At 36.0% G+C, this 72,089-nt stretch overlaps 2 protein-coding genes across 2 annotated transcripts; both read right to left on the minus strand.

Moving 5' to 3' along the window:
* Positions 1-1,649: 1,649 nt before the first annotated feature.
* On the minus strand, positions 1,650-4,641 carry LOC145068032 (uncharacterized). Its single transcript, XM_079015033.1, has 5 exons — positions 4,045-4,641; positions 3,767-3,908; positions 3,059-3,234; positions 2,431-2,725; positions 1,650-2,116 (listed from the first exon to the last, which is right to left on the minus strand). Exons 1-5 carry the CDS (start codon positions 4,639-4,641, stop codon positions 1,650-1,652), a joined length of 1,677 nt encoding a protein of 558 aa, XP_078871159.1.
* Positions 4,642-17,368: 12,727 nt separating this feature from the next.
* LOC145068033 (uncharacterized) lies at positions 17,369-18,001 on the minus strand. Its single transcript, XM_079015034.1, has one exon. The coding sequence runs from the start codon at positions 17,999-18,001 to the stop codon at positions 17,369-17,371; it is 633 nt and encodes a 210-aa protein (XP_078871160.1).
* Between the last annotated feature and the right edge of the window lie 54,088 nt (positions 18,002-72,089).

Here is a 72,089-nt window from a genome sequence, read left to right on the forward strand (position 1 = left end):
TTGAAGACTTTAAAATAACATAAAATAAAATCTAAAATTTTAAATGCAAACCAAATTTTAAGTTTTTAGAAAATAAAATAAAATAAAATTTAAAAATAACACTAGCTGTCTTCAAATTTAAAACTTTAACATTTTGGGATCATAAGTTTTTGACACAGCCTTAACTTGTTTTTCAGCACCTTAAGTCTCATGAATAAATCTGGTCAATCACTAGTATTGTGGTCCACCTAAACACGAAGGATATTGACATGTTGGACATATTATAAGTGACAAGATATTGTACCTATATTCCTAAATGGACCATTTAGCTGACGATGACCAAGGATATTGTCGTCCACTTAAATTCAACAGTGAGATATACAGACAACCTTTTAAATAGTTCAATTTTAGATGTACTAGAACGTGTTCCCCCCTTCCCAACATACCCCGACAATCATGAACTTCCAAAGAACTCCTTACTTTAGGTGAGTAGACAATCATTAAGAGAGAAGTCAGATTCAGAAATCCATAAGTTGTATACCCAGGTCAGATCTCTTCCAATCACGCAGAGGGAACAACATATGACTCACCAGAATAGAGGGGTTTAGAGGTAGAATGTTGCATATGATGTGTTCCAGGTCAGATTGTTTCCAATATTATAGAGGAGACAACATATGACTAACAGATAGAAAGAGTTGCATATAGAAGGAGATGCATAGAGATAGAGTTGCATATGTTGCAGTCCAGGTCGGATCTATTCCAATCACACAGAAGATGTGATATATGACTGACAGAAAGAAAGCAAGAAAATAATTTCTTATAGACCTACTTTATCAGAACCGCCAGTTGCCCTATCCGTATAGGAATTAAGGACATGATTCCATACATCGAGGAAAAGTTAAGCCACAATTCCAGATACATATGACTTTTAGAGTATCCCGTAGGTTCCCAGGTTTATCTCACTCTTCAATCTGCCCAAGCGACGTATTGTCAGTACAACTAGAACTATATAAGTCCAGACTGTCAGGTTCCTTCATTGTCAATCTACGTCTAGTCCTTTTAAATCCTTCGTTCCTACCAGCACATTAAGCATAGAGTCTAGACAATGCAGATTTAGTACTTTACACTTGTTTCAACTGCATGTTATCACTCTCTCTTGATATCACTTCCCGATAATACCTACAAACGAAAAAACCATAAGAACATATTTTTGGAATTTTGTTTTTATAATGTTTTGTATTTTGATTTCTCCCCATAAATTTGTAGATAGGAGAGAAGAAAATAAAATAAAATGCGCAAATTTAAACTAACTAAAAAACTTAGTTTTCAAAACTAATCATTTTAAGAAAGCCCACAAGCACATCGAATCGAGGTTTACTCAATGGTTTGGTAAACAGGTTTGCCACGTTATTATAGATATGGATCTGGTCCAAACAGATAAGCTTACGCTCGTAACAACCTCGAATAAAATGAATTTTGATGTCGATGTGCTTGGTTTTGGAATGCATCAGATTTTTGGCAATTTGAATCGCAACATCATTGTCACAAAATATGGAGGTGTCAAGAAAGTTCAAACCATACATCGGTTGGTGTTGAATCTAGATGACCTGAGAGCAGGATGCTGATGTAGCGACATACTCTGCCTCGGGTATTGAATTGGACACTGTCTGCTATTTCTTGCTTTGCCAAGACATGAACCTCTCTACCAAAAACTGACATCCACCTGATGTTGATTTCCTGTCAAAATCACAACCTCCATAGCTGCTGTCAGCGAAAGCGTATAGGTCAAATTTAGAATTTTTAGGATACCATAACCCTAATTTACCACTACCTTTGAGGTATACATAAATCCTTTTAACAACAATCATATGAGAGAGTTTAGGATTAGCCTGATATCGAGCATATTGATAGACGGCGAACATGATGTAAGGTCTGCTGGCAGTCAAATACATAAGAGATCTGATCATCGATCGATATTCAGTTTGATCAACGAAATCTCCTTTTGGATCAGGTCCCAACAGAGGTCTTTCAGGCATGGGAGTAGAGGCAGGCTTGGAATCTTTGAACCCAAACCTTGCAAGCATATCCTCCACATCTTTTCCTTGATGCAGCAAGATTCCAGAAGAGCCTTGACGAACTTGTAATCCCAAAAATGTCGTTATCTCACCAAGCGAGGTTATTTCAAATCATTTATTCATGATTGCTTCAAACTCGTTGCGCAGCTCAGGACTCGTTGACCCAAAAATGATGTCATCCACATAAATCTGGACGACAATCAAGTCTTTATTCACGTGTTTTAAGAATACTGTTTGATCGATTGAACCTCTTGAGTAGCCATGTTCCAACAGATGATCTGTCGAGGTAGCATACCAAGCTCTGGGAGCCTGATGTAACCCATACAAAGCGTTATCTAACTTGTAGACATGATTTGGAAATTTTGAACTGACAAACCTAAGTGTTGATCAACATAGATCTCCTCTTTCATGTCTCCATATAGGAAGGTGGTATTGATGTCCATTTGATAAACAGTGAACCCCATGTAGGAAGCATAAGCTAAGAAGATATGAATAGCTTCCAAGCGAGCTACAGCAGCATACACCTCATTATATTCAAGAGCCTCAATCTTTCGGAAACCAAAAACAACCAAACGTGCCTTGTTTCGCACAATCATCCCGCTATCATCTTGCTTATTTCGGAAAACCTTGCGAGTATCTAATGACTTCTTTCCTTCAGGTAGTTCAACCAGCTTCCACACCCCCAACTTATCAAATTAGTTTAATTCCACATGCATAGTGTCCACCCATGTTGGTTCATTAAGAGCCATGTCCACATTTTTCGGCTCTATCTGAGATATGAAGCAAGAGTAAAGACATGAATTGACATCTCCACTTTGACTTCTTGTTTTAGCACCTTCAACCAGTAGACCGATGACATTTTCTATCGGATTATCTCATTGAACTCTGGTGGGGATTTCATGGTTGATGTCACTGATTGAGACAAGAAGGTTGTTGATATTGATGAATCTGTCTTCTATTGAATCACACGCCTTAGACAATCTGCGACCGTGAGAGGTACTTACCACATATTTATTTGAGATAGGTTCAGGAAAGAGAAGCACCATTAACGGTTGTGCAGCAACAAAGGTATCCCTAGACATAATTTCTCTTTCTACAGGGGAAAGGGGAGTGACTTGAGCGTCAGAACATATCCTTTGACTTGGGGAAGAAGGAGAAGTACTTGGAGCAACTTCATCCACTTGAGGAGACACAGGAGTCACCAAAGATGGTCCGTACACAACTTCTTCCTCTTACTCTTCAACAATACCACTTGTACCTAAGCTGGAGCCAAAACTAGTATCACAAAATACATTAAAGGATTTAAACAATGATGCATAATCAAACAACCAATCAGGTCCAACTCAAGCATCTGTCTAGATCTCTTCCAGCTAGCGCACGTCGAATGACTCCACAATCTTCTTAGTGGTCTTGTTGTATACACGATATATAGTATGCGCAGAATATCCCACAATAGCAGTCATCGGCTTTTAAGTTGAACTTGGGGGTGGATTCCAGGTGAAGGAGGGTGCAAGGACATCTTAGATCCTGAAGTGAGCGACCGAGGTTTGTGATTGTATAGAATTACGTACAGGGTCTTCATCTGAGATTTGTTGATTAGAACTTGGTTATGGACATAGTATGCAGTGTTGATGGTTTTATCCCAGAAGAAGACCGATAACTTGGAGTCACAAAGCATTGTCCTCGCAGTGTCAATTAGAGAATGATTTCACCTTTGGCAACACCATTTTGTTGAGCTGTCCGAGCAGCACTGTACTGACACAAAATACCCTTTTCGGCACAAAAATGATCTAGAATAGCATTGTTGAACTCCGTGCCATTTTCACTTCGAATTGCCTTCACCTTTGCATTGGTCTGATTTTCAATCAACATAATGAATTTCTTTATTAGAACAGCAGTCTCACTCTTGTTGGATAAGAAGAAAACCTAGGTAAACCGTGAGTAATCATTAGTGATAACCAAGCAGTGAATTCTTGTTGATGCTGAGAACATTGATCGGACCGAACAAATCCATATGTAGTAGCTGAAGAACAGAGCTGATTGAGTTGACATGTTTTGGAATATGTGGCTTGCGATGATGTTTTCCATGAGCACATGCCACACACTTCTCAAAAGTAATGAAGTCCTTGATTGGTAGATCACACATGATTTCATTTTTTGCAAGACGATTGAGATTCTTCGCATTTGCGTGGCCAGGTCGACGATGCCATAGCATAACGTTGTGTTCAAAAACCTTGGAGAAAAGAAAAGTAACTTGCTTGGGAATGATATGATTCATGTTAATGATGTAAGCATATCCGTTCCTTTTAACCTTACCAAAAATCCAATCTTCTAGAATGATGATTTCGGGCTTCAGAATGAGACATTCTTTGTTCGTAAAATTAGTTTGATAGCCTTTATCACAAATCTGAGATACACTCAGCAAACAGTGTTTTAGCTTGGGAGCATAGTTCACATTCTCAAAGCTAAGCACGCCATTAGTCACAGTAACCTTTTGAGTGATCTTTCCACCTTCTCCTCCCGTATAGGAAACATAGCCCCCATTAAAGTTGTGAATGACATGCAGTTGGGAAATGCCTCTTGTCATGTTCCTGGAACAGCCACTATCGACATACCAAGGTCTGATGATAGTCCTCCATAGCTGTTCCTGCACGATACACATGATTAGTTAGATTTTGAAACCCAGGCCATAGAAACGCTGGGTTTACCTGTTCTATTAACAGAATTAACTTTTTCACTTTTAAAGTCAGGTTGATTACCAGATGCATGTAACAGACTCTGAGGTGATTAGACTGATGAGCTTTTAGGCACCCATTGTAATTAGGATTAGAAACATTAACAGGTGATTTTGATTTTTTTTTTTGATTTTGATCGTTTGGGTATCTGTTTATGACTAGATGAAGATCCAAACGATGACTTTGGCGAAACTGATCTTGGCTTAACCAATTTCGGTTTCGTTAAAGTACCTGTTGAATTTTTGTTCAAAACCTATTTGTTCTTGTAAAATTTGGTAGCCTGATTACTATTCTTATTAATGTTCCACTCACCATCATTTGAATGATATCTTGAGGACTTTCTTGTCACACCCCAAAACCTGAACGGAAGAAACGTTCCAGGGCGGAGGACATCATGTACAGTATCACAACAAAGCATAATAGTAAACAGGCAACAACATCATCCATTGCACTAACAATATAATTTAATACAAGTGTGTTTTGTATAGTTATAAGACACCAAAATATGAATCAAAATCAGAGACGAGTCTTGAAAGCTCCGTCTTCCTAAAACCTGGCATCGGTACTTGTCTACTGATGACATGAGAATACAAGTTATTTTGAAAGAGTTTATCAACTTTAAAGTTGGTGAGTTCATAAGCATTTTAGTGTCATTGTTTGTATGAAAATGTTTGTAAATGTTTGATGTATAAGTTTGTAAATGTTTGTATCTCCTAGAAAATCCTATATTTCCTACTAAAAAGTAGCCTTCTACCAAGGCATCAAATGTTTTGTATGTTTGTTTCTTGTAAAAGTGTGCCTTTTTCCCAAATGTGACTATCATTAACAAAATATAGTTTTTACATTACTGTTTATGTGAGAAGATCACAATGTGAATGAAATGGGAAAATAATAAAGTACCGTAGTGTTTTATATAATAACTACTATTGTACTAACAACCTTAAACCGGTTGTTAATTAAGGTATAATGTGATATGATTGTAACCATACTTGATCAACTAGTAAAACACGACGCTCAAAGGCGTCGAAATAGTATGACATTCGTCACCCGTAGACCTGCCGGTCCCATTGTAGCTAGCAGCCAGGTGTAGGATGTTCAATCCCGTATAGATCTATATACAAATTCATGCTCTCCCTCCAGGAGACTCGGGTTACAAAACGAGCCATAACAGTGATGCCATGCCCCGAAGTAGTGGCTAACATTTATGTTATAGTATTCTTGTATATGTATTGTATGTACTAGTGTAGTGTATGTTCTATCTATCTAGAATGCAGTATGTTCTCTAGTGTATAGTGTGTAGTATGTATTATTTCTCGTTATAATATTCTCTATTTGTTTCTCTTTATAGTGAGTATTGATTCTCGATATAGTATTCTCTATCTGTTTCTCTTTTAGAGTGAGTATTTTTTTCTCATTATAGTATGTATTGACTCATGTATGAACTGACTCTTTGTATGTTTCATTGTACTAGAAATAGTGAGTAGTGACTTCCTAAACTATACCTATTATAGTTTACTTGTAGAGTTGTTTGTATGAATGAGTGTGTTGACCTGAGATAAAAGCTTTTCGGTCTACACATATATACATAATAGATAACTAAGGATCAAACGACACTCGGACAAACAACAGGGTACTCTAAGTCCACAACCAAACAAGGAACAGTAAATAAAGTGAGTTATCAGTCCTAAGTCCTTCCAACCTTACTTATATAACTCTATATGCATTAGACATGGTTTTAACAATATATAAGTTTAAAAGAGAGTTAAGAGAAAGGTTTGGCATATAAAAACAAGTTTGATAAAGAGTAAAGTATGTAAAAGAGTTTGATAAACATTTTGAAGCATTTGAAATCCATATGATTGATAACAGTTTAAAAGTAATAGAAAATCTATCAGTTTGTTCTAGTTATTAATCACATGTGATTGATATAATAACTAGAATGTTTCGAATTGTATTCCCCCCATAAAAGCATTTAAAATCATTTAAAAGGTAGATTAAGGGGTATGAACTCACATGTAGTGAGTAACTCGAATGAAGATCGATATAGGATTATTGGGTGTCAATTGGAGTCTTGAGCCCAAATGAATCCTATTTAACATATAATAACACTTATATGAATACATTTAATGTATATAACCACTAATGGTGATAGGGACACGCGTTAGGGACATAAAAACACTTGGAATTAAGTGTTACCAACACATATGGTTGCACATAAGGGGTGTATGGCCCTATATTGGAGTGTAAGGCCATAAAACCATGGGTTTTATGTGTGTGTGCGTCCACACACTCACTATGAACTGTGCCAAAAATGTGTTTCCAAGCCTTAGGAATGTTTTAGGTAATGCGTTTTGACCATTGCTTAGCTTAAATAGGAGTTTAAAACCATGTTTGAGCCTAAAAAGAGTGTGTGCGGCTGTACACACTTGTAGATAATATGAAATGGCATTTTTGATGCATAAATTCAAGGGTCCTTAGTTTATATCCAACTATTGCAAGTGTATACCCGATTTAGAGGCTTAAAAGTGTAGTTAAAGGCCAAAAAGTAGTGTGTGTTCTTGGTGTTTTTGAAGATCTAACACCAAATAGGTGTTTTCATGGATCAAATTAAGGGGAAAGGCTAGTTAAAGCCTTATATTAACGATTCAAGGAAGCAACACTTATTTCCTTGGAAGGTTTAAAGAGAAAAGATGGTTGATACTTGAGAGAAAACGAGTTCTAGACTTGAAGAAGTGGAAAAGTGTTCAAAAATGACCAAGGACCATATATATACATGGGAGTGTGCGGTTATATAAAGTGTACGATTGGGTGTGCAGCTGGGATGGGTTTGTGGCCGCACACACCTTGTGTTATTGTGTTTGGCTCACTTTGCAAGGTGTTACACTCGCAAATACTCGTCCCAAGACCCATACCTAGACTATACTAGGCTTAGAACACTCAAATAGACCATAAACTACACTAAAAGATAGCAAAACAAGTCTAACTTTGATAGATTTGAATGTTTTTACAAGCTAGAAATTTCGGGTTGTCACATCATCCCCCCGTTAGAGAGAATTTCGTCCCTAAATAAGAGTTTAAGAAATTAAGTAGTTACAAATAACTAAGTAAAAAGATGAGGATATTTCAGTTTCATTTGATCCTCGCTCCCAAGTGAATTTAGATCCTCGCTTGGCATTCCAGCAAACGTTCACTATCAGGATACGACTTTGCTTTGTTTGCTTGACCTCTCGGTCCATGATCTCTATAGGTTCTTCCACACTGTTGAGGCTCTCGTTGATCTCAATCTCGTCAAGTGGGATTATAAGAGTCTCGTCAGATAGGCACTTTTTCAAGTTCGAGACGTGGAAAGTAGAATGTACATTAATAAGTTCGCTGGGTAGGTTAAGTTTGTATGCTACCGGGCCGATTCTAGCGAGAATCTTGAAAGGCCCTATGTATCTTGGATTGAGCTTCCCACGCTTTCTGAAGCATATCAAGCACTTCTAGGGTGAGAGTTTCAAAAGAACGCGGCCTCCCACCTGAAATTCCAAAGGTTTCCTTCTCTTGTCAGCGAAGCTTTTCTGTCGGTCTCTAGAGGCTTTCTATCATTCATGAATCTCAACGATCTTCTCTGTCGTTTCCTGAATGATCTCCGAACCTGTGAGAGTGCTGTCAGGAACTCATCCTTTAGGTAGCTGTGTGTCACCCAGCTCAGCCCAACACAGAGGGAATCTGCACTTCCCGCCATAGAGGGCTTCGAATGGAGCAACCTTGATGCTCATGTGATAACTATTGTTGTAGGAATACTCGACAAGGAGTAAATGAGTATCCCATGCCTTCCCAAAGTCGATCACACAGGCTCGCAACATGTCTTCCAAGGTTTGGATAGTTCTCTCACTTTTTCCGTCGGTCTGTGGATGGTAGGTTGTACTCATGTCCAGCATCGTTCCAAGGGAACTTTGTAGCGACTGCCAGAACCTTGATGTGAATCTACTATCTCTATCGGAGATAATCGATATAGGAACACTATGCAGTTATATGATCTCCCTAATGTATGTTCTTGTAGGTTTCTCTATCTTGTCAGTCTCCTTGATGGGCAGGAAGTGTGCGGACTTTGTTAACCTATCAACGATCACCCAAATGGTACCGAGTCTACCCGTTGTCTTGGGCAACTTGGTTATGAAGTCCATGGTGATCCGCTCCCACTTCCATTCCGGTATCTCTAGTTGCTGTAGTAAACCTGAGGGTTTCTGGTATTCGACCTTGACCTTGGCGCAAGTAAGACATTTACTCACGAAGGTAACAATCTCTGCTTTCATGTTAGGCCACCAGTATAGCTTTTTAAGATCCAGATACATCTTATATGAACCTGGGTGGACGGAATAGCGAGTGTTGTGCACTTCGGTTATGACCAAGTCTCTGAAACCACCGTGGTTCAGTCTCCAGATCCGATCCATGAGGTATAAGGCTCTGCCACCCTTGACTTCCATGTTCTTATCCATCCCTCTCAGGGATTCACCCGCCACCTTTTCAGGTTTCTAGGCTTCGAGCTGAGCAATTTGTGTGGATAGGTGCGAATGGATATTCATGGTCAATGATTTGACTCTTCGACCAGAATATTCTTTCCGACTTAGGGCGTCGTCTACTATGTTGGATTTACCCAGATGATAACGAATTTCGCATTCGTAGTGATTGAGTAGCTCGACCCACCATCATTGTCTCATGTTTAGCTCCTTCTGGTTGAATATGTGTTGTAAGCTTTTGTGCTCTGTAAAGATAGTGATTTTCGTACCATACAGGTAGTGTCTCCAGATCTTCAGAGCAAACACAACTGCTCCTAGTTCAAGATGGTGTGTGGTGTAATTTACCTTGTGCGTCTTCAACTGTCTTGATGCATAGGCAATAACCTTTCCTCTTTGCATCAGAACACAGTCAAGCCCTTGGTTGGATGCATGACAATAAACCACAAACTCTTCTATCCCTTTAGGGAGGGATAGTATGGGTGCAGTGCATAAGGCTCGCTTACGCTTTTACTTACTTGTCTTCCCAGTCAAAGGCCACGTCCTTCTGGGTCAATGTTGTAAGAGGTTTCACAATTCACGAGAAGTTCTGAATAAATCTGTGATTGTAGCCAGCAAGGCCTAGAAATTGATGAATTTCTATAGGCGTCTTCGGTGCTGACCAGTTCTCAATGGCTTTAATTTTGGAAGGGTCCACATGGATACCTTCTTCGCTAACCACATGACCTAAGAATTAGAATCTTTGGATCCAAAATTTGCATTTAGAGAACTTCGCGTAGAGCTTCTCTGATCGAAGGGTTCTTAGGATCCGTCGCAGATGATGACTATGCTCCTCCTTACTTCAAGAGTAGATAAGCATATCAGCGATGAAGACGATTGCGAACTGATCCAAGTAAGGACGACATACCCTATTCATTAAGTCCATTTATACCGCGGGTGCATTGGTCAATCTGAATGGCATCACTACGAACTCATAGTGTCCGTAACGAGTTCGTAAGGCTGTCTTCGGAACATTCCCCTCTAGCACTCGTAACTGGTGATACCCGGTTCTCAGATCAATCTTTGAAAAGTAATTCGACCCTTGCAGTTGATAGAATAAATCGTCTATGCGAGGTAGAGGGTAACGATTCTTGACCGTAAGCTTGTTGAGTTCTCTATAGTCGATGCACATACGAAACGATCCGTTTTTCATCTTTACGAATAAGACCGGTGCTCCCCATGGTGAGAAACTTGGTCTAATAAAGCCCTTGATGAGCAGTTCATTAAGTTGACTAGATAGTTCCTTCATCTCAGCTGGTGCTAGACGGTAGGACGATTTGGCTATTGGGGTAGCTCCTAGGACTAAGTCGATTCTGAACTCGACTTGGTGTTGCGGTGGTACTCCTGGTAGTTCTTCTGGAAAGATGTCGAGAAAGTCGTGTAGTACTGGGATGTTCTTTAGGTCTTTCGTTTCTTGGCTCATATCGATAATGTGAGCAAGGAATGAACGATATTCCTTACGCAAGTACTTCTGGGCTTGAATACTTGAGATGATACGAAGGCTTGTGTCGGGTTTGTTGCTGTAGATAATAAGGGTTTCGCTAGACGGAAGGTTAAGACGAACAACTTTTTCGTAACACATGATGTCGGCGTGATGAAGACTCAACCAATCCATGCCGATAATGACGTCGAAAATTTTAATTGATACCGGCATGAAGTGGATTGGAAAGGAATGGTTATCTAGAGTTAGAGTACATCCTATGTATATACTACTAGTGCTCTTAGTTTTTCCGTTAGCTATTTCTACAGTGAATGGTTCCTTAAGTGCACGGGGTTGTTGTTTAAGTAAGTGAGCAAATTTCTGATTCACGAAACTCCTCTCCGCTCCGCTATCAAATAGTATGCATGCATAAGAGTTTTCAAGGAGAAACGTATCAGTGACCACTGTAGGGTCAGCAACTGCTTCCTTGTGGCCTATAGCCAAAACTCTTCCCACTCCACCAGCATTCCCCATCTTTGGGCAGTTCCTTTTGTAGTGCCCCACCTCGCCACATCCGTAGCAAGATTGGCCCACACCAGCGTCGGGGACCTGGGTGATTGGCCTTGCCAAAGATTTGCAGAAACGGGCAGTGTGCCCCTCATGTTACAGTTAGAGCACTGCATTTCCCAGCAGGTTCCAGTGTGGTGGAAGCTGCATTTGTTGCACTTCGGCATGTTTCCAGCGTACTGCTTTACCAGAGCAGCAGCGGCAGGTGTTATCGCAGCGTGAACCACCACGACCTACTGCTTTTTGGCACCTTTTTGCTTCTTCTTGTCATCCCAGAACTTCCGCTTGTTATCAGCGGCCTTGGAGGGTTCTGAGATGGCTAGCGTTGTTGTTGTTGATGGGTTACGGACCCCATGGTCAATGAGCCATTGTGCCAATCGCTTGGCACTATTGAAGGTAACGGGGTTTAAAGCGAGTACATTCCCCTGAAATGGAGGCACCAACCCCTAGATGTACCTTTCCACCTTCTTTGCTTCAAAAGGGACCATTCCCGGACATAGTGCTACCAGATCGCTAAAACTGGCAGTGTAGGATACTATGTTGGAGCCCATTATGGTTAGGCTCCAGAGCTCCTGCTCTAGCTTCTGAACTTCGCCCCTCGGGCAGTACTCTTTGATCATGAGCTCCTTAAAAGCATCCCAACCTATAGCATTTGCCACTATAGGAGATAATGACTTGACATGGCTATTCCACCATGTCTAAGCTCGGTCCGCGAAGGTATAGGTGGCAAATTTTACCTTGCTCCCTTCCGTACAGGAGCAGATCTCAAAGATCGACTCCGTTTTCTCAAACCATTGCGAGAGGGCAATGATTCCGCTAGTCCCATTGAAGGCCCTGGGTTTGCAGTTGGTGAAGTCTTTATACGAGCACTCCCTAGAGCGCACTGGAGCTATGACAACAGTGGGAGGCACATAAGTTTCACTCCTGCTAGTACCGGTCGAGGTGAATTGTGCTAAAGTTGCTATAACAGCCACATTTACCGAAGCTTGGATAGCGGCCAAATTATATTATGGAGGAGGTGGTGGTGTTGAAGTTACCGGAGGATCGCGTCTTGTTGATCGGCGCGGAAGCATCTTTTAACTAAAAGTTTACAAAGATGAACATGATAGTAAGAAACAATTGTAAGTATAATGAGAGTGATCCATGGGCTAAATTGCCATAGTCCAACAGTTCAAATGAATGTATGTTTGCAATAGAGACACAAGAGTAGAGCAGGAAAATATAAGAGCAAGGATTTTCCAACAAATTAGATAACTGTCAATATTACTGGTATTATTGATGTAACAAGCTTGGGAAAATGACCTAACAGTAGGTCTTACATCAAACCATAAGGGAAAATGTTGACAACTTAGAAGTCTAGTTATAGTGTTTGAAAGAAAGGAATATATTACAGAAGGCTATTCCTTAAACCAAAAGAAAAGATGATTCAGACTTCTTCTACCGGTGACGGGTACTCCTCGGGCGAACCCTCAGATCCGTCAGTTGACGAACTATGTCCTAAAGATGTCGCTCATGAGCTCTCTGACGCACTCGAAGTTCTATGACTTCAGCTCGAGATGCAGCTAGTTCCTGCTACAGAGCCTCATTGGCTCTCCTAGTCCTTTCAATAGCTTCTTCGAGATGGATAATGCAGATCGTGTTAACGCTTGAATTGGCGTCAATTTCCATGACTCGGTCGATAGCTGCCCAACCTTACTCAACATTCCAAGAAATCCTGCGGCCCATGATGGGCAGGACTTGGTCAGCTGAGCCTCCCTCGCTTACATTGTAATAGCTTCGATCTCCATTGAAGGGTAAAGGTTGAACCTGTTCATGACTCCAGTGATTCAAGTTTGTCGCCTACAAGGGTGTGGGGCCTTGAAATGCTGGTCGGGGGTTGAGGTTTGGGATTTGAGCCTCTTGAGGTAGGTTGTTGACTTCTGGTTAGGAGTCAGAACCATCCGAAAATCCTTCTGTGAGGTGATCATCCAAAGGGATTGGATGATCCTCTTATGGCTCTACTTCGAGCCATCCAACATTGCCTTGAGTTGGGAAGTACGGGTTACCATGTGGTTGGAATCCAACCATGATATCTACGCGAGAGAAGGGGTATAAGAATCCTATATATAAATAGACGTAATACCTAAGATAATTATAAAATGATCCTTACCAGTTACTTCAACATTTGCATAGTGCGTACCAGTTATATGAAATCAAAACAGATTAGACCTTCGAATAAGTGACGCTAACTCCAAATCCACAACCAAACAAGGAATAGGAAGTAAAGCAAAGATCATAGATTTTGAGTCTATGACGCTTTAATCAAATATAATCTTAGCGTACCCACTTAGCAACTATTGACCTACTAGTAAAGACCTTTTTAGTTCTCAAATAAGTAATTATAGTAACGCAAAATACTCCTATAGTTTTTAGGTTTTTGTTCTGTTCTAATGTTCTTATTGTAGTAGTGTTGGTAAGTTTTTAGACTTGTTGCGACCTCACAACCATCCTTGGGTATATGCTAATCACTTCTCGGACCAACACAGTTGACCAAGCTATGTCATTCCCAGAACTGACCATACATCTCCGAGTCTACTTGTGATGTTCAACAGTCGTAATACTTTTGTTCTGTCCTAGTGACACTGCTTTTAGTATGAATACAAGTATGTTTACTTAGTTAAATATTTTATTAATAAAAGTATAAACTCTTGGTCAGAGCATTTTAATCCCGTTGTGTTTATAGTTTGTATATCTTTTATGGGTTGATATACTCGATTCACTATAAACCTAGCTCTGATACCAATCTGTCACACCCCAAAACCTGAACGGCGGAAACATTCCAGGGCGGATGACGTCATGTATAGTATCACAACAAAGCATAATAGTAAACAAGCAACAACATCATCTATTGCATTAATAATATAAATTAATACAAGTGTGTTATGTATAGTTCAAAGACACCAAAATATGAATCAAAATCAGAGATGAGTCTTGAAAGCTCCGTCTTCTCAAAACCTGGCATCGGTACCTATCTACTGATGACCTGAGAATACAAGTTATTTTGAAAGAGTTTATCAGCTTTAAAGCTGGTGAGTTCATAAGCATTTTAGTGTCATTGTTTGTATGAAAATGTATGTAAATGTTTGATGTATAAGTTTGTAAATGTTTGTATCTCCTAGAAAATCCTATATTTCCTACTAAAAAGTAGCCTTCTACCAAGGCATCAAATGTTATGTATATTTGTTTCTTGTAAAAGTGTGTATTTTTCCCAAATGTGACTATCATTAACAAAATATAGTTTTTACATTACCGTTTATGTGAGAAGATTACAACGTGAATGCAATGGGAAAATAATAAAGTACCGTAGTGTTGTATGTAGTAGCTGCTGCTGTACTAACTACCTTAAACTGGTTGTTAATTAAGGTATAATGTGATATGATTGTAACCATACTTGATCGACTAGTAAAACACGATGCTCGAAAGCGTCGAAATGGTATGACATTCATCACCCGTAGACCTGCAGGTCCCACTGTAGTTAGCAGCAAGGTGTAGGACGGTTAGTCCCGCATAGATCTATACACAAATTCATGCTCTCCCTCCAGGAGACTTGGGTTACAAAACGAGCCATAGCAGTGATGCCATGCCCCGAAGTAGTGGCTCACATTTATGTTATAGTATTCTTGTATATACATTGTATGTACTAGTGTAGTGTATGTTCTCTCTGTCTACTAGTAGTGTGTGTTCTTGGTGTTTTTGAAGATATAACACCAAATAGGTGTTTTCATGGATCAAATCAAGAGGAAAGTCTAGTTAAAGCATTGTATTAACGATTCAAGGAAGCAACAATTATTTGATATGAAGATTTGAAGAGAAAAGATGGTTGATACTTGAGAGAAAATGAGTTCTAGACTTGAAGAAGTGCAAAAAGAGTTCAAAAATGACCAAGGACCATATATATACATGGAAGTGTGCAATTGTATTAAGAGTGTGGCTGGGATGGGTGTGTGGTCGCACACTCGGGTGTGCGGCTGCACACACCTTGTGTTGGTGTGTTTGGCTCATTTGCAAGGTGTTACACTCACAAATACTCATCCTAAGGCCCATACCTAGATTATACTAGGCTTAGAACACTCAAATAGACCATAAACCGCACTAAAAGATAGCGAAATGAGTCTAACTTTGATAGATTTGAATGTTTGTACAAGCTAAAAATTTTGGGTTGTCACATTTCTCTTAAGAGATATTCCTCGTGACTCATTCTTCCTACCTTGTGCATAATAAGGAACATATGCATAGTTTCGACAATTTCTTGCGATATGTCAAGGAGTTCCACAATGGAAACATGTCTGTTTATTCATATGAAAGTTGGTACCGTTCGATCTATTGTTTCCACAAGCACACGTGCATTGTTCAATCCGTTTAGTTGGCTTAGGTGGCTTGTATTTGCTAGTGACTGGTTCATTACAATTATTTTTCTCAACCACACCAACACATTTATTAGAAAACAACAGAATTATCAGTTTTCAAAATAGAATTATCAGAAACTACAACATCATTTTTCAAAGTAGTAGAAACAGAAACATAATTGTTTAAATCAGAAACATCTTTCACAGAATCAGTTTGCAAAAAAAAAAAATCATTATCAAAAACACTTTCTTCAGCTGCCTGCTTGCCTTGAACTAAGGATGAATATGTATACGACGTATAGACATTAGTATCATTCACCCTAGAGATATTTTTGGTCATAACCACAACAGGTTTACCATACTGAAGATGTGCTTCCATGTCTAATTCTTCTTGTGTCATAGGGATAGAGGTGTAGTTATGATTAAAAGGAGGAGGAACACTCTCACACCCTAGACCCTTTTGCTGATTATCTTTAAATTTCAATTGATTTTCAATCATGGACTCAACTTTGTTGCTTTACATATCAAACTTTTTGAAATTAAAATCTACATTTTCAAAAGTATTTTTCAATGTGTCAAGCTCGTCAATCAAGCTAGCAAGTTATTTCTTAACATAGTTATAATTCTCACATTTGTTGCTATGTTCCTCTTGAAGTTTTCAAAAGTCCTTGGTTTTTGCCTCTAGTTGTTCTTTCAAAGGTTTTTGACTCTTCTTAAGGTTATAGCCTTCATAATTTAGGTCCTCATTTTCTCTACGTAATAAATCAACTTGTTTACGAAGAAATTTAATAGTATCCATACATTTTTAGAGCAAGAAGGTTCACTGACCTCTTTCATTTCAGGAGTGGTGGATATCAGAAAGGCAAACTACAGCTGCATCATTTCCGCCTCTGCATCTTATTCAACATTTCGATAAGGAAGCTCACTTCTCTATGCCAGATTAGCAGTCTCAGGCCTTGAAATTTTCAATGCCTGAATCTGATATTCCTAATCAAAAGTATGAGCCACTACTGCTAGGTTTGAAGTTTAACTGTTGGTAGCAGCTCCTCGATTATTCCTAACTGGCACCATCGTCCTATCATGGTTCACTCTTCTGTCTGGCTTTGGACACTCATGGACAAAATGTCTTGGATCATGACAATTGAAACACCTCGCCATTCCTCTATTAAAACCAACCTTCTTTTCCCCATTCATACCCCATTTGTTCTTCCCAGTCTTCTTAGCAAAATGCTTAGCCCTGAATAAAACCATTGGAATTTTCCATGTGATATCCATTTCTTCCACATCTTCTGGGTGAATTTGATCAAGATCTACAAATGAGATTTGAGGAGGCAAATCTCCAGCTAGAAAAGCATTGTAACAATTCACGAGGCCAGAAGCTAGGGCCATGTTTTCTTCAGCTTCCTTAGGAATTGAGACTGGGACAGATGCTTTTGAGGAAGCTGAATGTTATTATGTTGTGGCAAGGGATTTTGAGGAGGAGGTAGAATTTTGATAATACATAGTAGGTAGAATATATTGGGTTGTGGAATAATGAATGCTTGAGTTTGTGGAACAGTGAATGATGAAAAAGCATTGTTTGATGAAATTCCTAGGTTTGATGTGGAGTTGGAATTCACATGATTTATCTTACTGTACTTAGCATCCAAATCACAAGCTTTGATGATAACTATAGTATTGGAAAGAGTAAGTGATCATTTGTCTTCTTAATCACTGAAACATTCGTGTCCCATGATTTGGGAAGAGAGTTCAACAACTTCTTGTTTATCTCCGAGCGTGGTACAGAAATTCCAGCAGTACTCATTTTAGTAGTGAGAGTGATGAATCTCTGCAGTTGGGCATCAAGAGTCTCCCCAAGAACATGGTTGAACATGTTGAACTTTTGACGGATCATGTCCTGTCTGCTTTTTTTTATATCATCATTTCCTTCATAAACCTCTATCAAGGCTTCACAAAGTGCTTTTGCAGAATCATACGCGTTGAATCTTTGAGCAAAGCTAGGGGATAGAGCCATAGTCAGAGTTGCAAGTGCCTTTTCCTGATCCTCAATTTTCTCAAAATCCTCATCAATGTAGCTTTCCACTTCTTTGTCAATTATAATTGCATTTTCCACCGTAGTGGTAATTCTAACAGGGCCTCTATGTATCCTTCTCCATATCTTAAAGTCTTTCATCTTGGTATATTTCTCAATCTTGTATTTCCATTCTGGAAACCTATCGACTGATAAAAGTTGTGGAATTCTCGTAGTAGTTCCCATGATGGAATCCAGTTCTTGATGCATTGCACTTTGTTGAGGTTCCATAATTTATGTTTTGTTTTTGTTTTTTTGTTAATTTTTTATGCTTCTATAAGAAATTACACACTAAAAACACAAAAAGTCAACAAATGAGATTTTCCGAAAATGAGTTCTCTGTTGAAAATATTGTTTTTGGCCGAAAACGTGTTTGTTGTCGAGAATGATGATTTCAGCCGAAAATTATGATTTTGGCCGAAAAGGGGTTTCTGGCGAAAATGGAAATAAAATACACTCCACCGAAAATGCCTAGATTTACGATTTCAAATAAATTTTTCGAATTTGTTGCTTTGAATCTTCAATGAACACCAAGAACACAATTGTTAGACCATGAAAAATCAATTTCCAATAACAAAATCCAATAATCTTAATCACGGTTGACACTAGTTTGGCTCTGATACCAATTGTAAGTCCCAAACAAAGAACCAACTAGTTATCAACAATAAAACAAATGATGAATCAAACAAATTAGATCAAGAAGAAAGAATGTAATCAATCCAAATGCACATGATTTTGTATGCAATGAATCGTCTAGTGTAAAGGATCTTCAATTAGCAACATGACTGAAAACGCTCTAACCTAGATCCAACAATCTAGGACTCTATTTATAGGGTACAGAAAGAACATACATGTTTACAGCCGAAAACACCAAGGGGCCAAAAACACAAATTTTTCGGTCCAACCAACCGAAAACCCAATTAATGCCCCAAAAAGAACAACAAACCCTAACAGATAAATGCCTAGCAGAAACCAACATAATTCGGTCCTAACAGACATCCAATGGCCGTGTGACATTACTGGTTAAGAAAAACAAATTCTTCAGAATATTGCGTTTTATGGAATAACGATTTATTTGAATTTTATTCCAAAATGGACTTGACCGAGAAAAGTTTTTTGAAAAAGAATGAAATATCATGTGCGACAAAATGAATGTTTTTGAAGAATGATTTTATTAAAGTCCATTAAATACCACACAACAACTTTTATGGGGCTTTTATGAAGTAATGACAGTAGGCTCATTTGATTCAACTACGGTAGGATTAAAGTAACTATGGTAGCGTGCAATATGACTGATATACCATTAGCTGAAAACAAACTTAATCATGAAGGTTAGAAATAAAAGAAATAATAGACTCGAATAATGTATTGATCATATATGATTTCACTATACAAATTATACTAACAAAAATATGAAGAGTATATTATTTAATTGAGAAGAACCGCAGTGAAGGAAGTGCTTCAAGAGTTTTATTTTAAAAGAAAAGAAGCAGTTCATTCAGCCTTGGAGACTTGATATGGTCCGCGGTACTTATTATTTCAAAAAGAACTGCGAGTCTGGGTTCATCATTCCTAACATTTCCAAAAATCCTTTCATTTTTGTAGCATCGATTGCTTTAGTGAAAACATTAGCTATTTCTTCATGAGTGGGCACACAAATGAGTTTGATGCTAACTTTGAGGATGTGGCCTTTGATGAAGTGGTATCATAGTTCAATGTGCTTCGTCTTTGAGTGATGAATAAGATTATGAGGAATCGATATTGCACTCTCTGAATCACAGTAGATTGGCACCCGCAACATCCTATAACAGTAGTCCATAAGTTGAGTCTTCATCCAAAGGACTTGGGAACAACAACTGGTTGCGGACACATATTCCGCCACTGCAGTAGACAAAGAAACACAATTTTTTTTCCTTATAGACCATCTAACTACTCTTCTTCCTAAGAACTGGAAACCACTAGAAGTACTTTTACGATCTAATCTACACCCAGCATGATCCGCATAAGTGAACATTGAAGACTGAATTGCCCGCAGGGTACCAAAGGCCCATCGCTTTACTTCCCTTTAGATATCTGAAGATTTTCTTGATTGCGGTTAAGTGAGATAGTTTAGGGTCAACTTGGTACCGGGCACATAAACCTGTTGCAAATACAATATCTGGTCGACTAGCAGCGAGGTATATCAATGACCCAATCATTCTTTGGTAGGTTTTATGGTCAACTGACTCTCTAGTAGGGTCAAGTAACTCTTCGGTATCGACGATTGTATGGCCTTTTGGCTTCGGTACCGAACATATATTCTGGATTGCAGGTGATCTGTGGTTGCGGTGGAGGGAATGTTCTCTACATCTGAGGACTCTGTGGTAGGGGAAGCTAGTTCCCACTCGATTTGAGAACAATCGGCAGATGAGTCTTGGTTAGTTGAAATGGTCTATGGTAAGTAAAAGAAGTTCCCCTGGATTGATGACATGAGGTCCCCCTGAACCATAGATGGTTCCCCCTAGACAAGTGATGTTGGTTCCCCCCGAATTGATGAATGATGAACAATCATTGAGTCTCTTCTTGTATCTATGTTTTCATTCTCTTCTTCAGAGTCTTCAAAAATGTTTGATTGTGTGGTCGGTATGCGGTTGGGAACTGGAGCATTATCTTCAAGTACTGGATCCTCTGCAGTTGTTACTTGCATAGGAACTGATCTTTCCCCCTCAACCGAGGTGGTGGAAGTATTGAGTGATGTTCCTTCAGACAGGATAGGTCGAGATACTACGTCATGTTATTGGCATGCTACCATAGACACCAGGATTTCTAAAAGGTGAACTGTCTCTGCTGGATCGAAGAGATCAACATAGTTGACTTCAAATATGTTCAAAGGATCTGAGGATGTGGGGATATGAATTTCCATGATGTATTTGGTTTTGGTAGATGGAGCAGTGTTGTGTACATAATAGTCATCAAACTTAACATCAAAAATTTCAACTATTAGGCTGGTACGTCTCACTAGAACCATGTATGCAACTTTATTGCTTGAGTAACCAGGAATATGCTTTCATCAGACTTTAGTGTAAAATTTTTAAGATGATCAGTGTTGTTGAACATAAACCATCTACAGCCAAAAATGTGAAAAAAATCAAACATTGGGTTTGCGGTTGTTAATAACTTCATTGGGAGTCTTGTTGAGGCGTTTGCAAATGATGCTTCTATTCTGAACAAAGAATGCAATTGCCGCTGCTTCGGCCCAGAAGTAGAGAAGAAGGTTGGAAAAGTTTAACATAGATCTAGCAGCTTTGACCAATATGCAATTTCTTCACTCTACTACTCCATTCTTTATGGGGTGTAGGGTCCCAAAAATTTGTGGCTGATGCCCTTTGAGATCAAGAAACTATTTAATAGCTGATTTATGAACTCAGTCATGTTGTCACTTCTTATCCTTCTGACAGGAAACTTGATCTGGCGCTCTATTTCCTTGATGAAGTTGATCATGATCTGTTGTGTCTGATTTGAGTCTCAAGAAGAAGACCCAAGTGAAGCGAGTAAGGTCATCCACTATAACTATAATGTATATTTTATGGTGAAGACTGGCTACGATAGATGGACCACATAGATCAATGTATAGAAGATCCAGAGGTTCAGCAATTGAAGAGTCGATGATCAGAGGATAGCTACATATAGACTGTTTGCGACATTCATAGGCAGGGCACTGAGTATCGTTGCTGTACTTGAGAATTAGTAAACCACGAACCAACTTGTCGGTGACTAGTTAATTGACGTATCTGAAGTTAAGATGAGCTATTTTTGGTGCCACAACCAACTCACTTCAGACACTGCTTTTGTGAGAAAGCGCAACCGTGGTTTACCGATGATTAGAGAAACATCTAGGGGTTACATCGTCCTTTCGGCCTAGATTTAATGAAGCATGTAATTCAATCACTCGTCATAATATAACAATACTCATTGTCGAATTCAACCCGATGGCCTGCTTTACACAACTGCCCAACACTTATTAATTTGTCCTTGAGTACTTAACATAAGCAACTCACTGAATTGAGAAGCTCCCCGTAGTTAATATTCCATATCCCCTGATGGTTACATTTGTGTTGTTCCCAAAGGTGAAATATCTACCACCGCTGATTGGCCTGAAGTTTCAAAGGTATTCTAACCTTCCCGTCATGTGCAAGGAGCAGACACTATTAATTAGCCATTCTTCTTCTTGGTCCTCCTTGCATATTGCCTATAAATCAGAGGGTTAGTTTGGGCACCCAAACAAATTTGGAGCCTGGTGTTACATGAGAACTTTTCTTAATGGATGCTTACACATGAGACTTAGGAAGATATTGCTTTTCAAAGTTTGATCCTAGTTTAGGGTGTTTCACAACTTTTGGAGTTTTACGAGGTTTGATTGGACGTGATGTTTCTATCGGGTAAAATCCAAAGGCGAGATCTTTATCATTTTTCTAGACACCATATTTTGTCAACGGTTTGGAGGGTGTGGTTGGGGTCTTGACCGGTCCTTGGGCGATATTGAGTTGTGGTGCCCTTAGGACTTGAAAAGGTTTGTTTTGTCGGAGTGGTCTTGGAACCCGAGAAAGTTTTGTCATGAGGTTCGGTCCTAGGATTTAACTTTATGATCGAATGAGGTGTTTTAGACATTTTTGGTGTTGGCAAAATATCCTTCCAATTTGTTAAGGTATTTTGTGAAAGTGATCTGACTTGTTTTTAACCTTTTGCAAGATTATTTTGAAATGATTTTGTAACAGTGGTTTTTTTATCCCTCGACTACAGTCGTGAGTTTTCCAAAATCCTTTGCGTTTGACATTGGATTTCTAAAATTCTTGTTTTTGACCATAGTTTCCCGCCTTTACTTTCGGATCTGATTTCTATTTGAAGAACCATTTTTGTTTGGTATTTTGGTTATACCATATCAAAACCATTTAATTGTTGTTTTTGAGATTCTTTGATTGAGATGAAAATCAAGGACTTAGTCATTAGAACTACAAGAATCAGTGTTTTTAGAACATTGGCTAAATTCAAAATTGTTAATGAGCAATTTTGAATTTTGTTGTGGACTTGACTTGAGTCTACGGTAGTGAAGATTGGAGTACCGTAGAGTAAGTCAAGGATGACTTTTGAACTGAACAAGTCTTGGAGGACAGTCTGTAGTTAGTTTTGGTCCTTCTAAGATAATTGCTTCATTAACAATGGAAATTGATTGGGAGTTAGGAAAAACTATGTCAACAATGGGTATGGATTCATCTAAATTACCTGAGGATTCAGGAAGAATTTCCTCAATGACATAGTTGTTGCTAAGTTCACAAAGTATACTGAAGTGACATTGAATGTCTTTAGGATATGTCTTACTATTGACTGGGAGTTGAAAACGTCTATCCATTCGAACATAGGGACGTTCGACATTAATTCGGGGAGAGGAGGTCTACGGTCCCATTGTTTACAAGATTTTCAATAGCCTCATTTTCAGTAAATAACTTTTCAATTAAAAGGTTTAAGCATACAATCTCCTTGCGGGCAAGATCCCGTTGATTTAAAGCAATATCTAGTTGAGTTTCCTTTAACAATCTAGCATCATTTTCTAACATGGCGACCTTTAGCCTTTTGTCTTTTAGTCTTCCTCTCACATGGTAAAGTTCATGGAACGTTATATTCTTTTCGTCTAGGGCTTTGTTGTAGTCTGAAAGGATGGCAACACAAGTGTTATTAAACCTTTCAATGTAAGGCTCACAATCATGCATGTTGTAATTGTTAGATTGAATCATGATTTTTTTACTTTTCCATGATGTTGAGAGTTTCGTCCTTGGCCATGTAGCAGTAATTCTTTTGCAGATTTGAGGATCAATCTTCATCACTTGCTGCAACGATGCAAAATTTTCCTTTGTTGTGGTAGTCATCTATGTCTTCTTATTCATCTCTCGAGGACCAAACTTAGTGATCCCTTCTTACATGAGCAATATATGCTCTTGCTTTCCCCTTTTCACAATCCTTTACTTCTTGAGCCATTCTAAGATAGAATGTCTTGTCTCTTACCACATTTACTTTGCATTCTTTAGCAAAATGGTTTTCTTTGTGACATTTGTGGCGAATAAGAACTTCGTATTTGACTTCAATAGGAGTACCAGAGTCTGAGGGTTGATTGATCTGCTGAGTCTCTTTTGTTTGTGGGGCATTTTGTGAGTGATGAGGATATTTAGGATATATGGGATGGTGAATCTGGGGATTAAAGTATCGGTTGAAAGGTGGTTTGGTGAACTGTTGATTCTTTCGAAAAGATGGCAGTGGGAGTATATTGAACTATTTGTTGAGAAGAGAAATGGATTTCTGGACCTCTTCCTCGTCATCTAGTTCAGCATCAGCTTCATATGACTGCGGTGGATTGTCATATGAGTGTTGGTATGATGATTCTGTGATATATGGGTACTGAGGAGGTTTGAAGCATTTGAGCCATCAAAGAAAGTGGTCCTCTAAGATCTCCACAGTCTTTTGCCACCGTTGACTCCTGTGCTTGTAGTTCACCGTAGAGCTTGAACAAAGAAAGAGTGGGGATTTTTCTGTCTCCTTGGACTATCATTTTGGCAGTTGTCTAATGTCTTCCCAAACTATTTAGAAAATGTAGATTTATTTTATGATTACCTCAAACAGTACCAGCATTTGACAGCTTTGTGACAATGAGGTTGAATCTTTTTAATGAATCTTCAATACTTTCACCAAGAAGAGCTTTAAAATTGTTAAGCTTGTTGAGGGCAGTGGTGAGCTTTTTTTTCTTGAGCTTGTTCTGATCCTTGGTAGAGGTTCTTGAGTACATCCTAGATTTCTTTTGCAGATTTGTAGTTGATGATGATGTCAAAGTTATATGGAGCAACACCACATGATATTTCATAGAAAGCTATGGCGTCTTTCTCTATTTTTTCAAGATCATCAGTTGTTAGTCGATTCACAGCTGCCTGAGCTCCTCCAATTCCTGCCTGAGCACCATCCGCTTAAGCAAGAGTAAGAACTGGAACATGGGTTGCTTCTTCCACAGACCTCCATACATCTCTACCGAGCCTCTTAAGATACCTTGCCATTCTTTGAGACCAATGGTGGTACACTTGCAGCAACTATTGGAGCTCTATTAGAGCCACCAACGTTGTTGGAAACATTCAATGATAAATCTTGTTCCATATTTCCTTTTTTTAATAAAAATGAGCTTTAGTGGTATAAAAGGTTTTCTAAAATCAGAGTTTTGTTTAAAAAGCAACCACTTTGGCTCTGATACCAATTGTTGATAGAAAAAAATTTGAGGAACACTTGAACAAATGTTAGTACAAGATAATATGTTTAAGAATATGTTAATCTCAAGGATCTTGTTAGCTCAACAATAATAAAAAGTTAGAAGTTAGATTGTTAGATGCAGAAATGTAAGGAATTATAAATGAAAACAAGTTATAACAAGTATGCACTAAGTTGATTCATAACAAGGCTTGCAATCAAACAAAAGTTAGTAAATGCGATCAACTTAAAGTGAATAGGGACTCGGTTTATCAAAAGATAATAGATAGAGATTAATGATCTTTGTATTTCAATGATAGTTTAGAAAGATCGTGAAGGTGTGTTGGATACAAGAAGAGGCAGTCTCTATTTATAGAGTCCCGAAGAGTTACATGGACAATAAACAAATACTACTATACTGACTTCAATTATCATGCAAGGTTCACTGGACAAAACAGAGTAAACACGCTAAGTCAGTAAAATAAAAAAAAAGTCTTGATCATTCATCTCTACGGTAGCAGTTATGGTTGTGGTTGCGGTTCACACAAAAACTTCTTCAACTTCGGTAGTTAACTCCTACTGTCATATCACCAACACTTTTAGGATGTGGATCCTTTAGCTAAAGAAGGTCACTTTTTGTATCAATATATATACATCTCAGGTATTAATGATATATATATATATATATATATATATATTACCTTTATCGAGTATCATTCATGACATCGATATATGGAGTGACTACCTATGAAACTAGTTACAATGCTTTTTCAACCACTCCAATTCATATTATTATCACTTCATTATTTCTCCCATAATAATATCGACTATGGATTTTAGAGTGAATAAATTTACTCGAGGAGTACACATGTTAATGTGCATGGTCTTCTTATGTGATATGGGTTCTTTGGCCAATGCAATAGAACCCTCAATGTAACAAAATATTTCTCAGGGATCCTAAATGGAAGTAACAACACTTTGATCTCCAATAGATTTCTTCATCCAAACAACTTATTGTGCAACTTATGAAGAAACGATGTATTCTAACTCTATAGTGGTGATTGTACTATAACACGTTGCTCCGCATCCCCATTAATAATGAAAACATATTCTGATTCTAACTTACAATCATCTGGATCTGTATTGAACAAAGAATTAGTGTAACACTTTAAACATAAGTTTTCTTGCATACCTCTATAGATGAGGAACATATCTTTAGCTCTTTGCAAGTACTTAAGGATGTTCTTCACATCTATCCAATGCCTCTCCCCTAGATTTTTTTGGTACTTGCTTGTCATAATCATAGCACAAGTACGCACAAGTTTAGTTTAATTCCTAACATACATGATGGATCCAACTGTCAAATCATATGAAACATCTTTAATCTTGTATAGTGCAAACTTTCTGCTAGGACATTGAGATGAACTTAGTACATTGCCATTGGTAAGTATCCTCTTTTGGAGATTTTTATCGTGAACAATTTCTAGACTTTTTCAGTTTATGTACTGTAGCTTAAACCTATTAATCATTTCGATATATCTCTATAGATCTTTATACCAAGAATGTATGATGCCTCACCAAGATCCTTAATTGAGAAACACTTTCCAAGACAAGACTTTACACCTTATAAATTCGGAATATGATTTCCCTTGATAAGTATGTCATCCTCATATAGAACTAGGAAGGCCACCAAGCTCCCACTAGTTCTCATGTGAAGACAAGGTTCATCTTCATTTCTAAAAAACCACACTTTGCGATTTCATCACCGAAACAATGATTCCAATTTTGAGATAATTTCTTTAACCCCTAAATTTATCTCTTGAGATTAGACAACTTATTATGATGCTTTTGATCAATGAAACCTTTAGTTGGAACCCGATAGACATCTCCTTACAAGTATCCATTTAGAAAATTTGTTTTGACTTACATTTTCCATATTTCATAGTCATAATATGTTATTACAACAAGCAATATCAAAATAGATTTAATCAGAATGACTTGTGAAAGGATTTAATCATAATAAACTCCTTGGGTTTAAGTGAATCCTTTTAAAAAAAAGTCTTCCGTTGAATGTATTTAAATTGGCATCCATGTTAGTCTTCTTCTTGAAGAATCACTTACTTCTAACAGTCTTACAATGGGGAGGAAGTTCAACCAAATCTCAAGCTTGGTTTTCCCTCATGGATTGCATCTATGCGTTCATGGCTTCAATCCATTTGTCAGATTCAGGATTTACCATTGCATATCACTAACCAACAGGCTCATCAACATGCATCAATGATGAATCCATATCTCTCAAGTTCCTAATGAATTCAACCAAATTTGTGAATGACTTATGATTCAGTAGGTTAAAGGATAATGATATATTCATTTTTAACAAGCTAATGTTTAGTAATAGTGCCAACTCAAGTTACATCAATTTGTGGTTCTTTATCTTCCTCAAGTTCCACTCGCCTCCTAGTTGCCTCATCCATCAGAAACATGATTTCTAAGAATTCATCTTTTTGTGAAATAAAGATCGTATTCTCATTAGGGATGTAGAGGTAATATCCTAAACAATCTTTAGGATATCCTAAAAAGATGCATTTGATAGACCTAGGTTCTTGTTTTCTTGAAGTTTCATGTGATGGGTTTTGAGCATTCTAACACTCATATGGTGTGCAAGCAACCCTATGTGCTTTGTGATGGGTTTTGTGCAAACAATCCTATGTGTGCATGCAACCCTAGAATTGGATCTATGTTTTCACTATTAGATACACAACATTATGAACACATATAGAAACCCTAATATGCCCTAATATTTTCGAAATACACATAGAAGGTTAGATCACATACCTCTTGTTGTTATATTACAATAACAACTTAAATCTTCAAACCCTAAGTCATGAAAGTAAGCACCACAAGTGTAGTGCCTCTAATGGCTCACAAACACCACAAGCAAATGGAGAGATAAGAGAGAGAGGGAGGAGGTATGAAATCGGCCCTAAGAACCCTTTAGGAAGGCATGGACGAATTCTTATGGCCTTAGGGGTCTTTATATAGGTGTAGAGATTAGGGTTTCAGTCCTTATCCTTATCTAGTTGCTTGCCCACCAAGCAATCATAAGATAAGCCTTGAAATCCCTTATCCTTTATCCTTTGGACGATTTTAAGGATATCTTATCCCTTGAATTCGTCCAACCCATATCAAGGATAACCATTACCCTATTTTGTAACTATCACATAATTACAATTCAGCCCCTCTAGTTTAATTAATTACATTTGATCACAAAATTAATTCTTAAATAATTATTGACCAATATTAATTAAACAAATATGATTTCTCCTTTAATATAGTATTCTTATAACATATTAATAAATCATAATAACCTCTTTCTCTATTATTTCTCCAGTCAAGTTGCTTTGGTGAAGGCAACCCAAAAGGACCATGCACAATCGGGTCAAGTACTTACCAAATATGGTTACGGGCTTAGAAATTAATCCAACAGTCTCCCACTTGCATAAGTCTAGTAACCACAAATGCAAGTACAACTCGATTAGCAATCGTAGCTCTCAAAGACACTGTCGAACTCTGATCTTATAACACTGTCGAACTCTAATCCAACAGTCACACACAACAATATGTTTTATAACACCAAGTTACTGGTGCATTTACATATTATCAATGTGCAACCGATTCGCAAGATACAACTCACACATCTTGGTTTCAAGAATACAAGATATTATCATCTCACCAATCGCTTGTGATAAAATCCATGACGCGACCCAAGTGAGCGTGGCTTTAATCCAATGCTCAAAATCATATTCATAAACACTCATGAACGTTGTAGCAAACCTTTGCTATGTCCAATACACTTTAGACAATCTACAAACCAATTCATGACAGTCTTCATTCATACCTACTTCCAACATATGAACGACTTTGGACCTTTTGAATAATTCGATTATTCTTAATAAACTCAATTATTGTGGAAGTCAAAACATGCAAAAAGAAACATAATAATAATACTAATCCTATATGGTCCCAAACCGTTGAGTATAAATAAAACACTTTTTATTTATCACCATATCGATTACTCATTGTACATTGTTTAATGTTTCAGATAATCAACTTTATAACTCGAATCATAACCACAATTGTCCCATGCTCCAAGCATGCACACTTTGGTTTCCTATGGTCCATACTTTGTGAAATAGATCAATTAAAACTTTTCAAATGAAACTCATTTCACAATCCCCAATCTTTATAATTAGTGTAAGAATACCAAATCCTTGCCACCTTTTAGAATATGTCAAATTCTAATATTATGTGAAGATTCTCTTGTGAAGTCACGGCACAAAAATCACAAAGACTCGGCCAACGAAATCACAAGGTACTCTATCAAAAAATTTTACAGAACAATTCTATAGATGTGATGTCTCTCACTCAAAGTAAATTCCTTTGAACATCCTTTTGCATAAAACTTTCTAATCTAGACAAAAATTCTTAATTTCCAAATTCCAATTAAGGAAACATTTCCATATTTACCATATGACAACTCATTCTTAATAGAATCTTATCTATTCATAATAATGTCGATATAGTCCATTCAATGCCATACTTCCAACTACTCACAAGCGACCAATCCTCAGCGAACTTTGGATTGTCCTTTGATAGTTGTTTAATTATCTTAGTCAAAACCAATTCTTGTCCTTTTTCCCTCTTAATGCGCTAGACATTTGGAAAAATTTTAGAATGGCCAAATATTATAGCACTTGCAATCGATCCTTTACTCGAAGCGTATGGTGTGCATAATGTCTTACATAAAGAGACGATACTCTATCAATCTTCTGCCATAATATTTTATGTGTCACGTTCTTACAATTCGAACTATGAAGAGGGATACCGTAATCATAATCGAAATTTAAGAACACACTATGTATCACTTGACTAAATTTATTAAAAATTCTCAATCTAAGCTTTAGATATTGAAACGATGTACAATATTCTCTCCCTTAATTATAGCAAAACAACTTTTTCAACCCTTACGACTTTGCTAAGCATAACACTTATTTTCTATAATTAATATTGCTAACTTGCAATACTTACCATAATCATGCTCCCACTTTACATGATGATTATTTCTTTACCAGCATAACACTTATGCTCTTACTAGCTTCGACATGTATTTAGAAATCAATTGAACTTATAGAAAATAAATTCTCAAGTTCATATTTCTAATACTAGATGCTTCGATAAGACTTTATCTAAGCTTCTCAAACTTATACACTTTTCCTTGGACAGCTCATATGTATATGTCTAAACGATTCTAGGACTCATATCAACAATTTTAAAATGTTCAGACGCATTTGCCATTTCCCACAATTCGAACTATGAAGAGGTATGTCATAATCATAGTTGAATTTGAGAAACCCAAATTACATAATGCTATCTTCAAAATCTCTCTTAGTGAAAGCGTTTCCTCACAATCATTCTCATGAATGAAAGAAACCTTATGACACTTAGATTTTGTGGTGTATACGTTCCCATCCATGTGAATTCGTCATAACCATAATCACAAGATAATCTCATTGAAAAATCCAAACTCTTATGGATAGAACTTGTTCTTCTTAATTTCTTGCCATCAAGGGTCCCACCATTACTTCCAAGTTATTGAGTAGTCCACCCCTTCATTTCAATGTACTTTCCATTGAACAAGGTGTCTTACCCCTATACAATCCATCGAGAACTCGTAGAACTCACATGCATAATTAACTCAATTGGAATGGCAAAAATAGTTTCAACATGACAGGTTGTAAACCTCAAGTCGTGTGCTAGTGTTGAATGATAAGGTCTATTCTTGATTTTTTTTTAAAACCTTTGAAGACCATTAAGACTCCCATTGACTCCTTGACATATAAGATTCTCTTGTCAAGAACCATTTCTTAACAAAGAAATATTCAAGAGTTAGTGTAGCTTTCATCAAGACAAAACACTTCATATGATTGGTCCTACTTGGTCTTTGTCTTATCCAAGACATCACAACTTACCAAGTTCAAATGTGCAAGAATAAGAAAAACCCTTTTCCAAATTCCACATTTGATGAATGTTATAGACCATCTTAAGACTTGTCACTCAATTCACAATCTTGGAGTATAACTCTAAGACTTGATATTGGAACGAAGTATGATTAACTTCTTGATTTAACCATTTCCACAATTCCCGATTCCTCTTCTTAGACATAAAAATTGTACTAAGACTCACTTAGAGGATCAATTGAGATATGGTTCTTAATCATTAAGACCTATCATAAAACATAATAAAAGGTACTTTCCATTCTTCTTAGAGCGGAGAAACTTTTATCTTTCTGCCTACTTGACTCTTCTTATTCGTTTTGCTATTGATTGAAACTCTTTTAATCAACCCAGAATTATAATCAATCTTATAAGTATAACCATATCCACTAAACTTTAGTAAATCATGAAGAATATCTTTTTTACTCTTGTGGTAGACTTGATCAACATACGACCTAGTGTACTCAATCTCTTAGTCCTTAAATTTGACACTTTGTCAAGGAATTAGTCCAAATTTCCCAAATGTGAAAGTTTCCATTCATCATATAATACTTGTTACACGATCCCAAGTTCCTATCCACTTGAAACTTGGGCGATGAGAACCTCTCCCTATTTGGTAAACTCTTGACACTTCCACAAATAACCTAATTAAGAATCAAATCCATTTTGCTAATAGTACACAGACATCAATTTTTCATATACACTATTGTAAGGATAAACAAATAAGATAAACCAAAAATTTATTTTATTCATAAAAGCAGCGGAAAACATGTCCTTACAATGCAAAATGCAACTGAAAAACTATGTAACAAAATACTTCCAACAAATCTATCATAACTTCCTAAGCTCAAAATCTGATCTTCGAATCCATGCGATCATAATCCATTTCTTCGTGATCAGACTCATCTTGCTCTTCCATCAAACTTCCTCTTTTTTCTCTAATTCTGCAAAACATGCAAGTGTAATCTTATCACATTATGTATAAAGAATTGGAATTTAATGGAGTCAGATAGTGCATTTTATACTTGAAGTAGAGCCATTCTTCTTGACTCTCTCATCTTTTAGACTCTTCAGGTGCTTTGGGCAGCTTCGTATCCGTTACCCCTTCTCTTGGTAGCAGAAATAGGTGGGTTCTTCTAGAATGTCCACGGAAGCATGGTTGGTTGAATTACCAGACAAATATGTTCCATTACTTCGCCAAATCATTTTTGATTTAGTAGCAATAAGCATGTAAGTTAAGTCAATGAGGGTCGCGTCATGATCCGTCATATAATACTCTTTTTTGAACTTATCATATGATTTAGGGAGTGACTGAAGAACCCAGTACACAACCAACTTATTGGGAAAAGACGCACCCAACATAATCAACCTATCAATGTGTGATTTCATCCCTAGGACGTGAGCACACACGGGTTTACCATCTTCATGTTTCATTGCCAATAGGGTTTCGGTGATCTTGAACCTTTCAAATCTTCGATCTTGTGGGTCGGAGAGAACAACGGGAGGAGGAGGAGGGAGTGAAATCAAGCTAGTCCACATTGATCCTGCACTTTGGAACAAGCTTTTACTTTCAATAGGAACACCTTTTCCTTCGGATTCGGGAAGACCACGGTTAGAGTCAGACATCTACAAAACGGGAGAAATTTCAAGTTAGTTGATTGAATCCTTAATGAAACACCCAAATGAGACATTAAGGCTAGGTCCAACAACATTATTTACACATTAGAAGAGGGATGCTGTAATCCAACATGCAAATAATTTGGAGGTGAGTGAATGACAATTCACTAATTCTTCACCATGAAAAAACATAAAGGCTTAAGTTTTAAACGTATTAAGAATTCCTAGATTTCCTTTGAGATTCATTGAACTTTCAATGGCATGTTTAAATCTCGATATGCCCCTCTCGTTTGTGACTGGTATGCTGAGGATCACAAAGTGGGTGTGAATAACCATGCAAATGTACATGGTGCCCTCATTGTTATAGTCACCTATTCGATGTGTCGGTAAACCACACACGCTCCATCGAACTATGACAAACATTAAGTCACCCTTTGCTACCTTTGCTTTGAACCCAATTAGTGTGCCAGTTAACCACACACGCTCCACTAACGTCTTAGCAAGGGTACAAAGTGTAATTTCATGGGATTGCATCAATTTCACTTTTGCCTTAAGTAACTAGGATTGGGAATTTGTAAAAGCGTTTAGTTACTTTGCATAGATTCATTATACTTATTAATGAAGAGAGGATTGCCCTATCCTACCCGTTCGGCTAAGGACCCTCCACCAATCAAGGAAGCGGTGGGTAAGAGTGGATACCCATTAAACGGCCATGTTATAGGCCATAACCTTATACCCACTTATAGATCGGCTTTGTGAATGAGGCCTACTAACAATAAGACTAGCATTTTAGTTATACATATATAATGTTAGACTTTTAATTTTATATATAGTATAAGGGTGTATTTTACACTTTTAAAATACTAGGTGGTTTAAATTTTATAAATTACACTTTTAATAAAATATAAACCATATCATTATGGATTTATTAACTCTCTTTTAATTGTACACTTAATTAATTTAATAAAACCATAAGGGTGTAATTTGAACTTTTCAAAAATTAGGGTTTTAGAATTTAACATTTTTCAAAATTAACTTTTGATCAAACAATTTAAATTCCAAAATTTGAGGGCAAGTTTTTTAAACTTTTCAAAACAATTAGGTTTTAATCTCACTTTAAAATTTTCGAATTTAAGACTATTTAAATTAAAATTTTAAATATTAAAACTCTTTATTTAATAATTATCTTGAATTAAACTATTAATTTAAATTATTAAATCATAAGGGATTATCGAAATCATAAAGGATAATTACTAATTAAACAATTAATTTATCCTAATCCTTTTAATCCCTTTAAATTTCGAAGCTCATGGGATAGGATAATTCAAAATCATTAATTACCATATATAACCATTAAAAGATAATTACAAGATATAGGATAATCCAAATCCCTAAAATTTAGGATCTTATCTTGGGGAGGAGGCTAATCTCGAAAATCATAGGGTTTTACAAACCCTAGATTTCGAAATCTTGAGGCTTAAGGAAAGGATTTGAAAACCCTTTCAAATTTTCGCAAATTAGGGTTAGGAAACCCTAATCTCGAAATTTCTTGCCTCCTAGGGTCTATTGGCTATAAACCCTAATATGTCAAGTTCATACAATTGTATAATATTAATTGAAAACAAGTTAACCAAAGGCTCTGATACCACTGATGGGTTCTATACAAACAATCCTATGTGTGCATGCAACCCTAGAATTGGATCTATGTTTTCACTATTAGATACACAACATTATGAACACATATAGAAACCCTAATATGCCCTAGTATTTTCGAAATACACATAGAAGGTTAGATCACATACCTCTTGTTGTTATATTGCAATAACAACTTAAATCTTCAAACCCTAAGTCTTGAAAGCAAGCACCACAAGTGTAGTGCCTCTAATGGCTCACACACACCAAAAGCAAATGGAGAGATAAGAGAGAGAGGGAGGAGGTATGAAATCGGCCCTAAGAACCCTTTAGGAAGGCATGGACGAATTCTTATGGCCTTAGGGGTCTTTATATAGGTGTAGAGATTAGGGTTTCAGTCCTTATCCTTATTTAGTTGCTTGCCCACCAAGCAATCATAAGATAAGCCTTGAAATCCCTTATCCTTTATCCTTTGGATGATTTTAAGGATATCTTATCCCTTGAATTCGTCCAGCCTTATCAAGGATAACTATTACCCTATTTTGTAACTATCACATAATTACAATTCAACCCGTCTAGTTTAATTAATTACATTTGATCACAAAATTAATTCTTAAATAATTATTGACCAATATTAATTAAACAAATATGATTTCTCCTTTAATATATTATTCTTATAACATATTAATAGATCATAATAACCTCTTTCTCTATTATTTTTGCAGTCATGTTGCTTTGGTGAAGGCAACCCAAAAGGACCATGCACAATCGGGTCAAGTACTTACCAAATATGGTTACGGACTTAGACACTAATCCAACACTTTGGATCTATGTTTTCACCATTATAAATGCAAATATACAAAATTCCAAAGCATCATCCTAACTAGCATAGTATAGAGCAACTATACTACAAAATTCTAGTTAGATGACATACCTTTTGATGGAGCTTGAAGTCTTGAACCTTTAGGAGCTTAGCCCCAATAGTTTAGAAGCCTCAAATGGAATCGCATTAACACCACGGACTAATGGAATGACCTGAGAAAAGGTTAGTTTGGTTCTCTTATAAAATCGACTCTTACCCTCACTATGTGTATCCACTAGTCACACCTTAGTGCCATTTCATGAACCATGGGGTCCATTATATGGTGTGACTCATTTGGGATTACACCATGTAACTCATGAATTTCCATATCCTTCATGATCCTTGGGTTTTAACCTCCATGTAGTATCCATGGGTTACCACATGGGTTAAGCCCAACATGAAGGACTATGGATCACAAGCCCATATATATATATATATATATATATATATATATATATATATATATATATGAATGAATGATTTACATAATCAATTCCCATATATTTAATTAGTCTCTTTAGATCACAAAATTAATTCCAAACTAATTCTTGATCAATACTAATCAAATAATATGATTTCGTATCATTATATTAGAACTTATAATGTATTAATATAAATCATAAATAAATAACCTTTTCTCACTTGTCTATCCAATTGTTTCGATGCCATGCAACCCAAATGGACTTATGCTACTCTCGGGTCTTGTATATACCAATAATAGTTATGGGCTTAGACATCTAATCCAACAGTCTCCCACTTGGATAAGTCTAAAACTATTATTCAAGTATGAATAGAAGATCCCAACTAGCAATCGTAACTCTTAAAGCCAATGTCGAACTCTGACCTAGTCAAATGACGTATCCATTAGATAAGGGATCATCTATTCCTCCATTCTAGATATCATATGGACTAAGACATGGATTATAATCATTCTCTCTGTCCATTTGTTGTTTCCCGAATCAAATCAGTATAGGCTTGGCCAAGCACTTAAGGGTGTCATTACTAAATCATCGAGGGGCCCACATATATCGCTTTCATCCTCCCAAGGATAAAAGGTATGGATAAACTTAGACCCAAATGTTTTTTTGTACTTACTCATCAAATTACACACAACGATATGTTTTATAACAACCAAGTTACTAGTTGCGTTTACATATGTCAATGTGCAATCGACACGCAACTACAACTCACACGTCTCCATTTGAAGAATATAAGATATAATCGTCTCATTAATCACCCGATATAAAATCCATGAAGTGATTAGATGATTGTGAGTTGAATCCAATACTCAAATCTTATTCTAGGAGCACTCATGAATGTTTCAACAACTTTTGCTATGTCTAAACACTTTAGACATCTACAAGTCCAATTCATGACAGTCTTGATTCATACTTACTTCCAAAGTATGATTGACTAGAGTTTGAATAACTTAGTTATGCGGGAAGTCAAGACATGCAAAGTGAAACACATGAATAATCAAATCCAATATGGTCTCATAGCTTATGAATATAAATAAAACACCTTTTATTTATCACTATATTGATCACACATTATTCATTTTATAATGTTTAAATAATCAACTTAATACTTGATCTGAAACAATAGTCATGCCATGCTCCAAGCATGCATACTATGTTTGTGCAAACAATAGTTATGCCATACTCCAAGTATGCACACTATGTTTGTCTATGATCCTTACTTTGTGAAATAGACCAATTGAACATGACTCCAATGATGCTCATTTTACAATACCGAATCCATACTGCAAATGTAAGAATACAAAATTCTTTGCCATTTACTGAAATCTGTTATATTCTAAACTTATAGGCATTGATCCTCTTGTAATCACTATGCATAAAAGTCACAAAGACTTGGAAACAGACATTTACAAAGTATTCCAATGGAGAGCAATTCCATAGAAACGAAGTCTCAAATTCGAAGTACATTCCTTTGAACATCCTTATCGCATTAAGTTTTAGAATCTTACATAGATTTAATGAATAAATTCCACCTATGGAACCATTTCCACATTGTCATTTTGACTATCACTTCTGAACAAGAGTTGCCTCCTTTCAGAATATGACAATATTGTCCTTCCAAAAATAATACTATACTTCCAATAGTCCATGAGTAATCAATCTTTGGTAAACCTCAGATTGTCCTCGACAATTGCTTAATCATTTTAGTCATATACAGTTCTGGTCCTTTTTCCCTCTTAATGCCCTAGGCATTTGGAAAATTCAGAACAGATGAATTTTACACACATGTAATCATTCCTATATCCGAAGCATATGGGACACGATTCACGATGTCTCACATAAAGAGATGATACTAGACCAGTCTTTTGCTTTAATAGTTCTATTTCTATTTGCCATGTTCTCCTAATTCAGGTTATGAAAAGGGATGCCCTAATCATAATTGAATTTTAGAATACAAATAATGTAATCATCACTAAATTTGATTAAAATTTCACAATCTAAGCTTTTAGAATTGGAATGAAGTATAATATCATCTCCCTTAATTATAGCAAAACAACTTTGTCAACCCCTGAAACTTCACGAATTGAAACTTTTGTTTTCTATAGTTAACATTGTTTACTTGCAATATTTACCATAATTAATTATGCTCCCACTAGCATAATAATTATTATCTTACCAGCATAACACTTATTCTCCCACTATGTCACACCCCGCTAAAGCGGAAACACGAGGCATGGCAGTATAAAGGGTTTCATAGCAAAAGTTAAAAGACAACACCAACCATAGTATTAAAAATCATTACAAATTTACAATAAGTTTGCACAACTTTTAAAAGAAATTACAACGTAGTTAAAAGTCAACACATGCACATGCTCCTACAAGTGTTGTGTCTCTACGTGCCTCTTACTAGATGATTCCTGAAAAAACATGTAAAACGAGCGTCAACTATAAAAAATAGTTGGTCACAGATTTAAAAATAATATTAGTCTTATGAATTGAACTTAAAGTTCTGATAAGAGTTCCCATAAATGAAAATATATTCCAAAATGAGTAAATAAGTTTGCATAAACAAAGTTTGTTGTCATCATGATAAATGAAGTATGTTGCCTAAATGAGATGCAACGTTCATATTCTCATGGGAAATAAAGTTTCCATAAATAGAAATATATTGCAAAAACGAGTAAATAAGTTTGCATAAATAAAGTTTGTTGTTATCATCAGAGATAAAGTTTGTTGCCAAAATGAGATGCAACATTCATATTCTCACGGGAAATAAAGTTTGTTGCTAAAACAAGATACAAGGTTCGTATGTGCATAATGATTATACCATGAGTTCACAACCCAAGCCTAATGACTGAGGGTGCCCTCTTCTATGCCTATCGCTAACATAGGGAAATGTGGTAAAATGCACTCAGGCGAATCGTGCGGGTTAGGAGTTGTCTACCTCCTAATAGCGCTATCAATAATAACCATAGGCTTAAAAGAGTTAATGAGTTATGTTAACTGATTCTAGGGACTTAAACGTGATATGGCCTCATGAATTAAAAACAACATATACATACACAGCAACGTATAGCAACCAATTTTGATACAAGTCAAATAAAATACAACGAATAATAAATGGTTTTTGGACATGCTTTTCCACCCCAAAACATAAAAACCGAAAATAAGGGGAGTCGTGAATACTCACAATATGCAGAACATAGCAACCAAGTTTATACGAGTCAATTATAAATACAACGAACATAAAAAGTTTAGGACATGCTTTTCCACCCCAAAACATTTAAAAACCGAAAATAAAGGAGTGGTGAATACTCACAATGCATTGAGATGATGCAAATGGTGCCTTGAACTAGGTTCCACTTGTACCACTACCGATTCCTACAATAATGGTATTTGCTAGTAAGTCTCTAATCGAAATCTAACACTAATATACTTACTACTACAATAAAATTATGCCAATATTGTGTGAAAATTTAATATTGATAAGTTACAAACATTTTTTTGTGAAAATTAAATTTCAATGAATCAATTGTTATATAACAATTTAAGTGGAAAATTCTCATTATTAAAATGTTAATATTTAACATTTTCAAAGGTGTTCCAATGATTAAATATTCAAAAACTAAATCAATTAAGTTCTAAAATTTCCCAAACTTTTCATTTTAGTTTTAATTGAGGTCAAAGACCTCATGATAAATTCTCTTGAATTTGTTTATTTGTCTAACTATTTTTCTCCATTTTAGTTTCTTGAATAACCATAAAATTATGAAAAATCCTATACAATTAATAAAAATTACCAAACTTCAGATTTTGGTTCTAACTACATTAAAAGACTTCCAGATAAATTTTCATGGATTATAGATATGCATAACCATTTTTCATATATTTAATTCTCTAAATTGATAAAAATTCATGAAAAATAGCAATGAGTTAAGAAAATTTCCCAAACATTTTATAATACTGCCATTACATATACTTAAGCTGGGAAAAATATAAAAATGGATTTCCAAACTATTTAACCCAATATTATGATTTTTGAGCATTTATTCTAATAAAAATTGAAATAAATAGAATATAGTTTCCAAGATTGCCCAAAATTTTTGTAACACTGTTATTAAACATTATTAAGCTTGGAAAATTATACAAATGAATTTATAAACTGTTTAACCCAATTTTATGATTTTTGTGCATTTATTCTAATAAAATTGTGTTTAAGTGTATTCAATCTTGGGAAAATATAAGAAAAATTGTATACAGATGAGAAAAATCATCAAGAGTTTTATGTTGCATTTGCATGTACTACAAGGTGTTCTGGTAAATTTTCATGAGTTTTGGATGAGAAGAACCATTTATTCTATTTTTAGGCCATTATAAATTCAAAAATCAAGGAAAATAGATATGCATTTTGAAAAATTCCCAAAATATTTTCCTAAGTCTTCCACATAGGGTAGAAGCTGAGAAAATTATTAGATACCCTTTTTATATTACCTAATGAGTTTTTATGATTTATTAGATGGAAACAAAAAGAAAATTCAAAACCATATTAAACAGTAACAAAAGTCATTGAAACTTCATGGGCGATGTTTGTTAACTTAAAGGATAATCCAAGGATTTTCCAGAATTTATTTACTAGTGTAAGTATTTTATATGATTTATTGCCCTATTTTCTTGCAATAATTATAGTAATTCAAGATAAATGAATTATTTTCTGGAAATTTACAGAGCATCTTATTTTGTTGATGGGAATCTAGAAAAAATCGTATTTGCTCAGAAAAGGAGTTTGATTTATTTGGAAATAAATCCTTCATGAACATATTTGAAAGCTTTTAACAACATACTTTGATGATCTAGCATCTAAGCTTGAAGATCATCACATGCATGTTTGTTTGAAGACCATTCATGAGTTTGAAATGTTCAAAAATCATTTTTGATAGAAAATTTTGGTTGCATGTGGTGTTTTTCACCCAAAACTTGTAGAAAAGTGCATTGTGTTGATTTTAACTTAGGTTTTCATCCTTGGATTTCACCATTTACAACATGCATGTTGTTTTTGGGTGAAATCCTACCACCACCATCATCAAAAACGTGAGTTTGTGTGTGTATGTTTATGTGTTCATGATCTTACAATAGAATGGAGTAAAAGAAAAAGAAAGTGTAAGAAAAATAACAAAACTTTGAAGGAAAATGAAGGGAAAACGTGTTCTACCTAAATGAACATCCCTAGATGATGAAGATTTTGAGTTTGAGGTGTGTTTTTGGACTTATTTTCTGGAAATTTCCATGGGTATAGAGAGAGGAAGAGAGAAAATGAGAGAGAAAGTGGAGTGCGAGAGAGAAAGAAGTGATTATGCGTTTTAGTAAGAGAGGAGTGTCTTGGGAAGAGGGTGGCCAGTTTTTGGGGGATAAGAAAGGGCTTCCCTCTCTTCTATTTTTATAAATTCAAATCTTTTATAAGAATATCAAACTCTTTTATAACATGTGCACCTTAATATAGTTTTTACTCCTAAAATAATGATTTTTGACTTATAAATTAAGGGTAAATGTTAATGACTTCAATTTTTATTTTCCTTGATTATATTTCCTTGAACTTAATCATTTTAAGATAATATTATAAGTCTCATAACTATTTTTATAGAATTCTTGATGTTAAACTTTATAAGATTTAGGTTTTAGGGCTTTTAGGGTTTTGAGATTTAATAAATCTTTGGATATCAAAATCCATAGAATATTTGAGACTTTAAATTATCTTATGGTATTATAACTCTTTTATAGTTATAAATAATGTTTGTAATTTATTTTTATTGGTTTATTGGCATTCTATGTAGTGATTCCGAGATTCAAGCGAAATTGAGGAATCAAGTATACTAGTCCTAGTCTTCAACTTTGACTTAAGTTTCTATGAGACTTTGACCTAATTTCTACTTCCAGGTCAAGTGCATGATGTGTGCATATGATTCATGAAAAGGTGTTCGAGTCAAAGAGTGACCCAAATATGGATAGTCACTACAACTCAGTAGATGTAGAATTCACATATCAATGTGAAATCTAAGTACACTATCGTTCGATTCTAATTGTTTCCAAGTTTCTAGTAGGTTATAACTTAGCTTCTAGTCACTAAGTCCAGTATGTGTCGTGCCTATATGTAACTAAGTTTAATTAAATCTAGAACCGACTCGAATTTTGAAGGTTGTCACACACTAGCTCTGACACGTACTCAGAAATCAGTTGGAGTTCTAGAAATTGATGCTTCATTGACTTTCATTACCAAAGTTCAAATTTATGATACGAGATGCTTGGATAATACTTTGTCAAAACTTCTTAAAATCATACACCTTTCCTTAGATAGCTTACATGTGTGTCTAAACAATTTTAAAACTATGAAAAGGGAAGCCGTAATCATAGTCTCAATTGTTTAGACCTTTGTCATTTCTTACAAATCTATGTTAGTGTGTCGGTTAACCACACATGCTCCACTAACAATTTTGAGAATGCAAATATCACAATTGTTATCTACTTAAAATATTTTAGTGAAAGCATTTCCTCACCATCATTTTCATGAATCAAAGAGAAACCTTATGACACTTAGATTTTATGGTGTATGTGTTCCTATCCATGGGAGTTTGTCATAACCACGAGAGGAGCTTAGTGATAAATCCAAACTCGTATGGACTGAACTTGTTCAATCTTGACTTCTTGCCACCTGGCAGCACAAGGGCCTACTATTGCTTCCAAGTTGCTATGCATACAATTGAGAACTCATAGAACTCGCATACATAGTCAATTTTTCTGGAATAGGCACAGAAACAAGAATTATGTCAGGACGATAGGTTACTAAACCTCAAGTCATGTGCTAGTGATAAACTACAGGTTTTATTCTTTATTAGTTATTGAAACTCTTTCAGGATCTTTAAGACTCCCACTAACCTCTTGACATATAGGTTTCTCTTGTCAAGAACCATTCCTTGACAAAACAAATATTTAAGAGTTAGTGCGGATTCTTATCAAGATAAACACTTCACATAATTGTTATTAGTTGGTCTTTGTTTTATCCAAAACATCACAACTTACCAATTTCAAATGTACAAGAGTAGAAAACATTTTACTCTTACATTTGACAAGTGTTATAAACCTTCTTTAAGATATGTCACTTTAGTTACAATCTTGGAGTATGACTCTAAGAATTGTTTTGGAACGAAGTATGAATCATTTTCTTGATTTAACCACTTCAACAATTCATGTCTCCTCTTCTTAGCCATAAGAATGCACTAAGATGTCCTTAGAGGGTCAATTGTGATATGGTTTCATAATCATTAAGATTATCATAAAACGTGATACTAAAGTACTCTCCCATCTTTTTAGATTTGAGAAACATTTATCTGCCTGCCTAATTTGATTCTTCTTATCCGTCCTGCCTTTTCTAATGTTTCATAATTATACTTAAACTTGTAAGTATAACCATATTTACTAAACTTTAGTAAATCATGACAAATAGTCTTATCGATCTTTGTGGTGGACTTGAACATTGCATAAGAATGTGTACTCGATCCCTTAGTCCTTCATTTGACTCACATATACATGTGAACAATGAATTAGTCTTAATTTTCCAAAGATGAAAAATCTCATTCATCATACAACACAGCTTGCATGATTCCGAGTTTCCGTCCAATTGAAATTTGGGTGATGAGAATCTTTCCTTATTTGTTAAATTTAGACACTACCACAAATGAAAGAATTAAATTCATATTTCCAATATTGCTACAAACATACAGACATCAATTTTTCGTAAATGCCATTGCAAGGAGATATAAAATAAAAAAAACAAAATTTTATTCATTTATTAAATTTGAAAAAAAAACTTTTCCTTATAATGCAATTACAAGTCAAAAAGTATGCTATTACATATTTCTTAGCAATCTACCATAACACCTAAGTAGTAGCTCAAAAATCCGATCTTCGAACCATGTGATAGAAGTCGATTTTCACGATCAGATTCAGCATACCCTTCTTTTAAGGTTCATTCCCTTTGCTTGATCCTGCTAAACATCAAAATGCAACCTAGTCACATCATGTATTAAGAATCAAAAATTTGGAACTTAACAGAGTTAGATAGTGGACTTACATGAAGCAGAGTCAAACATTTTTTTCTACTTTCTTTCAGATCTTTTAGGTAGTCAGGACAGCTTGGCTTCCAATGTCCCTTCTCTTGATAGTGAAAACATATAGACTCTTTGGGAATGGTACACGGGACTATCAGAGTCAAACATTTTGTTTCTACTTTCTTTCAGATCTTTCAGGTAGTTAGGGCAGCTTTGCTTCCATTGTCCCTTCTCTTGATGGTGAAAACATACAGAATCTTTGGGAATGGTACACGGGACTATCACAGGCCTAGCCTTTCTGTCTACCATTTGGTCAACCGGGTTGACCATGGCCAATCCCTTTCCATTGGGAAGAGAAAACTTTTCTAGACTTCCAATGTTACCTTGAGAGGCAGACCTTCCAATCAAATATTCTTGAGCATTACACCAACTCATTGCTGATTCAACAGTAATTAGCAAATAAGTAAGATCTATTAGGGTCATATCATGATCTGTCACATAGTAGTCTTTAATGACCTCACTATATAACTCAGGAAGTGACTGAAGAACCCTGTTAATAGCCAACTTCCTTAGGAAAACGACACCCAACACTCTCAGCCTATCAATGTTTGCCTTCATCTCTAAGACATGTGCTCATACTGGCCTTCCATCTTCATGTTTCATTGCAAGTAGGCATTGAGTGACCTTGAATTTTTCAAGTCTTCGATCTTGTGGGCCACGGAGGATAATTGGAGGAGGTGGAGGAAGAGAAGTATGATTTCCATGATCCAATCGCGGGACATCATCTTCATTAGGAAATCTTGTTCCAATGGATTTGGGAAGATCATAGTTGTCTGATCTTGACATCTACAATGGGAGAAATTCAAGTCAGTTGATTAAACGCTTAATACAACACCCAATATGAAATATTAAGGCTAGGACCCAACACAATATTTTATAACTTGGAAGAGGGATGTCGTAATCTAAGATATAAAATATTTGAAGGTAGGTAAATGATGATTTACCAATTTCCACCATGGAAAACGAAAAAGAATTTTAGGTCTTAAGTGACTTGAAACTCCTAGATCCTTTGAGATTCATTGAACTTTTCAATGGCATGTTTAAATCTCGATTGTGCCCTCTCAAGTTTGTGACTGGGATGCTGAGGATCACAAACAAGGTGTGAATAACCATGCACATTAACTTGGTACCCATAATTTTTATCACCTAATCAATGTGCCAGTTAACCACAGGCACTCCACTAATCTATGATAAATATTAAGTTACCCTTTGCTACTCTTATTAGTCCATGTTAGTGTGCCGGTTAACCACATACGCTCCACCAACGACTTGGTAAGCTACAAAGTGTAATTTCATGGGTTAGCACGAAATTCACATTTTCCTAAAGTAACTAAGATTAGAAATTTATAAGTGTTTAGTTACTATATATTTACCATTATACTTTTAATGAAAGGCGAATCAAAGTCCTATCCTACCCGTCCAGCTAACGACCCTCCACCAGTCAAGGAAGCGGTGGGTGAGAGTGGACACCCATTAAACTACCATATTATAGGTAGTAACCTTATACCCCCCTTGTAGACCGTCTTTGTGAATGAGGCATACTAATGGTAATATTGAATTTTACTCTTTTACATATATATATATATATATATATATATATATATATATATATATATATATATTAAACCTATAATATTATAATAGTATAAGGGTTGAACTATAAACTATTTAAAATTCTAGGGTTTGGAACTAAAGTATTGAAAAGTGTAACTTTACAAATTCCAAAACTTGAGGGCATGTTTTGAACAATTAAAAAAACTTTTGGAATCCATAACATATGAGTTTAATATGGATTTTAATGGCACTACTCTTGGACATCCATAACTTGAGGACATGTTATGGAGCTCATAAAACAATTTATGGGAAAACACTCTTCAAATACATAACTCATGACTTTTAAAGGCTCATTAACTAGAAAGACTTTTGGTTTTCCATAACTTGTGGTCAAGTTATGGAATCCACTAAAAGCCAGTTAGATCATCTAATAAATAAACAAACATGTCAAGAAAAACTATGATCTAGATTAAACTCATATGAACAAGACAATTCAAATCAAACAATTTTCATGTAACTAGCCTAACCATTAAACTAATACAAAACATGAAACTTTTGATAATTATCTTTTGAATTGGATTAGAATGATCATAATCACATCAAAAACAGGTTTATAGGTTCAAAAACAGCTTAGGGTAATGATTCTAGTCCAATTCAAGCCAAAAACATCGAAAATCTGCACTCAGGGGCTCCGACTCGTCGAGTGCAGGAACAAACTTGGCGAGTTGGATGAATTTTTACATGGAATCGACGATTCCATTAGTGGACTCGGTGATTCCACTGCCCAGAACAACAAAAATCGATTTTTCAGCAATTGCATCAAGTATAATTGAAAACCAAGCCTAGGCTCTGATACCACTGATGGGTTTTGAGCATTCTAAATCTCCTATGGTGTGCATGCAACCCTATGTGCCTTGGATCTATGTTTTCACCATTATACATCCAAATATACAAAATTCCAAAGCATCATCCTAACTAGCATATTATGGAGTAACTATACTATAAAGTCTAGTTATATGACATACCTTTTAATAGACCTTGAAGTCTTGAACCTTTAAGAGCTTTGCCCCAATAGTGTGGAAGCCTCAAATGGTATCCCAATAACACCACCAACTAATGGAATGACTTGAAAAAAGGTTACTCTGGTTCTCCTATGAAATCGGCTCTTGCCTTCACTATGTGTATCCACTAGTCACACCTTAGTGCCATTTCATGAACCATGGGGTCCTTTATATAGTATGGTGCATTTAGGGTTACACCATGTAACTCATGACTTTCCATATCCTTCATGATTTACATAATCAATCCCCATATATTTAATAGTCTCTTTTGATCACAAAATTAATTCCAAATTAATTCGTGATCAATACTAATTAAATAATATGATTTCATATTAATATATTAGAAGTTATAGTATATTAATATAAATCATAAATAAATAACCTTTTCTCACTTGTCTTTCCAATTGTTATGATGCCATGCAACCCAATTGGACCATGCTACTCTCGGGTCGAGTACATACCAATAAAAGTTACGGGCTTAGACATCTAATCCAACATCATGTCTACCATAAGCTTCACAACCCAAACTTTCATGTAAATAAAGATGGAGCTTTTCCATACCAAGTCTCATAAGGTTTCTTATCTACCTTTTTAGTTAGTGCCATATTCAAGATTCAGATTGTGGTGAGTAACGCATAACTCCAAAATGATAAAGGGAGAGTACTCCTGGTCATCATGGATCAGACTATATCAGGTAAGGTCTGATTTCTCCTCTCATACACACCATTAAGATGTGGTGTTTTGGGTGGAGTAAGTTGTGAGATAATCCTATGTATCCTAAGATGATCTTGGAACTCTTGACTCAAGTACTCGACACCTCTATCCAAATGAAAGATTTTGATTCTCTTGTCGAGTTCATTTTCAACTTCACTATAAAAATAATTTGAACTTTCAAATGCTTCATGTTTATGTTTCATCAAATACACATAATCAAAACTACTGAAATTCTCAGTGAAGGTGATGTAATATATTTCATCATATCTTGATGTTATTTTGAAAGGACCACATACATCAGCGTGTATGATGCTTAATAAAACACTTGCCCTTTCACTCGAATGAGGAAATAGGAATTTCTCATCTTGTCACGCATGTATATTCAGACTAGTCGGTTAAAATATAATATGTGATAAAAATGAAATTCTTATAAAAGATTATAAGGATAAATAACGTTAACCAATGTTATAGAATATGTGACAATGATTTTGTACATATAAAAAACGTTGAAATCCGACTTCTTATCAAGAAGTTATGTGTCTTCGAAGTTTCACAATTAAACTGACACGGATGTGCGCGTCATAAAAATCAAATTTTAAAGAACGTCTAAATCTGACGTCGTCTGAGGAAGTTATGATTTTTCGATGTTTCAACGCACCAGTGCAGGAACAGAATTGAAATTCAAATCGGTTAATTGTTAGCCTAAACAAACTAAATAATATTTAAAGATCTCGTAAATATGTACCCGTCGATATAAATACGGTTAAGAATGGAGCTCATGTGAAAGAGATATAAATTCCGCATGGACTTTAACATTCTAAACCAATATAAATATTAATTATTGTTAGAGCAAGAATTTGATATTAACGCCTTAATGAAAGCTTAGATCTCGCCGAGAGGATTCCGAGGATATAAAGAACGTCGAAAATGGTGCTTGTATGCGAAAGTTATGTCAGTTCGAAGATCTGTGAAAATTTACCTATGTTGATGAGGTGGCGACACCATAGTGCGCCATGTGGCGTGGTCGAAAAGTTGAATGCTTCAGGACACATTTTGACATGATCCAAGGAAAAAACGTGACACGTGGCACTAAGGAATGGTGACATGTGGCGGTTGGTAGAAGGGGGCTGACAAGGTGATGTGGACGAAGCAGGCTACAAGACGTGGCATGAGAAGAATTGGCCTTGTCACCAAGCGCGATGTGCTTTTTGAAAAAATCTATATCTAGCATCGAATTTTATCTTTCTTATCCTCACTAACACTCACAAATCCTCTAGGAACTGTTGGATTAAGGTATTTAAGCTAGTAAGTAAAGTGCTATATTCTTATAATTAGAAGCAAAATCCTTTTTGGGTTACCTTCATAACTAGAATTTGATTAGAATGACATTTATAGAGAGATGATGATTTATTAGATTTTTATATGATTAATAAACTAATAAAAAACTATGAGGAAATGATTCGTTAATATATTATATGTTCAATATTTTAATTGGAAATTGACAGTTGGTTTATTAGTTTATTATGTGATTAATAAACTAATATAAGATCAATTGTTAGAGTAATTGATTTGTTAATTTATATGATTAATAAATTAATTAGAAATCATTTAGAATTAATTTACTATTAATAAGAATTAATCCGAAATTAATTTGGGATTAATTGGAATTAATTAAGCGTGCAAGGGGTGAATTGTAATTGTTCCTAGTTGAGTAATGAAAGGAAATTCTAGAATCTAGCATCATGTGGACGGTTTTAGGAGCACTTTTAGGGTTTCCAAAAGCCTCTTGGTAGTAGATCAGGAAAATATGTGAATTAGAATTAAATCAATGATTTAATTATTCAAATCTTTCTTTGTTCCTAATTACCTAAAGTATAAATAGGACCGTTGGGACATCAAATTCGTGGACACAGTTCCCTCAAAGGTGGTGAACAAAATTATTCCTCTCTCCTTAAGTGTCTTCTATTTCTAGGGTTTGGGTGTGAGCCATTAGAGGCATCATCCTCTTGGTGCTAGCTTTATAAGCTCTTTAAAGGAAGGATTGAAGTAACCATTTTACTATAAAAAGTTTGAGGAATGTATCATTATGTAACGCCATGAATTTCAACCCAAAATTTTCATAATTTAAGCGTTTATACAACTCACAACTATAAAAGTATTAATTAAAACCATTTAACTCAAAACAATATTAGAATATCGTCATTAGTTATCATGTGCACAAATCTCCCATGGATGCGATGCAATCGAGCCGTGCCCCTCCTTTAATATAAGAAACATCAAAACATTTAAAGCACAACCCGTAAAAGCTTAATGAGTTCCCCAAAATACCGCATACACCACAACATAAATAAACTACTACGGTTTATCTGCAACCCTGGAGACTTCTCAAAGTCTCAGTAGGCAAATAACACACCCTACGGATTATCAGCAATCCTGGAGACTACCATAAGTCTCAGAGGAACTTATATCACAATAACAATAAATAGACCCAATTGATCAACACATATATTCTACCATACAGGTAAGTATGTTGAGAAAATTCACCTCAGTCTGTTGATAGATAGTCTTGCACACACAAGTTGCTGGCACAAGAACTCCTTATACTAAACACATCCACAACCAATCCCCAATTAACAATTAAGGTAATAATACCGAGTCAACTATTCCACATACCAAAACTAAATCCTCATTTCGAAAAAACCATTTTGCCCCTTCCAAGTCCAAAATCCTCACAGTTGACCAAAAGTCAAAATTGGTCAAAAAGTCAAAGGTCAACTCATCTTGACCTAGGCACAACATAATACTGGTCTATGCATGGCTTAGAGCTCCTCGCTGCATACGAGCTCTAATCAAGCTATGTAGGGCATCGCCAAATGCTACGCACGACGTAACCAATAAAGTACCAAAATCCTAATTAAACTCTTATCTCTGTAAGAGCTCTCACCCCAACCTCAGATCCGACCCTAAAAGGCATTCTACTCCATAAAGTTTCCAGCTTTATACCTTTGCATGGCCAGATAAAGCTAAAATCCAAACTCTAGTTCCTAGCACCTTCTAATGTTCAAGAACTGTTGCATGAACGAATAAGAACAACCAAGATCCCATTTTTATCACTATACAAGATCGTAAATGATGGAAAATACTAATCATGAGGTATGGAGTAGCTCACACTCACAAGATGCAAGATCAAAGGACAAAAATATCATAAAACACAAAACTAGCTAGATCTAACAAATAAATCATCATGATTCAAACTTTATACATAGAGTTGAGAAAAGTAATGAAGGCTATGGTTCCAAAAATTTGAGCTTCAACAATCAACAAGCTTGGACTTCTCTTTCTTTAAAAATGCACCCAAAACACATAAAAAGGTTCACGATTTTCTCTAGGGGCTAGGGTTTTAAGTTAGAGGCCCAAGAGAGTGTAGGCCGATGTGAGGAAGGACCCTAAGTGGTTAGAGTCCTTAAATAGAGCTTAAAACCAAAAAAATAGGGTTTTAAGATTGGCCGATATACCCTGCGTACCATAAGTTACCACCTGTGTAACTCACTAAAAATGCATCCCCCTTCATCCAGTACGCTCTGTACATACCTAGTGTATGCCCTACGTACTACCAGACTCCCCTTTCTAGTTTAACTTCAAACAACCACAACTTCTTCGTTTCAACTCTGTTTTCGATGATCTTTATGTTGGGTTTTGAGCATTCTAACACTCCTAAGTGTACATGCAACCCTAAATACCTTGGATCTATGTTTTCTCTATTATACATGAAAATAAGAACTTCCAAGGTATTATCCTAATCTAGCATACAAATCAATGAGAGTAACAAGATAGAATACATACCTTTTGATGTAGAAAGTCTTCATGAAGCTTGAGTGCCTAGTGCCCCAAGTGTGACACCTCAAATGGTTCACACAACACCAAATACACTTGGAATAACTTGATTATCCATGGAGCATTAGCCCACTATACAAGTATGGATGATTTACACAATCAACCCATATATTTAATTAGTCTTCTTTTGATCACTTAATTAATCCTAGATTAATTCTTGATCAATACTAATTAAATAATCTCATTATTCTTATTATTAATATACTAGAACTTATAATATATTAATAACCATAAGTGTCTTATTTCTCTCATTATAGTCTATCCAAATGCATGATGCCATGCAACCCAAATGGACCATGTCGGGTCGGGTCAAGTCTTACCAATTATAGATATGGACTTAGACATTAATCCAACAGTCTCCCACTTGGATAAGTCTAAAACTATTATTACGTATGACTTCAGGAACCGACTGGCAATCGTAGCTCTCAAAAGCTTCTGTCGAACTCTGACCTTTGTCAATGACTTGTCCATTAGATAAGGGATCATATATTCCTCCATTCTAGATATCATATGGATTGAGACATGGATTATAATGATTTTCTCTGTCCATTTGTTGTTTCCCGATTTCCGATTTATGACGACTGACTAATTGAACAAATCAAATCAGTCATGGCCCGGCCGAGCACTTCCTTTTGTCATCATCAAATCATCAAGGGGCCCACAAATATCGCTTTTATCCTGAAGGTAAAAGGAATGGATAAACTTCGACTCATATGGCTTGTTCTACTACTTGTTGAATCATACACAAAGGCACGTTTTATAGCACCGAGTTACCAAATGCGTTTTCATGCAATCAATGTACAACCAACTCATAGTAACAACTCATATCTCTAGGTTTGAAGAATATAAGATATTATCGTCTCATGATCACTCGTGATAAAATCCATGAATTGATTCCAATGAGCGCGGGTTGAATCCAATACTCAGAACTTATGAGCACTCATGAGTGTTGTAGCCCTTTGTCCAACACCTTAGACCTCTACAAGCCAACCCATGACAGTCTTAATTCATATCTACTTCCAACATATGACCGACTGTGGATGGTTTCAATAACTTAGTCATTCCGAAAGAATAACCTAGTTTATTCGGGAAGTTAAAACATGCAAAGTGAAACACAATAATAATTGAATCCAATATGGTATCAAAACCTATGAACATAAATAAAACACATTTTATTTATCACCATATGATTACACATTATTCATTGTATACTGTTTCAGCTATCAACTTTATTCTTGAATTTAAAACAATAGTTGTCCCATGCTCCAAGCATGTCCACTATGTTTTCTAAACACTAGTCATGCCACACACCAAGTATGCATACTATGTTTGTCTATGATCTTTACTTTGTGAACTAGATCAATTGAACATAACTTCAATGATTCTCTTTTCACTCCCAAATCCTTACTGCAAATGCAAGAATTCCAAATTCATGCCATTTACTGAAATCTGTTAGATTCTAAACTTATATGCATTGATCCTATTGTAATGATTATGCACAAAGTCATAAAGACTTGACAACAAACATTACAGAGCATTCCAAAGGAGATCAACTCCTTGGAAACATCCTTCTTGCATTAAGTTTCCTTAATCTTACACAGAATGAAAATTCTAACTTTGAAACATTTCCAGATTCCATTTTGACTATCACTTTTGAACAAGAGTTGCCCCTTACAGATTATGTCAATATGGTCCTTCCAGAATTATCACTATACTTCCAACTGTCCTTGAGCAACCAATCTTTGGTAAACCTTAGATTGTCCTCGACAATTGTTTAATCCTTTTAGTCATATCCAGTTCTAAACCTTTTCCCTTCTTAATGCCCCAGACATTTGGAAAATTTTAGAAAGGATGAATATAGCACATGTAATCGATCCTATATCCGAAGCATATGGGACACGAATCATGATGTCTCACATAAAGACTAAACCAGTCTTTTGCTATCACATTTCCATTTCAATTTGCCAAGTTCTCATAATTCAGATTCTGAAAAGGGATGCCGTAATCATAACCGAATTTTAGAACGCAAATAATGGACCCATATACAGAATTTCCTTATGTTGAGCCATTCCAACATGAAATTCATATATATATATCTTTGACTAAATGATTAAAACCTCACGATCTAAGCTTATAGATTTGAGATGAAGTATAATTTCCTCTCCCTTAATTATAGCAAAACAACTTTTTCAACCCCTGCAACCTCACGAATTGCAACTTTTGTTTTCTATAATTAACATTGCTAACTTCAATGCTTATCATAATTATCATGCTCCCACTAACATGATGATTATTAGCATAACACTTATGCTCCCACTAGCTTTGACATGTACTCAGAAAGCTCGAATTCTAGAAATCAATACTTTATTGACTTTCTTACCAAAGTTCAGATTTCTGATCCTAGATTGCTTTGATAAAACTTTATCAAAAATCATACACCTTCCCTTAGATAGCACACTTGTGTGTCTAAACAATTATGAAGAGGTATGCCGTAATCATAATGGTTAGACCTTTTTGCCACTTCTCACAAGTCCAGGTTAGTGTGTCGGTAAACCACACACGTTCCACTAACGACTTTGAGAATGCAAACATCACAATTGCTATCTAGCTAAAATCTACTTAGTGAAAGTGTTTCCTCACCATCATTTTCATGAATCGGAGAGAAACCTTATGACACTTAGATTTAATGGTGTATGTGTTCTTATCCATGTGAATTGTCAAAACCATAGTCACAAGACAAGGATAATGACAAATCCAAACTCATATGGATTGAACTCAATCTTAACTTCTTGCCACCTGGCAGCTCAAGGGCCTGCCATTGCTTCCAAGTTGTTGTGCAACAAATTGAGAACTCTAAGAACTCATATACAAAGCCAACCTTAACTGGAATGGGCACAGAATATGTCAACACGATAGGTTATAAACCTCAAGTCGTGTGCTAGAGAAGAACTTTAGGTTTTATTCTTGATTAGTTCTTGAGACTTTCAAGACCTTTAAGACTCCCACTGTCCTCTTGACATATAAGACTCTCTTGTCAGATATTCAAGAGATAGTGTGGATTCTAATCAGGACAAACACTTCACAAAATTGGCCTTAGTTGGTCTTTGTTTTATCCAAAACATCACAACTTACCAATTTCAAATGTACAATAGTAGGAAACTTTTACTCTTACATTTGACAAGTGTTTTAAACCTTCTTTAAGACATGTCACTCAAATTACAATCTTGGAGTATGACTCTAAGACTTGTAGTATGACTCATCTTCTTGATTTAACCATTTCAACAATTCAAGTTCCTCTTCTTAATCATAAGAATGCACTAAGATTTCCTTAGAGAACTAATTGTGCTATGGTTTCTAAATCATTAAGATGCTCACAAAAACTGATACTAAAGTACTCTCCCATCTTTTCAGATTTGAGAAACTTTTATTCTTCTGCCTAATTTGATTCTTCTTATTCGCTCTGTCATACATTGGAACCTTTTTCCAATGTCTCAGAGTTACACTTAAGCTTGTAAGTATAATCATATTTACTGAGCTTTTGTAAACTATGACGAATAGTTTATCAATCTTTTGTGGTGGACTTGACCAGTACACAAGAATGTGTACTCGATCCCTTAGTCCTTTACTTGACTCACACATCCATGTGAACAAGTAATTAGTCTTAATTTTTCCAATACTTGAAAGTTCTCATTCATCATGCTATATAACTTGCATTATTCCAAGTTCCGGTCCAATTGAAACTTGGGTGATGAGAATCTTTCCTTATTTGGTAAATTTTGACATTACCACAAATGAAAGAATCAATTTCATATTTCCAATCTTGCTATTAATGGAATCATATAAGCAACATTTTTCCTCAATTGCCATTGTAAGGATATTTTAAAATAAATAAATTCACAAAAAATTTTCTTTTATTTTAAAACTTTGCGAAAAAAACTAATCCTTACAATTCATATGAAAACTTGTTGTTATCTATTCCTAAGCAATATCTCATAGCTCCTAAGAAGTAGCTCAAGAATCCAATCTTCAAACTATGCGATAGAAATCCATCTATGCGATCAGATTCAGCATTTTCTTTCTTTAAGTTTCTTCACTTTTCTTTGATTCTTAAAACATCACCATGTGACCCAGTCACATCATGTATCAAGAATCTCATAATAGAAACTTAACAGAGTTAGATAGTGGACTTTACCTGAAGTAGAGTCAAACTTATTGACTTTAACATCCTTAGGTAAATCTGGCAGCTTCGCAACCAATGCCCCTTCCTTTGGCAATATAAACATATGGACCCTTTGATAATGGTACACGAGACTATCACAGACTTAGCTTTTCTCTTTACCATTTGGTCAACCGAGTTGACTATGGCCGATCCCTTTCCATTGGGAAGAGAATGCTTTACTAGATATCCAATGTCATCATTGTCAATGTCCATTAAGTTTTAGGAAGTTGATCTTAGCAAACAGATAAGATCATTAAGGGTCTTCTCATAGTTTGTTTCATAGGTGTTCCAAAAGAACTCACTATGTGACTTAGAAAGTAGTTGAACTAACTTTCTCAAGACTTTGACACCCAACTCTCCCGGCTTGTCAATATGTGACTACATCTCCAAGATGTGATCACACCTAGACCTTGCCTTGCCAATAGGGCTTGAGTGACCTTAAACTTTTTCAAGAACTTGTGGGTTAGGGAGAATAATTGGAGGAGGAGAAAGAAGTATGATATCCATGGGACATCATCTTCATTAGGAAAGCTTGTTTCAAGAGATTTGGGAAGATCATAAATGTCTAAACCAGACATGTTTTGGGAGATATTCAAGATAGTTGATCTTAAGTCCTTAATATGACACCCAATATGAAATATTAAGGCTAGGACCCAACAAACTATTTTATAACTTAGAAGAGGTATGCCGTAATCCAAGCTATAAAATATTTGAAGGTAGGTGAATGACGATTCACCAATTTCCACCAAGATAAACGAACTGTATTATTAGGTTTTAATTGGATTTGAAACTCCTAGATCTTTGAGATTCATTGAACTGTTCAATGGCATGTTTCAATCTCGAGTGTGCCCTTCAGGTTTTGTGACTGGGATGCCGAGGATCACAAAACAAGGTGTGAAGTAACAATGCAAATCACTTGGTACCCTTAATAAATTACCCCTCAATCGATGTGCCGGTTAACCACACACGCTCCATCGATACTATGATAAATATTAAGTCACCCTTTACCTACCTTGTTAAGTCCAAGTTAGTGTGCTGGTTAACCACACACGCTCCACTAACGACTTTGACAAAGTGTAAAGTGTAATTTCATGGATTAGCACCTTATTCACATTTTCCTAAGTAACTAAGATTGGGAATTATTAAGAGTTTAGTTACTTAGTATTTATCATTAATACTTTTAATGAAGGGAGAATTATAGTCCTGTCAAACCCGTTCGGCTAACGACCCTCCACCAGTCAAGCAAGCGGTGGGTGAGAGTGGACACCCATTAAGTTGCCATTTTATAGGCAACAACCTTATACCCACCTTATAGACCGGCTTCGTGAATGAGGCGTACTAGCGGTAAGACTGACTTTACTCTTATACATATATATAAATATTATTAACTTATAATATTATAAAGTATAAGGGTTGAATTTGAACTCTTTAAAATTCCAAGGGCTAACTTGGAATTAAAGTATTCATAAGAGAAAACTTTTCAAATTCCAAAACTTGAGGGCAAGTTTTGAAACTATTCAAAACTAATTAATTCCATAACTTATGTGTTTAAAGTAGTTTTAATCCAAAAACTCTTCAAGTTCCATAACTTGAGGACAAGTTATGGAAGACTTTAAACTAATAAAAGAATTAACTTTTCTTTATTTTATAACTTATGGATTTAATTATGGTTACATATTTTATTACTTAATGAAGTGACTCTTGAACCTCCATAACTTAAGGACAAGACTCTTCATATTTTGTAACCATTGGCAACTTTTATGAGTTTTATGAAACTTAAATGTGACTTTTCAAATAACTTGAGGACAAGTTACAAAAACACATTTTAGAATCAACTCTTAGATTAATTTGGATTGAAAACAACTATTTCACTCAACTTTTCTATTAATCTAAGAAACTCATAAGAACAAGATAATTCAAATCAAACTTTTTCATGTAATTAGTCTAAACCTTAAACTAATACAAAACATGAATCTATTGACAATTATCTTTGAAAATGGATTAGCATGAACATTACCACATCAAAAACAAGTTTATAAGTTCAAAAACAACTTAGGGTAATGTTCCTAGTCCATTTCTAGCCAAAAACCTCGAAAATATGTTGTCTGGGGGTCCAACTCGTCGAGTGCATGAACCAACTCGACGAGTTGGATCGAATTGATCACATTTTAGGCATGGACTCGCCGAGTCTCCTGATGGACTCGCCGAGTCTGATGATCAGACAGCAACAAATTTGTTTTTTCAGCTTCTATTGCAGGTATAACAAGAAAACAAGCCTAGGCTCTGATACCACTGTTGGGTTTTGAGCATTGTAACACTCCTAAGTGTACATGCAACCCTAAATACCTTGGATCTATGTTTTCTCTATTATACATGCAAATAAGAACTTCCAAGGTATTATCCTAATCTAGCATACAAATCAATGAGAGTAACAAGATAGAATACATACCTTTTGATGTAGAAAGTCTTCATGAAGCTTGAGTGCCTAGTGCCCCAAGTGTGACACCTCAAATGGTTCACACAACACCAAATACACTTGGAATAACTTGAGAGAATTCTACACTTCATGAAAATCGGCTAGCCCTTTCTTATTCCCTCTAGTGTGATACTCGTTCCAATTTTGTCAAGAATAAGATCTTTATATAGTGTTACAATTAGGGTAAACCCTAATTGTCATGAATTTCCATTTCCTTGGATTCATGGGTTCAAATACACCATGGAGCATCCATGGACCATCCTATGGGTTTTAGCCCAACTTGATTATCCATGGAGCATTAGCCCACTATACAAGTATGGATGATTTACACAATCAACCCATATATTTAATTAGTCTTCTTTTGATAACTTAATTAATCCTAGATTAATTCTTGATCAATACTAATTAAATAATCTCATTATTCTTATTATTAATATACTAGAACTTATAATATATTAATAACCATAAGTGTCTTATTTCTCTCATTATAGTCTATCCAAATGCATGATGCCATGCAACCCAAATGGACCATGCCGGGTCGGGTCAAGTCTTACCAATTATATTTATGGACTTAGACATTAATCCAACACTTTATATCCACAAAAAGGTATCAATGAGCTTTATAGTTCTATCTTGGTACTTAGGATTAAAAACATATCGAACTAAAGTCCTTAATTTATCCAAGAATCGTAAAACATTACCTTTTCCAGTTTACCCCTCAGCGTCCATCGAACAATCCAAGGTTTAAATCACTTACCCAACATCATACCCTTCCAATAGAGTCAAAACTCCATTCCATTGAATTCCAAGGCCTTTACATGGTTGAATTATGGTCCCCCAATTATAGGATCTCTCCTGAAAACTATGTTTGAACATGCTTTGCCCGATCATTCTATTGGTTGTTGAATTGTAAAAGGTTGAAACTGCAACCCGTTGTTTATAAAGAGACAAGAACCTTGGTATAAAATGCCAAAATCAACCCACCAAGTTTATTGGTAAGTTATGAAAGCCACAAGCTATAAAAACATGATAAGTTCTAAAATTCACAAAGAACGAAAAGAGTTAAAAACTCACAAATTGTATTTAAAACTTGATTGATTCAAAATGGATACAAGACCAAATTTTTACAGGTGAGGAAAAGCACCTAAAGAGCCATGAATCTTGACATGGTTAATCACAAGGTTCAAGTAACCTAAGACCCTCTTATCTTCCCACCACTTATTTAGGAGGAATAAAAATGAAAATTACAATTAAAAAAAAAAGAAATAGGCTTGTTAAAGTCTCTTATTGGATCTTGTAAATCACTCTTGTACTTGAATTATGGTAATCCGACTTTGATTAGGTCTAATGGGTCTCCATGCACTTTCTTGAGTGCAAATTTCTTTAATAATCTCATTTAAAGCCTCCTTGAATGCTTTAGCTCGTGCTCTCGTAATCGGTCCATCTGGTACTTTAATTGGATCCTTTGTAGCAGTCGTGGGTTTGCATAATCCTCCTTCTCTTGAAAAGGATTTGTTGTCAAATCAGAATCAACATCAAAAGGAGCTAAAGCAATAACATTGAAAGTTGCACTAACATTATACTCACCCGACATGTCCAATTTGTATGCATTTTCATTGATAGGCTGTAAAAATTGGAAATGACCATTCCTCTTGGAAGCTATTTTGAACATTATTGTGCTGGAAATCGTTCTTTTCACATATGTAACAAAACCTAATCACCAGGTTCGAAAATCATCTTGTGTCTCCTTTTATTCGCTTGTTTTAAATATTTATCCATTCTTCGTTCTATATTTTGTCTTGCTTTCTCATGTATCTGTTTCACAAATTCAGCCTTCTTGTTTCCATTTAAGTTAACCTGCTCAGGAAAAGGCAAAGGTGATAAATCCAAAGGAGTCAAAGTATTAAAACCATATACAATGTCAAATGTTGACATTTTTGAAGCAGAATGAGTGGTATGATTGTAAACAAACTCAACATGTGGATAAACATTCCTCCCATGTTTTGATGTTCTTTTTAATTAAAGCTCTCAACAAAGTGGAGAAGGTCCTATTCACAACTTCTATTTGACCATTATGTAATGGGTGAAAATTTGTTGAAAACAAGAGTTTTGTCCCTAATTTTACCCAAAATGTTTTCCAAAAGTAACTCAAGAACTTATAATCCCAATCTGAGACAATGGTTTTTGGCATTCCATGCAACCTGACGATTTCTCTAAAAAACAATTGAACAACTTGAGATGCATCATTAGTTTTATTATATGAAATAAAGTGAGCCATTTTAGAAAACTTGTCAACAATCACAAAAATAGACACATTTAAGTTGGATTAGGTGTCTAAGCCCATAATTATAATTTATATATGCTTAAATTGATAGTAGCACTGTCCTTTTGGGTTGCCCTCAAGACTAGCAACTAGACATGATGGTTTTGGAGAAAGTGGTTGATTCATTATTTGATTAATAAATTAAAATAAATAATTTATTAATATATTATGAAAATAATATATTAATTAGAAATAATAATATTTACTTATTGTTTAATCAGAAATTAATTGGAATTAATTTTGGGATTAAAGGAATTATTTAAAAGTGCAGGGACTAAAGTACAATTGTTCAATAGTTGAAAAAGTGGCAATCTAGAACTCTCCATAGGCTTGGACGGTTTTCATAGCCCTTAGGGTTTCTAGAATAGTCTTTGGTGGATAAACAGGAAAGTGGATAATTACCCGGTTTAAGATTATCTTGGATTAGGGATTATCTAGGGTTTCCTGACTCTACTATATAAACAGCCTAAACCCTACAATTTTTGGCCACTTTCTTCTTGGAAGACCTAGCGAAAAATTTGAGCCTCTCTCCTCCTTATCAATCATCTTTCATCACTAGTGTTGGGTGTGGACCACTAAAGGTGTGACATTTGTGACACTTTCTCTCAAGGGTTCATCAACACAAGGATTAACATTGTTATTACTATATAACAATCAAGGTATGATTCTTATAACCCTAATTGTGTATTTCGAAAATATGCTAGTATGATATGGTTTTCTATTTTGTTGCTCAAGTTGTATGTTTAATTAGAGAAAACATAGATCAGATCTATAGGGTTTCATGCACACATAGGATTTATATGTTTTTCATAATAACTAACAGTGGTATCCGAGTGTGTGTTTAGTTTTCTATTGAATTGATAAAATCGTTAAACTTGAACAAGAAGAAGCAAACATAATCGTCATTCTATTCCGCACGCATGGCGTGGTGTTCTTCCACGACGACGTGTTGGCCTACGAAATCGTCCAAACATGGCGTGGTGATTGTTTACCATGGCGTGTTGGACAATCAGATCCAAAAATTTCGGTTTTAAAGATATCGCATGAATTGATTAGGATAATTATTTTTTTATAATGTTTTAATTGTATAAAAATGAATAGTTTTTAAAATAAAAAAGGTAATTGATTTCATTATCTTGAATTCATGATTGGATTATTTTAGTTTAATTAATTGAATATTATTTTTGAAAATTTGAAATATAACCTTAGTATTTTTGAAAAGTTTTAAAAATAAACCCTTATAGTATATGTAACATTAAAAGTCTAATATTACAATACGTATTAGACTAAGTCAATCCAAATTGCTACTATGCCTCTTCACGAAGTCGATTTATAAGGGGAGTATAAGGAAATTGCCTATAAAATGGTAATTGAATGGGTGTCCGCTCTCACCCACGACTTCCATAATTGGTGGAGGATCGTTAACCGAATGGGTTTGATATGACAAATTTATAAAATTCACAATCTTAGTTACTTTAGGAAAAATGTGAACTTGTATGCTAACCCATGAAATTACACATTGCACCTTATGAGTTGTTAGTGGAGCATATATGGTTAACTGGGACATTAATAGGGACAAATAAAGAGTGCCAATGGGTGTCTCAAAAATTGTAATTGATTAATGGAGCGCATGTGGCTAACTGACATGTTAAAATGAGATGATAAATGTCATCGAGAGTACCAAGTTAATTTGCATGGTTATTCACATCTTGTTAGTGATCGTCGGTATCTCAGTCACAAATGGAAGAAAATAATCAAATTTAAACATGCCATTGAAAAGTTCAATTATTCTCAAAAATATCTAGGAATTTCATTTAAACCCAAATTTTGTTAAAATTTCATTTTTCGGTGGTGAAATTGGTAAATCGTTATTTCACTACGTTTTCTAATTTACAATTAGATTACCGTATGAATTTTCTAAGTTGTAAATTATTTAGTTAGATCCAAGCCTTGATATTTCATTTTGTGTGTAATATTGAGGGTTATTATATTCTTATATAACTAAAACATTCCTTTCTACTCTTTCAGATGTCTACTCCAACTGATGCTTATGGTTCCTCCTCCTCCAACAACAACAACTTCTCTCTGTTAAACATCTGCTTAAAGGTGCAATTGGATGGCACCAACTACAATGATTGGATGCGCAACATCAAAATGGATCTTCCCTTCGAGGACAAGTAATACGTCATTGAAAAACCTTTAGATCAGATTGATGAACAAAGGTCACTCCTGAAGAAATGGTCGCCTACAGAAAACACTATAATGATGCCACAAAAGTTGTGTGCATCATGGTGGAAAAAATGCTCCAGAATTGCGAGGGCACTATGAGGATTACTGGGTGTACGAGATGAACAAGGACCTTAGGCAGAAATACCATAAGCGAGCTCGTTAAGAAAAGTACGAGGTGGTAAAGTCCCTCATTTCTAGTAAGATGAAGGATGGAGCTTCTGTAAGTAACCATATTTCAAGAATGCAACCATACGTGGATAGGCTAATCAAGCTCAATGTGAATTTTGATGAAGAATTGGAAATCGACGTAGTGTTGAACTCTCTTCTAAGATTAGTTCATATTGACCTATCATTTGAACAACACAAATGAAACTACTTTGTCACAATTGCTCAACCTCCTTCGAACAACTGAAGAAGGAATTAAGAGAAAAGTTATTACCTCCACTCCTACCAGTTCACCTGTTCTGGCCATAGGTCAAGGGTTAGTGAACAAAGGGAAAGTTCCTCCTAAACAAAAATGGAAGGGAAAGTTCCATGTTGGGTCGTTAAGTACAGGACCGAAAGGAAAATCCAGTTCTGATGCTCCCCTTGTCTCTGATCCTAAAATACTTGCAAGATATCAAGGATGGCAAGGTAAAGCCAAAATCGATAGGTCTTTACACTATCTTATCTAATAACTCATCAGATTCTCATTCTCGGGTCCTTGATACAGGATGTGTGTTTCACATTTGTTCCGATTTGCATGGGCTAAAAAGAAGTGAGGATGTGGAGCATGGAAGGATGAAATTAATCATGGGGAATATTTGATCTTCACCTGTCACCAAGATTAGAGTTTATAGCTTAGTTCTTAGTAGTGGGTTAGGTTTAGATTCAATAAATTGTTGCTACTCATCAGAGATAACTCGAAGCATCATTTCATTTCATGCTTTATTTAAACAAGGTTTTAGATATTCTTTTAATGATAAGAATGGTTATATTTCCGCTAATAAAAATGGTGTGTTTTGTTTTGAAGCTTTAACTTGCGATGGTGTTTAAAACTATGATAATTACAGACAACTTAGGAAATATTGTTTTTCATATTTATTCATCTAATGGTATAGACAAAGCCTGATTGTGGCATTGCCGTCTTGGACATGTTAACAAGAAACGCATCCCAACTCTAAAAGGATAGAGTGTGGGAATTATTTAACTTAAGGTTAGATGACACATGAGAGTCTTGTTTATTGGAAAAGATGACATAATCACCTTTCATTAGTTCTTGTGAAAGAGGTGAAGGATTGTTGGATATCATACACACAGATGTGTGTGGGCCCTTTAGATCCACCACAAGGCATTCAAATCGATTAAGTATGGCTTTTATTGAGGATTATAGCAGATATGGCTATATCTACTTAACAAATCATAAGTCGGTAACCTTGAAAAATTCAAAGAGTTTAAACAAGAATTCGAGAATCAATTGGGAAAGAAGACAATGATGCTTAGATCCGATAGAGTTGGTGAGTATCCAAGAATCGAGTTCCATGACCACCTCAAGGAATGTGGAATTGTTTCACAATTGAAAACTTCTAGGTCACCATAACTTAATGGTGTGGTTTAGAGGCTTAATCAAACCTTGTTAGACATGGTTCGATACATGATGAGTCAAGGATCACTTCCAATCTCATTTTGGGGTATGCCTTAGAGACTACCGTTAATATTCTTAATCTTTTCCCAACAAAGAAGGTTGCCAAAACACCTCACGAGATATGGACAGGGAAGGTTCCCTCGTCGGCACATATCAAGGTTTGGGGTTTTGAAGCTTTTGTTAGATGAGAGACTGTCACACCCCAAAACCGAGAACGGCGAAATACGTTTTGGGGTGGAGGACATCATGTACAGTATCATAACAATTGCATAATAGTAAAAAAAAGTGACAACAACCATTGCATTAATATAGTGATTTTAAATACAAACGTGTTATGTACAGTTAATGGACACCAAAAGTATAACAAAATAAAAGATGGGTCTTGTATATGCTCCATCTTCTCAAAAGCAGCACCAGTACCTGTCTATTTTTGACCTGAGAATACAAGTTATTTTGAAAACGAGTATCAGCATAAAGTTGGTGAGTTCATAAGAATTTAATGTCGTTGCTTGTATAAAAGTGTTTACAATCATATAATGTAAAAGTTGTATTTAATGTTTGGGAATAGTAAAAATCTCTAGAAAATCCTATATTTTCCAGATTCGAGTATTTGAAAGTTTAATCATTCAAGTGTATAAAAGTATTTCATGCTGGCTCTAGTAGTGTTGCGAACTTCAAATAGTAATATATTTTTATTTACTTCGGGAAGTTAGTTTAACCTTTAATTCTTAGTGTATTAATTTGGATAAGGAATTGATTTCTCATGTAACCAATCTGAGTGATAATAGAGAGTCCGATGACTTTCCCGGTCATGCATAGTGTAGCGATGATTTGTCACCCCTGGGCCTAGTCGGCTCGGACTGTAGTTAACAGTCGGGATGTAATAGTGTCCGTCCTGTATAGATCTATACATGTAGTGTGGCTTTCCTTCCGGGAAGCTCTGGTTACATGGTATTCGCACGGTAGAGTGTCGTATAGAGGGATAGTGTGTCATGTTCTGAATTAGTGTATTCTCTTGTATTATAGTATAGTGAACTTTTAGTATAGTATATAGAGTGTTCTCTTTAACATGTATTAACTTGTATTAGTAGAAATTATAGTGGGTATCACAGTGATAGAGGTAATGAGCAGTAGTCTTAACTATACCTATTATAGTTAATTAGAGTGTGGGATTGCATGTTTTACAAAGGTATTGAATAAGATGAAGACTTTCATATCTAACACAAATATATATGATATATAACTAAGAATTCCACGACAGTCGGATGGATAACAATATACCCTAAGACCACAATCAAACAAGAACAGGAAATAAGGCGAGCTATCGGTCCTAAATCCTTCAAGTCTTACTTATATAAATATATTGGTGTAGATATAGTTTAAAAGAAAAGCAGTTTAAACACAGTTTGAAAATAGTTTAGCAACAATTTATCCTAGATAATGCGTTTAATAATTATTTAAAACAGTTTTATTGACAAGTAGCTAAAAGTATAGAAAATCATTTTTGGTTGCAAGTTATAAATCACATATGAACTGATACTAAAACTTGTTGCATTTAACTTGTATCCCCCCCCATTAAAACATGTAAACACATTTGAAAAGGTTAATTAAGGGGTATGAACTCACCTGTAGCGAGTAGATCGGGTGGAAGTGTCGGATGAGCGTTTGGTGTCAAGTAAAGACTTGAAAACACTCTATGACCCTGGTAACATATGAAGACATATGTTTACAAGTAATTAGTGATTATCACTCTAATTAAACACATATATACATCCTAATGCGAAGAAAAACTCTTTGGTCAAGTGCTAGGAGGTTATTGGGTTGCAAGGAAGGAGTGTTAGGCCTCACTATGGAGTTTACTCCTTAAATACTCACGTTGGGTGAGTTTACGTCTGAGGGACCACTTCCCCCATGAGTTTACGGCCATAAACTCATGGGAGGAGTGTATTTGTGTGCTTTCAAGTCTCTTGTATCACTAGGAAGGGTTCCAAGGTAAATTCCAAGGCTTGAGGGGTGTTTAGGGTCCAAAAGGGACACTCCCTTGGAGTTTGCGGTCCTAGGACCACTCCTTGGGAGTTTACGGTCGTGAACCCCATGGTTTATAGCCTTAAACCCTTGGACACCCCTTATACTTCATTTTTGAGGTCCTTAGCTTACTCCTACAAGTTTCTATGTGAAGGTCCAAGGCTAAATAGGGGGTTAAAGGCTCAATTTGCATAGTTTGAGGGAGTTTACGGCCTAAGAGTGTTCTTGGGCCATAAACCCTCTTTTAAGCCTCCAAACATAAAGTTTAATGTCTAAAACACTTCTAGGGTATGTTCTAAGTTAGCCTCTCAGCCTAAGGAAGAGGTTTGGGGGCATTTTGGCACACTTTTAGGGGTTTACGGCCTAAGAGTGTTCTTGGGCCGTAAACTCCTTGTTCTTGGCCTTCCTGGATGATTTTCAAGCTATATTGACATGTAATGAGTTGTAGAACAATCTAGGGTAAGAGTACTTACAGTTTGGAAGTGGAAACTTGCGGATTTTTAGAAAAATCGGGTCTTGAAGAGAGAGAGTAGAGAGAGTGACTAGAGTGGTATAAAGTCTAACTTGGTGACCACTCAACCCTTATATAGGGTTTGAGTTTGTGGCCAGGTGGAATTCTACCCGATATCAACGTTAAACGGGGCTTATGGTCGTACCCGATTAAATGGTCGTATTTTAACTTGTTTGTAACTAAAACTTTTTTTAAAAGAATATTGAGGGTGTTTTGCGCATTCCGAATTTATTCCGATCCTTATGAAGTCATAATAAAAGTTCAAATTTTTATTTGTTGGATCCCAATGTTAACGAAAAAGTTTAATAAGAACGAGTTCTATTAACGGAAAACGGGTTACGGTGACGGAACTATTTCAGGTTGTCACATCATCCCCCCGTTAGAGGGAATTTTGTCCCGAAATTAGAGTTCAAACAATCATGTTATTACAAGATAACTAATCCAAAAGATGGGGATACTTAAGCTTCATTTGATCCTCGCGCTCCCAAGTGAACTCCGGCCCTCGCTTGGCGTTCCATCGAACCTTCACAATTGGGATGCGGCTTAGTTTCATTCGTTTGACCTCCCGATCCATAATTTCCACAGGTTCTTCCACAAATTTGAGGCTTTCGTTGATCTCGATCTCGTCTAGTGGGATTACTAGGGTTTCGTTGGATAGGCACATTTTCAAGTTCGAGACGTGGAAGGTAGAGTGTATGTTACTGAGTTCGTGGGGTAGGTTAAGTTTGTAGGCTACGGGGCCGATCCTAGCGAGAATCTCGAAAGGTCCTACGTATCTTGGGTTCAGCTTCCCAAAGCGTATCATGCCGTTCCAAGGAGAGACTTTCAAAAGGACTCGGTCTCCCACCTGAAATTCCAATGGTTTTCTCCGTTTGTCTGCGTAGCTTTTTGTCGATCTCTAACAACTTTTAGTCGTTCACGTAGCTGTACGATTTTCTCAGTCGTTTCTCAAATTATTTCTGGACCTGTGAGAGCGCTGTCAGGAACACGTCCTTTAGCTAATTGAGTGTCACCCACTTTAGCCCAGCACAGAGGGGATCTGCACTTCCGGCCGTAGAGGGCTTCAAATGGTGCTGCCTTGATGCTCGTTTGATAATTGTTGTTGTAGGAAAACTCGACAAGGGGTAAGTAGGTATCCCATGCCTTACCAAAGTTGATCACACAGGCTCGCAACATATCTTCCAGGGTTTGGATCGTCCTCTCACTTTGTCCGTCAGTCTGCGGATGGTAGGCTGTACTCATGTCCAACCTCATCCCTAATGCGTTTTGCAGTGATTGCCAGAATCTCAAAGTAAACCTACTATCTCTATTGGAGATGATAGATATAGGGACACCATGCAGTCGTAGGATCACCTTAATGTATGTCCTTGTGAGTTTCTCCATCTTGTCTGTTTCTTTGATGGGCAGGAAGTGTGCGGATTTGGTCAATCTATCGACGATGACCCATATGGTATCAAGTCCACTCGTTGTCTTAGGTAGCTTAGTGATGAAATCCATAGTGATCCGCCCCCACTTCCACTCCGGTATCTCTGGTTGCTGCAGAAGACCTGATGGCTTCTGGTATTCGACCTTGACCTTAGCGCAAGTAAGGCATTTACTCACAAAGATAGCAATCTCTGCTTTCATGTTAGGCCACCAGTATGACTTTTTAAGATCCAGATACATTTTATCTGATCCTGGGTGAACGGAGTATCGAGTGTTGTGGGATTCCTTCATGACCAAGTCTCTGAAGCCACCGTGACGCGGTGTCCAGATTTGGTCCATGAGATATAAAGCTCCATCACCCTTGACTTCCAAGTTCCTATCTATTCCTCACAGGGATTCTCCCGCCACATTTTCAGGCTTCAATGCTTCGATCTGAGCTTCCTTGATCTGTGCGGAGAGATGCAAATGGATAGTCATTGTTAACGACTTGACTCTTCGACCAGAATGTTCCTTCCGGCTTAAGGCATCCGCTACCACATTGGCTTTACCCGGGTGATAACGAATTTTGCATTCGTAATCATTGAGTAGCTCGACCTATCGTCGTTGTCTCATGTTGAGCTCCTTCTGGTTGAATATATGTTATAGAATTTTGTGGTCGGTGTATATCGTGCTCTTCGTACCGTACATGTAATGTCTCCAGATCTTTAAGGTGAACACAACCGCTCCTAATTCGAGGTCGTGCGTGGTGTAGTTGACCTCGTGTGTCTTCAGCTGTCTTGAGGCATTGGCGATGACCTTACCTCGTTGCATCAGAACACAACCAAGCCCCTGATTTGATGCATTGCAGTATACCACGAAGTCTTCTGTCCCTTCGGGGAGGGATAGTATCGGTGCGGTGCATAGGGCTCGCTTCAAGGTTTGAAATGCCTTCTCCTGTTTCTCTCCCCAATCAAACGTCATGCCTTTTTGAGTCAATGTGGTGAGGGGTTTCGCAATCTGAGAGAAGTTCTGAATGAATCTGCGGTAGTAGCCAGCAAGGCCTAGAAATTGACGAATTTCTGTAGGCGTCTTCGGTGCTGACCAGTTTTCAATAACTTTGATTTTGGATGGATCCACGTGGATTCCCTCTTCCCTAACGATGTGTCCTAAGAATTCGACTCTTCGGATCCAGAATTCACACTTCGAGAACTTCGCATATAGCTTCTCTGACCGTAGGGTTTCTAGGATTTGTCGTAGGTGATCGCTATGCCCCTCCTTACTTCGAGAGTAGATGAGTATGTTGTCAATGAAGACGATGACGAACTGATCCAAGTAAGGACGACACACCCTATTCATTAAATCCATGAATACTGCGGGTGCGTTGGTCAATCCGAACGGCATTACTACGAACTCGTAGTGTCCGTAACGAGTTTGGAAGGCTATTTTCGGAACATCCTCCTCAAGCACTCGTAATTGGTGATACCTGGACCTAAGATCAATCTTGGAAAAGTAACTCACCCCTTGCAGTTGGTCGAATAGGTTGTCTATACGGGGAAGAGGGTAGCGATTCTTGACCGTCAGCTTGTTTAGTTCTCTGTAGTCGATGCACATACGGAATGATCCGTCTTTCTTCTTTATGAACAAGACCGATGCTCCCCAAGGTGATAAACTTGGTCTTATGAAGCCCTTGCTGAGCAGCTCATTAAGTTGACCGAACAGTTCTTGCATCTTAGCAGGTGCTAGACGATAGGGCGACTTAGCTACGGGGGTAGCCCCTGGGATTAGGTCGATTCTGAACTCAACCTGATGTCACACCCCGCTAAAGCGGAAACGCAAGGTATGACAGCAATAACGGTTTCATTGCAAAAGATAATGATACATCACCATAGCAGTATTTAAAAGTTTACAACCCATAGCTTCAAAAGAAACAAAATACAAGTTTTTCCAAAATAACATTGTTCAAAGAAAACTCCACAAATAACTTCAACACGATGCAGCATGCTCTATGATGATGAATCTTTATATCCACTTACTAATTATTTCCTGAAAAAGCATGTAAAACGAGCGTCAACTATGAAAATAGTTGGTGAGTTCACAAGTTTATAAAATCGAGCTTGAAATAAGGCTTTTCGTAAATACAAGTACATTGCTTTAATGATAAACAAAGTTGATTGCTATTAATGAGTACAAGTTTATTGCTATAACGAGAATGAGTTTTGTATTTGTATGAGCAAACAATGAGTCTCAACCAAACCTATGACTGAAGCCTTATCGAGATCTATGCTTATCGTTCCATAGATGAATATGGTATCATGCACTCCAGCGATTCGGGCGAGTGAGGAGTTGTCAATTCCTAATAGCGCTATCCATAATGACCATTGGCTCAAAGAGTTAATGGTTAGAGATACGGGAAGGGCCTTAGTACGATAAGTGCTCATGTTCCGTGTTGCATAGACATACATAGAGAAACATAGCAATACAATAGCAATCGTGTTTGATACAACTTAATTTAAATACAACATAAAAATAATAGTTTTTCCGGACATGCTTTTCCACCCCAAAACATAAAAACTGAAAATAGGGGAGTGCGTGAATACTCACAACGTTTCGAGTAGGTACAAGGGGTACTTCGGAATGCACCAACGTCTTACTACCGGGATCCTACGACATCAAACACACACTAGTGAGTTTCCATGTCGACATCTAATGCTAATATACTAAATTCTACATATAGTGAAATTGCCAATTTATGATTTAGTATTAGATTTTATATTAATTGGTACACTTTTTCTGAAATAATGAAATTCTACAAATCGTGCGATTAATTACAACATTGGAATATAAATGTTCCAAATTTTTAAGTCCTTATTACAACATAAATTCACGTAAATAGCATTCAAAGGATAAAATTTCTCAAATTTAGCTGCTATTACACAATACTAAGCTGGGAAAATTATAAAAATGGATTTCCAAGCTGTTTAATTATATTTTATGATTTTTGAGCATTTATTCCAATAAAAATTGAAATAAATAGAAAACAGTTTCCAAAATTACCCAAACTTTTTAATTAACTGTTAGTGTACATAAATAGGCTGAGAAAAATATAAAAGATATTTTTCAGTGGGTATTTCTATTTTTACTTGTTTTATTCCTTTAAATAATCATTAATTGAAGAAATAATATTAAACAGTTAAAATAAATTACCAAGAATTTTTGTAACATCATTTACAATAAATGCCAAAAGTGGTTTTCATATTGTATAATCCGGTTTTGGGTATTTATGTGAATTTAAGTGTAATTAACTTTAGAAATTAAGAAAAAAATAGTTTACAGTGGAGAAAAATCCTCAAAACTTTTATGTAACCTCCTACTGTACAACATGATGTTCTGGTAAATTTTCATGAATTTTAGATATTCATAACCATTTTTGCTATTTTTAAACCATTATAATTACCAAAAATTGGGAAAAATAGCAAGGCATGATGAAAAATGTTGAAATTATTTTTCTTAGTCATCCATCACAGGTGAGGTATGCGAAAATTGTTAGATAAAATTTTCACACTTTACAAAGTGATTTTGTGATTTATTATATCCTAACAAAAAGAAATTCGGAAATCATACCAAACAGCAACAAAAATTAATGAAATTTAGTGAGGGGTCATTACCTATCATAAGGGTCATCCATGAATTTTTCCCGGATTTATTAACCTCTGGAAGTATTTTATGTGATTTATGCACTTGGTTTCTAGCAATAATTTAAATAAATCAAAGAAATAATAAAAGCTTTTGGTATTTTACAGATTATCGCATGCATGTGAGGGCTTTCAAAAGGAAAAATGTTAAAAATTTAATCATAAGGGAAATAGGGGTATTGAATCCAAACAAGTTAAGAAATGTTGCATGCAATGGTGCATGAGATATAAATGTGGCTGAAGTTCATGAATTTATGTAGCCCATTAAGTGGGGTTTTAAGCCACGAAATTTCAACCATCATTCACTGGATATGTTAAGTTTCTAAATTATTTTTCCCCAGATTTATGGTTGGGTTTAAGGCCATTGATCATGCAAGGCAAAAATGGTGATCATAGAAAAAGAGCTGTTTGCGCAACCATTTTGTAAAAATTGCCAAAAATCGGATATTTAATATTTTACAGTGAGACCAGTTGGGTTTGAAAGTTAACTCATGGAATTATCCAATACAAAAATAATATCATGATTTGGTTAAG

This window comes from Lactuca serriola, chromosome 8, assembly GCF_051521515.1.
Source record: "Lactuca serriola cultivar US96UC23 chromosome 8, Lser_US96UC23_V15, whole genome shotgun sequence".
NCBI lineage: Eukaryota > Viridiplantae > Streptophyta > Magnoliopsida > Asterales > Asteraceae > Lactuca > Lactuca serriola.

Bases quoted from the DNA above. Each gene is read 5' to 3' on its own strand.
- LOC145068032 (XM_079015033.1), bottom strand. From the start codon at position 4,641: ATGACAAGAGGCATTTCCCAACTGCATGTCATTCACAACTTTAATGGG. The intron at 3,909-4,044 runs GTTCTCAGCATC...ATTGAAAATCAG, and splicing joins ATTTGTTCGGTCCGATCAAT to ACCAATGCAAAGGTGAAGGC. The intron at 2,726-3,058 runs GTAAGTACCTCT...GGGGTGTGGAAG, and splicing joins CTATCTCAAATAAATATGTG to CTGGTTGAACTACCTGAAGG.
- LOC145068033 (XM_079015034.1), bottom strand. From the start codon at position 18,001: ATGGAACCTCAACAAAGTGCAATGCATCAAGAACTGGATTCCATCATG.